This window comes from Polypterus senegalus, chromosome 18, assembly GCF_016835505.1.
Source record: "Polypterus senegalus isolate Bchr_013 chromosome 18, ASM1683550v1, whole genome shotgun sequence".
NCBI lineage: Eukaryota > Metazoa > Chordata > Cladistia > Polypteriformes > Polypteridae > Polypterus > Polypterus senegalus.
Window position 1 is genome coordinate 9,605,015 of NC_053171.1, and position 72,089 is coordinate 9,677,103.

Genomic DNA, 72,089 nt, shown 5'->3' on the forward strand with positions numbered 1-72,089 from the left:
TCCCTGTACAAAAATAATATATACAAAAGAATATATGCAAAAGCTGCCAAAATTACAACTGCTCCTCTAAATAGCTCAACAGTGCTTATTCCTACCTCGCTCTTAGGTCCACTGACGACCCCTGTAGGCCGGTAACTCTTTAAATATAACCGGCAAGATTGTCCAGCCAATCTGCCAACACGTCTACCTCATGCACCTATCCCGGTAGACGCCACGCGCTGCAACACGCCCCGGGCAACTATGTATTTAAAACCAAACTCCTGCGGGTCGCGCGCACGTATAAGCCCTCCGGTACAGCCAACGGTTGTTGCTTCAACTTATATTTGGTAATGCGCGGGCCGCCTCCCCCTTAAGATTACAGGTCGCAAGGTCGGGACAAATAATTCCCCACGAGATTTTTCTTTCCCAACACATAACGTACCTGAAATTTATAAGGTTGGAGCGACAAATACCAACGGGCCACAAGTGTGTTTGAATGTCTCATTCGCTGCATCCCTTGCAAAGCCCTATGGTCACTCTCTACTACAAACTCTGTTGACAAAAGGTAATATTTTAAACTATCTATTGCCCATTTAATAGCTAGTCCCTCCTTTTCCAACACTGCATATTTCTTTTCTCTATCAAATAGCTTTCGACTGATAAACAAAATAGGTCTCCTTTCTTCTCCTTCCCCCTGTATTAAAGCGATGCCCAAACCTACCCCTGAGGCGTTGACCTGTAAAAAAAAAGGTTTGGAAAAGTCAGGACAGTGCAATAATACATTTTCACAGAAAACTTTTTTCAATGTATTAAAAGCATGTTCAAATTTCTCTGTCCATTTTATGTTTCTAGGGGCTTGGTTTTTCAGGAGGTCAGATAGGGGTGCTGCAATACTTGAAAAGTTCGGAATGAACCGACGGTACCACCCCACTAGTCCCAGAAAGGAACGGACCTGTCTCTTTGTTGTTGGCTGTGGACAATTCTGACTGGCAGCCACTTTGTCAACCTGAGGACGGATAATACCGCCCCCTATGGTGTAACCCAGGTATTGCACTTTGTCCTTGCACAAAACTGTTTTTCTGGGTTTATCACCAAACCAGCATCTTTTAGACGGTCGGAAACTTCAGCAAGGTGCTTTAAGTGGTCTTCCCATGATTGACTAAACACTACCACATCATCAATATATGCTCTAGTGTAGCCTTCTGCTCCTTGCAGCACTTTGTCCATCAGGCGTTGGAAATTGGCAGCTGCCCCATGTAAACCAAATGGCATTACGGTGAACTGGTATAAGCCTCCAGGCACTCAAAATGCGGTAAGTGGCTTTGACTCTTCTGTCAGTGGTATCAGCCAATAACTTTTACATAAATCAATAGTTGTATCACATTAAGCAGGACCCAATTGCTCCACTAATTCATCTACCCTTGGAATGGGGAAGGTATCAAAAGCAGATATTGCATTAACTTTTGAATAGTCTACACAAAAACGCATTTGTTCATTTTTCTTTGGTACGAGTACCACAGGACTGCACCACTCACTCACTGATGGTTCAATAATTCCAAGTTGTTTCATTTGCTCCAGTTCCTCCTTGAAGACCTCCTGCAAACGTGCCGGGATGTGGAAATACGCAGTTCTCACCGGACCTGGGGAGGTAAGTCTTATATTATGTTGAATAAGTTCAGTCTTACCAGGCAGAGCCCAAAAAAAACCCTCTGGAATGATCTGTTGGATATCCTGTCTCTGTCTGTCATTCAGGTGTTCCAGTAAGGGCAACACTACAGCATCTGCTCTGGATGGCAAATACTGTTCCTCTGCCTCATCCTCATCCAAGACACTTCGAATGAGAAACTGGAATGAAGGGTTAGTATTCTCGTGCCAAGCCTTTAACATATTGATATGAAATGTCTGTTTTGGCTTCCGTGGATGGTCAGGCATCTCAATCTCATAAGTGACTGGACCCTTCTGTGCTGTCACTGTATAAGGCCCCTGCCACTTAGCAAGTAAGCTGCTCTCAGAAGTAGGCAGCAGTAAAAGTACCTTTTGTCCCACAGCAAGGTTACGTTCTCTTGCGGCTTTGTCATACCACGACTTCTGTTTAGTTTGTGCCTTCTCCATATTTTCTCTCACCATCTGGGATAGGTAAGCAAATTTTTCCTGTAAGTTGAGCACAAAAGTTAGCACATTCTTCAATCCTGCTCTGTCGTTGTCTCCTTCTAGAGTCTCTCTTAGAACACTGAGAGGACTGCGAACGTATCGACCATATAGCAGTTCAAATGGGGAGAATCCTGTTGATGACTGAAGAACCTCTTTATATGCGAAAAGCAGGTAGTGTAACTATTGGTCCCAATCAGACCCTGTCTCATTCACAAACTTGCGCAACATCTGCTTCAATGTAGCATTGTACCTTTCTACAAGTCCGTCAGTCTGCGGATGATAGGGTGTGGTCCTTAATCCCCTGATTCCTAACAAAATATTTACTTGTCAGAAGCTCTCTGGGAATCCCTACTCTGGAGAATAGCTGTACAGTATAAGCGTCCAAGCTATACTTCTGGTGTTGGTCTTCTTAAGGGGAAAGGCTTCAGGGAACCGTGTCGCATAATCACACACTACTAAAATGTATTTATAACCAGTGCGGCTCCACTGTAAAGGCCCGACCAGATCGACTGCAATCCTGGAGAATGGCTCTTCAACTACTGGCAGTGGTATTAAGGGCACCTTATCTCCCCTTTTTACAGGTCCTACTTTTTGGCACTCGGCACATTCTTTAATGTATTTTGCCCCATCCTTTGTCCAACCCGGCCAATAAAAATGTCTAGCAAGCCGTTCTGATGTCTTTACTTGCCCCATATGTCCAGACCAAGGACTGCTATGACTAAGAAAAGCACTCTATCCCTCAGATTCTTTGGCAACACCAGTCTCTGTCCACTCTCGTCTTGGTGGTAAAGTATGTCATGCACTACGACAAACTTTTCTCCGGTTTTAGCCTGGAGTCCAATTGCAGCCTTGTCAAAACAAACACGCAAGCTCGGGTCATCACGCTGAGCGGCGGCCACATCACTCGGGATGTCAAAGGCATCTCCTGGAAGAATAGGTGGAGGTACGAAGTTACCCGCCTTCTGGGGAACGCCCCAGAGCTTCTCTTGCCTCCTTTGACTCCAGGCTTTATGGTACGTGCACGGGCTCTCAGTTATCGGAAGGGGCAGCTCATCCCAGTTGTCATGGGATCTCTCCTGCTCTCTCTGCTTGGCTGCTTGAGCCTGTGTGACCACAACTGTCTCTGCCTGCAGAGCACTCTGCAGCAAGTCTTTTATACCCGGCACGTCCAACCCTAAAAGTACTGGGTATGGCATGTTATCCACGATTCTCATTGGCAACTCGTAACCTACACCTTTTATCTCCAAGTTTATCCTTACCAGAGGATAGGTGACCTCTTCACCGTGAACACACCTCAGAGCTACGCTCTGCCCCGACTCAACCACTTGGCCCTCCAGACACTCTTGTCTCACCAAAGACTGGGTGCTTCCGGTATCTGTCAGTGCTTTGTACTGCCGTCCTGCTATAGTAATCCTCACCATCTTCTCCCTATTTACTAAAGGGGTCTACTTCGCTGGCAGTGGACAAGGTTCAAAACAAAGCTTTGTCTTTCTCTTTTTGGGGCAATCCCTATGACTGTGGCCTTTCTGGTTACAACCGTAGCAAATCACTCCTTCCCTATAAACTCTTCTCTCAGGTAGGTAGACTGCACTAACTGGACCACGACCCGTATCAACCCGAGACATACCTTTGTGCTGTTCCATTGGTCTAGGTTTCATGCTGACTTTGTCTTCTCTTCGCAGGTTCCTTGGACGATGAGCGGCCAAAAACACCTCTGCAAGGTCTGCAGCTTCCTTGGAGGTTTTAGGTCGATGTTCCTCCACCCAGGTCTGCAGTCTGCCATCGAACACCTGTAAAAGTTGTTCTAATAAAACAAAGTCAATTATTTGATCCACAGTGTGTTTATCAGGTTGTAACCATTTTGTACATAGTTCTTTCAGGAGTGCCAGCAGCTCCTTTGGAGACTGTCCATGTTCCCCCTCTACAGAGCGAAATCTAATTCTATAAGTTTCTGTGCTAATTTCTAATTTTTCTAGGATGGCCCCTTTAAGACTGTCATACCTCAAAGACTCCTCCGCTGGCATGGCCAAAAATGCTACTCTGGCTCTCCCTGTCAGCAAGGGTACCAAACGGACTGCCCATTTTGACTTCGGCCAGCCACATACTGTCGCCATCCTTTCAAAGGTTGTTAAATAGTGCTCTATGTCCTCAGGCTCTGCAAACAGCATCAGGCGAGGATAATCCATGATTCTCACTGGCGAACCTCTGCTCCTCTCTGCAGATTCTTCTGAGACTTGCAACCGTGACTGCTGCACTAGATCCACTTGTCCCTGGAGCTGGGTGAATTGGTGTTGGAGGCTCTTGAAACGATGTTCCAACCACCGATCCTTGTCCTCCTGGACAGTGATGAACTGACGCAAGTGTGTCTCCACAACTCTGATGTCACCGGTGCTGGTGGTAACCTCCATAGCCTGAGCTGTACTGGAGTCAACTCCACGTCCCCGATCAGGAGTTTCCACTCCAGCCTGTTTCTTTGGAGCCATACTGTATCCACAGTCTTCGTCTATGCTCAAAAAAAAATGTTCTCTCTTTCAGACTTGATCTATCCCATCGCTGCTACCAAACTGTGACGATGCGGGTTCTCTTCCTTGCTTCCTTCATCTGTTTGGGAGCCCTTAACCCAACACCATCGATAATGTAACCGAGATGAGCTGACAAATAGGGACAAATCTCTCAAGGCCAGGGGATATTCCATAAAGTGCTTTTATTCAAAACAATAATCAAATCAAAAAGTGCAGTATTAAAGTTCAATAAATAAATCCATAAAAGCAAGTGTCCAGTGGGGTTAAAACCAACAATAAATAAATCCTTTAAAACGCAAGGTTAATGTATCTGTAGCAATTAAAACGCAGTCTCTTTCTCTCCGTTTATTCTCCAGCCCACTTCTGTCTCTTTCTGCCCGGTTCTCCATTACTCGCGGCCAGCGGAGACCAACAACCACGAGCTCCTTCAGTTAACCTCCATCTTGGCCTCCATCAGGAAGTCACTGCCAGACTGCCGAGGTCAACTCTCCTCCCTCGATCCTTCGCGCACCCGCAGTCGCTCCTCAGATCCTTTGGGAGGGCACCTCTCCTGCTCACCCCACTCACTGGTACATTCAGTGGGGTGAACTAGCCCCTAGAGCGCAACAGAATAACACTCCAGCTCATGGCATTTCCACCTTCCAGGTGGCCAAATTGTCACCACCTGACTGCTGTTTTCCGAGCTCTTACTGCATCCGCTTCTCTCTCCATCAACCTTTTACCTTTCTCTCTCTTCCTCTCCAATTTCTCTTATCTTTTTCTACGATTTACAAGGGTGTACCTCCGTTTATATATACACATATACCCCTCTGCCTCCGTGGGCACAGCGTCTTAATTACATACCGCAGGAAGCCAAAGAGGCAAACAAGAACAACCGCACCCACACGTGCAGATGCGACTCGTTCCAATCACCTCTTTAACTCCCCGTGGTTGTGCAATCGTGCCCATGGAGAATGACACGGCTATATGGATTTTAAAAAACCTGACTTGTTTTTGGAAGCAGCGGACCCGCTATACCACATCATTACAGAGGGACTTGGACTGCACACAGACTTGGGCAGATTGGTAGCAGATGAAGTTTAATGTCAGCAAATGTAAATTATATCACATAGGAAGTAAAACTGTTAGGTCTGAATACACAATAGGAGGTCTGAAAAATCGAGAGTACACTTTATGAGAATGATTTTGGAGTCATAGTGGATTCTGTGCTATCAACTTCCAGACAGTTTTCAGAAGCCCTTTAGCAGTGTAACAGAATGTTAGGTCATATAGCACAGTGTACAGAGTACAAGACCAAGGAGGTTATGCTCAAGCATTATAACACACTGGTGAGGCCTCATCTGGAGTACTCTGTGCAGTTTTGTTCTCCAGGCTACAAAAAGGATATAGCAATGCTAGAAAATGTTTCTGTGCACTCAGATTATACATTGGCATTTAAAGACGTCAATGGACTAGTAGCAAAAGAGAGTGATATGTTCTTGCAGATGCTGTGTATACTCTTTGTTGTCCATCATTATGACAATAGTATAGGAGCTGATGTGAAGCTGAAAGAACTGGAAAGCATGTTTGTGAAAATATGAATTGCAAAATATAAATTTGAGATAAATGATGTGTTGTTAAGACAGCTTATAATGAAGAGCCAAATGAGATGCACATTTCAGTACTCAACACACCCTAATCAACAAACCTGGCTAACGACACTAGTACAAACATGACAAGGCTGCACAACATCCACATTCTGACAGCACATCTAAACAAGTAACTAAAGGAAGTTAATATTACTGTCTGTTTAGAAATACAAACCTGCCATGCCTGAATAGCCACAATTTTTTGACATGTAGTATATCCATAGACCACAATAGTTATTCTGACTCTATTTCGTTATTATACCATGTAGTGATCCAATAGTCAAAAGGAGAGAAAAAAAAATATATATACAGTATATATATATATATATATATATATATATATATATATATATATATATATATATATATATATATATATATATATATATATATATATATATATAGTAGCAAACAGAAGCACTTCTCAAAAGTTTGGAGTCCAGTAGCTTCAGTGGTCTGCATGTGTTTGTGTCTCTTTTTCTTCTGTCTCATCGCTGATTACAATGTACTAATTAATTATTAATTTTCAGTTACTTTGTGCTACTGAGCTCCAGAATTGATAACAGCAATCTCAGATTTTTATTTTTTCTTAGTATCAAGTGTTTTGTTTCGTTTCTTTGGCTCTCTCCCACCCTGGCGGCATATTAAAACGTATGGACTAAAGAAACTAGGGGGAGGGGTTTCAGGAAGAAGTTCAGTGAGCGGAGCTTTTCATGAGAGGATTTCACTGCTTTTCACTGCCAATTTTTTAACAAGTTGCCCCCAGGTATATATTCTCATTTGACAATCACATCTAACCACTGCAAGACTATGGGTCAGGTGGTAGTACCTACCCTAACACACTGTGTGTAAGGCAGGAAACAGACTTGTACACGGTGACATTCCATCACACTAATACTACTTATTTGTACAAATTCTGTTCCAAAGGTTAATCAATAAATTACTACGGGATCATTTTATGTAAGCTAAACTGAATCACAAAAACATAACATAACAAAAATACACTTTTAATTGTAAGGTAGCAGTATGAAATCTTTTGATTTTGAGGATGCAGGTTAAACAGAGGATAATGCCATATTTTTAATAAGTAAATGCAGTTGCCAATGTAGATAAAATGCAAACACTGTCCATGAACAATGATTCTTTGTGCTTTTTTTCTTTAGCTTACCCTCCCACCAGTATTTTAGTCAGCATCGGCCTCTGTTTCTTCTGATATTCCTGCTGCTGATCTTTGTGCTCAAGGTGAGTGGACCTCACCAGCATTCACACCCACCATTACACAACTGTTTGTACGGCAATGTTCTTCTTTTTCAACAAAATAGCAGATTAAAGAAATAGGACAAGGAATGCTTGGGGGATGAGAACATTAAGGAGGTCAGGGAAGTTAATGTCCTCCTTGAAAATGCCGGCATCAGTAATGACCATATTTTGACTTAAGATCCACTCAAAAATGTTATTTAAGACACGTTAGTAATAAAAATCTTGGTTTTCTAGTTTATATTTAGGTGTTGTAATAGAGCAGCATGGTGGCACTGCTGTTGCACAAGCTTAAGACCCTGTGTCTCACCATATCCACATGGGATTTTCTCATAAAATCCAAAGTGATTATGGGTGGAGTAATTGTGAATCTTAAATTAATTAGCCACAGGGGGTTATATGCCTATTGTTGTATCCCTATTGCTACCAATATTGCTAAGGTTGTATCCCTATTGCTACCAGACTAAATGTGCATAAACAAATTCAGGTCCAAATGTGGATTAATTCAAATTACTTTGATAATGAGAATATCATCATACTCCTGCAAATGAACATTTACACACATGTGTGTGCATGTGACTGCTTATGAAGTGAACTTCTGTGTGTTTATTTTCTGTCTGAATTTGGAAATGTAAGCCAGTTCAGCCGATGACTGGCCATTTCTCACTTTATTTCTTTGCTTATAGTGATGGTTGACTATCTGGTCTACTGTACACATTTTATGTAATTTTCTGCTTTAAATGTCTGGCTAATTATAACATTTCCTGCATTTCTGTGCAAGATTTTAAGAAAGGACAGGAATAAAATGATTTACTCAATATATTCCCATTCATTGCTATTTTGTTCTTTTTTACAGTTTGGAAAGCATTGCTGTTCTGTGCTGCAGTGACCTCTAGTGGTCAAATACATTTTACAACTCAGAGAGAAACTGAAATGCTCAACTCTTCCCTGCTCTCATTGGGTTCTTGAACTGTGTTTTATGATTTGTGTTTCTTACAGGGCATGGGATTACCTCCAGTCAGGAGGCTCTCCAAATGCATTCATTGAATAATGAAAGTGGGAAAACTCACATAAATTTATTTTTTGTAGTCTGGTCTCTACTGAGTACACACTCAGATCACTTACATAGATTTAAAAGTATAATTCAGCAAGAGTAAAGGATAAAAATATGCAACCACTTAAAAGCATAAACATACATAGTTAAATAAACAATGATAGTGTTTCTCTGTCATCTCTGTAGTACTTTTTGCCCAACTGGCCACTCTCACAGCCATCCAAAATATGTGATGTGTCATTAAATGCTGGTTTGTAATCTTCTCAGTCACATTGGCCTATCTCCCTGTTCAGTCCATTTCACTATGGATGAGGTTGACGCCATGCTGACTTCTGTTATGAAGAATGCAAGCTTGTTGCTTGGTAATTAAATGATATCAAGGTTTAATGAGTTTCTCTCACAGGTGTGCTGGTGTTATTTGATACATTGGACTGCTGTTTGCTCTTAGCCATTCCGCTTCATGAATATGCTTTTTCAGATCATTTCTCATTGGTGAAAATGTCAAATAACATGCCTTCAGTAGTGAAAGAAGTTTAATAAAAGCCTTGGGTTGCTGCGCCAAGCATGCAGGGTAAAAAATTACTTAAAAAGTCATATATGGCTAAATCGATAATCCAGTTAACTCAATAATTAATTTGAGCACTGAGAATATCGAGTTATCCGGAGTTGACTGTATTTGCTCTCCTAGTTTTTATAATCATTTTTAACAATTTTTGCCAATGTGTGTTATTGGACAACTGAATTTCCCTGAGCAGGTTATTAAAGTATCTATCTATCTATCTATCTATCTATCTATCTATCTATCTATCTATCTATCTATCTATCTATCTATCTACTATACAGTTAAGTCCATAAATATTTGGACAGAGACAACTTTTTTCTAATTTTGGTTCTGTACATTACCACAATTAATTTTAAATGAAACAATTCAGATGCAGTTAAAGTGCAGACTTTCAGCTTTAATTCAGTGGGTTGAACAAAAAGATTGTATAAAAATGTGAGGCAACTAAAGTATTTTTTTAATACAATCCCTTTATTTCAGGGGCTCAAATGTAATTGGACAAATTAAATAACTGGAAATAAAATGTTAATTTCTAATATACTACTTGTTTGAAAACCCTTTGCTGGCAATGCCAGCCTGAAGTCTTGAACTCATGGACATCACCAGATGCTGGGTTTCCTCCTTTTTAATGCTCTGCCAGGCCTTTACTGCAGCGACTTTCAGTTGCTGTTTGTTTCTGGGCCTTTCTGTCCAAAGTTTAGTCTTCAACAAGTGAAATGCATGCTCAGTTGGGTTAAGATCAGGTGACTGACTTGGCCATTCAAGAATTTTCCACTTCTTTGCTTTAATAAACTCCTGGGTTGCTTTGGCTGTATGTTTTGGGTCATTGTCCATCTGTATCATGAAACGCCCGCCGCCCATCAATTTGACTGCATTTAGATGGATTTGAGCAGACAGTATGTCCCTGAACACCTCAGAATTCATTTGGCTGCTTCTGTCCTGTGTCACATCATCAATAAACACTAGTGTCCCAGTGCCACTGGCAGCCATGCACGCCCAAGCCATCACACTGCCTGACTCCACCGTGTTTTTCAGATTTGTGGTATGCTTTGGATAATGAGCTGTTCCACGCCTTCTCCAAACTTTTTTCTTGCCATCATTCTGGTGGAGGTTGATCTTGGTTTCATCTGTCCAAAAAATGTTTTTCCAGAACTGTGCTGTCTTTTTTAGATGGTCTTTAGCAAAGTCCAATCGAGCCTTTTTATTCTTGAGGCTTATGAGTGGCTTGCACCTTGCAGCGCACCCTCTGTATTTATTTTCATGCAGTCTTCTCTTTATGCTAGACTTGGATATCGATATGCCTACCAAGCCCTGGAGAGTGTTGTTCACTTGGTTGGCTGTCGTGAAGGGGTTTCTCTTCACCATGGAAATGATTTTGCAATCATCCACCACTGTTGTCTTCCGTGGACGTCCAGGTCGTTTTTGCGTTGCTGACTTCACCAGTGCTTGCTTTCTTTCTCAGGATGTACCAAACTGTAGATTTTGCCAGTCGTACTATTGTAGCAATTTCTGTTCTGAAATAACACCCTTTAGTCAAAAGTTTAAACTGTGCTCCATGACAAGACAGAGATGGCAGTTCTTTCTCACAACTAAAAGAATGCAAACATATATATTAGATATGAAAGGAAAAATGGTTTTCATTTTTGAATTAGGTGCCCAACAATATACAAAAAAATTACATGAACTAATCAAAACAGTTTTCTTAATTTATATCAGACAATTATACTATCACTGCTTTTAAAAGAGCATCTTTGCTTGAAATCTGCAATTTATTTTTATTATAAACAATAAAATTGATATTTTCATTTAACTGAATGCAGGATGCATTTTGATGTGTAGGGTCCAAAGGTGACTCAGTTTTCCCCTTTATATTCATTATTGTGTAGTCTTAACCATAACACCTCTGTGGTCAGATGCACTACTTCAGTTCAGCACGTTCTCCCCCCTTCCCTTCTTTATCTATAAACTCAGGTATCGGGCAATTGCACTTCATTGATGGCATCATGAATTCAGAAATGTATTGTGAAATAATGAAGAAGAAGATGCTCCCATCTCTCTGTACCCTGAGTCGCCAGGCACTCAACATGACAATGACCCAAAACATACCTCCAAGGGCACTGTTGAATTTCTGAGGAGGAACAGCATGAAAGTGATTCAGTAGTCGAGCATGTCACCCGACCTTAAAACAAAAGAAAACTTGTGGATGATGAAAAAGATGGGTGAGCATCATTCTTCATCCGGCATCCAGGTGCAGAAAAAGCTCAGTCTCCAAGAATGGGGAAAGATAGACGTGGCAGTAAGTCACCAACCTGTTCATTCCATGTCTAGAAGTGCTGGTGCTGTTCTAAAGAATCATAGAGACCACATAAAATATTAGATTTGGTAGAATTTGTTGTAGGGTGTATTCATTTTTGAAACACCTCATTTGAATAAAATGTATTGTTTTCATATCCTAATGGTGTTGGTGACCAAGATTTTATGTTGTTAATATAGCAAATGTTTAATAAAACTCAGTTTTCTGCTATTTGTTCTGGTGTTCCCTAAGAAATGAATAAAAATTTCAATTTTCAAAGGGGCTGTACTTGTTTTTTCTGAGTACTGTATCTCCTGTTACACATCTCTGATCCTCAATTTTGTGTTCCAACTGTTGAAGCACATTCCCTAGATCATGGCAAGATTGACTTCGTTATGTTTTGCTTTGGGTGTTTTGCTCTCATTTCTCTTTCTTCAATCTTCCATAGTCTTTTACTTTATCCACTTATCCATTGCCAGTTCCTATTGGCATTAGCTAGGATATTTAAATGTTTGTTAATTAATCGTTATCTGTATACCAACATCCCTCCATTTGCCCATTCAATTTTTAAACCTGCCATTCTTTTCTAACACCATGGCATGTAGAATATATTCTGGCAGCATGCAGACTTGATGACACTGCATCACAGGGTCCACTCTCGTACTGAATCTTTGATAGGATACTTTAAAGTCACCCTTTAATTTTGAACAGACATACTGGGAGGAAACCAGAGTCTCCAGAGAAATGGTGAAAGTGTAGATAGTGGAAAAGCTGAAATACTGTTTACCCTGCATAAGATTACAAATAAAACGGGACCTGAGTCATTCACTAATTGCGACACACTCAATGTGGTGTTTTCTCTGGGAGTATTGTGGCTAATGGTCATTTCCTGAAAACTGAAAGATTGCAACTGGATTGCTGGTGAGGATTTGTGGTGTTCATTTCTGCTTGGAGACAAGTGCAGCATGCAGACCTGTGACTTTTATCTTCTGATTTGTAAGTACAGTTTTTGGTGTACATGATTAGATTGAAAGCATGGTTTATTATGCCTTATACTTCTCTTCTGTATTAATTATAAAAGTGAATTTGGTGATGTAAAAGAAAAGTAAGGAACAATCATGTGGCAGATGTGGGATATCACAGCATGTTTGGATGGGACACTTGGAAAAAAGACCTTAGGGCTGTCTTAACAAAGGGCCATTCTCTGGTCAAGCAGTGATTGTTAAAAAGCTTTTAGAATTAATAACAGTCTTTTAGGACACAGAATGTCTTACAACATGATAGAGTATTCAGTGAAAGTTATTAAAGAGAACAATACAAAGATTAGGCTGGTGCAGAGAAAGTTCACTGAGACCAGTAAGCCTACAGAAACATTATATATTGGAATAACTGTTAAATATATAAGTGGGGGCTGCTCTGTTGTGTTATGTATGTTATATGGAAATTTTATATTCTGCCAAAGCTCATCACAGAGATGTTTTTGTTAGCTTAGCTAATAACCTTAAATTCACAGATGATTAGGAAAGTTAGTTGCTTTATTTCCTTTATGTCTGAAGGACTAACTGTAACAGTGTGTGTGTGTTTGAGTTCCACCTAATTTCAATATATTGGACTGAGGCAGACTCCGGGTTGTTCTTTCTACACTGTGCTTTCAGTATTTGGTTTCAGCTCCATATGGACAAAGGGGGTTTGAACAATTGATAGATAGAGTAATATCAAACAAACAGTGGGTGTAGCTGCGTTTTCCCAAAATTACCAAAGTTCTGCAGCTTCAACTCAAAAAAATGGGATTCAACAAAAGCCTGACGCGTAGAAATGATTCCACAGACAAAATATCTTGGTTTTTGAGAGTTTAGTTAAGTTTTGAAGTAAAACAATTCACACAAAAAAGAAAAAATTCAAATAACAAAAAGAAAAAGTTAAAGTTAAGAAAAGTTCAATTCTAAGCTTAATCTTGTTACATCACAAATCGTTACTTCTCACTTATCATTTCTGAACCATTTCAAAACGGTCAGAAAACTGTATGCTTATCCCATTCCTAAGCTTTAAAATGGATCTTTCAAGTCACTCTTTAATGAGACCTGTTCTAAACAAACTGAGCTTATTATCACACTGTTATTCAGTTATAGTAAGAAGGTTCTATCTCTTGTTAACTATAGGGGGAAAAGACTATACCATAAGCTATGACTATGAAAGACATTAATATTCTATTTAAATTAAGCAAACATCAATATGAGTTTAACTCAAAACTTTAACTTTCTAAGATTGGCTCTTACAGTGGGTGTAAGCAATGTTAGATTTTCCAAAGTGGAGTGGATGGCCAGTTTGCCTCTGCCTTCAGAACTGCAAAAATATCTGACTATGTCGATGACTGCATGATTCTTCGATGATTTAATTTTATGGCTTGTTAGTGTTTGTAAGCACCAGTCTTAGGATGTTTAATGTTAATGTTAAAATGCACACAAGTAATTGCTTGATTTGTTTAGTACTTGAGTTTCTCTTAACTACATAGATAATGGATGATTCTGTTTAACTCCTAAAACTAACTTGTAACGGAATTTCCTTAGTGCTCAGCTTCATTTGAAATCCAGGAATAGAATTTTAGTCATTCTTTAGTTTGCTGTTTGATGTGCCATGTTTTCAAAGTCTGCAAGTCTGACATATGAACGTATGGGCTGTATGTTATAAAGAGGAGTTATAAGAGAAACTCAAAAAAATATAACAAGATATACAAGCCTTGAATTGAAACATTTTATATAAGAGCTCTTCTTTTGTATTATCAGTTTTTTTTTCTTTTGTATATTTTGTTTTGCTTTGAATTTTTACTATTGACACCTATGCAAATAATTTCACAGTTCAAGTGTCTTTGTTTTAAAAGTTTTAGATAGATAGATAGATAGATAGATAGATAGATAGATAGATAGATAAAGTATCTATCTATCTATCTATCTATCTATCTATCTATCTATCTATCTATCTATCTATCTATCTATCTATCTATCTATCTATCTATCTATCTATCTATCTATCTATCTATCTATCTAAAACTTTTAAAACAAAGACACTTGAACTGTGAAATTATTTGCATAGGTGTCAATGAGTCACACTCATTGTCTGAACACTATTAGAAAGGAGAAGCTCGGGAAGTTTTGGAAACAAGATGAATGTGGTTATAAAATTTTCTAGTCTGCCATGTCAGGTCAGATTTTTCCTTTCCAAGGATTTCAATCAAATGATTTGCATCCTGAAGCGGTTGAGTAATTATGAGTCCTTCACTTTTTTTCTTTTCAGTTTTCTTCCAAATATTTTATTAAACCAAATAGTTTGCAATGTATGCACAAAGGTGGAAAAAGGAGCAATTTAGATGGAGAATTGCGTGTTCCTTTGTCATTTGCTTCTACAAATAAGGAGCAATTAAATATAATGAATGCAGCTATAAGACAGATACAATCCATTATGGGTGGATAATCTTAACAACCTCTTGCTTCTTCCTCATCTTTTCCCACTTTTATGTGGGGTTGATGTGCCTGATGTGCCTTCTCCATACAGCCTGGTCCTTCATCTTCTCTTCAGTCAAACCCTTTCCCTTCATTTCATCTGTTAACTTTATTCATCCACCTCCTCTTTGGCCTACCCCACTTTTTTCCCCTGTACTGTACATTCTTTTGCCCACATATTCACAGTCTCTCTCCATTAAGTGAGCTATTTAACTGCTTGAAAAGTGGAGCCCATCACATGATTTTATGTTACAAAACTGGAGATCATTTTTTCAAATTTTAAATAATTATTGCCTATAACAGAAAAATTACCATTCATTAGGAGTTTGCGGAAAAAGTGGACAAGCAGCTCAAAGCCATAATGGAGTTGAAGGTTCGGTGTGTGTGGCCTGAGTCAATGCTGTGCTTTCCTGTAGCCTATTAAGAGAGTAGCATTGGATTGATTTTGGCTAAAAAAAGTCACTGATGGAAATAAGTAGAGAAATTATATACATTCATTTTTGATTTATATGAAAATGCTTAAAAATGGCAGCCACAAAACAATTAATTGTTTTCTAAATGTGAATTGAACAAAGGATTAGTACTCAAAATATCAATATAGACAAGTAGAACTTGAGTAAAATGAATCACTATACTGTATATATCAAATGTGTTTTGGTTTCTGCTAAATTGCCTTCCTTTTTGTATTCTTACTTCTTCACTTTGCTTTCATATCAGGACTGTTAACGTTGATTACATTTTTTTGTTCCATAAATGAAGCAAAAGAAAACCTACAAGATCATTAGCAGAATTCTTTGTGTTTTTCTTTATTTTGCCCCTCAAGCTTTACATGCTCTTTTTTTCAATTTGTCTTTTTTTTTTTAGTCCTCCCTGTGTTGTTGTCCTCAGCCCAGACTGAAGGTAAGCAAGAGAAATTATTCTGTAGATCCCGCTCATCTATATCCTTTATTCTGCCAAAGGTTAGTGGCTTTGTCTGTTTTTTATTCTCTAATCGACTCTTCAGCCAGGACCAGAAACTTCAGTGGTAGTCTTATAGCCACTTTCACACACAAAACCATATTAGGAATTTACTGAGATTTATGACTATGCCTGTCACACAGTCTTGTGATACACAGTAACACAGTTCAATTAATTGGTGACTCACCCCAACAAATTCAATAGTTTTGATTCTGTCGTAGGATGGGGCTCATGTGCAAGGGAGCTGGCAATCAATTAGCATTCGGAAGTACAATGTGTATAATGCAGCTACAAGAAATAAGGAAAGTGTGTGTCCTGGACCTCACAATTAGTAAAGAGACTTGTGTATCTGATGTTTCTATTTTGTGTATGAGGATAGGATTGAAAAAAGGGGTCCAGGATTGTGGCTGAACTCGTCATACCTGTATATCCTTTGCATGGGAACTAATTCTGTCATGCAGCATGTTACTGACTTTCAGAAAAAGAGGAAAACTTGCAGTACTTCGAAAATGTTAAACTATGCTGGAAAGTCATTGCGGAATGGTCTAATTAAACATGCCCAATAATTTCTATTTGTGCGGTCTCACATAATCAGCAACTGCAGTTGTCAAGTCTGACATCCTGTCTGACTAAAAGTCCTGTAATGCGACATTAGCTTTACTTGTTCACATACAGTATGTCTGAACAATCTGGTAATCTGCACAGTTGAAAGAGTTCACTCTCACAGCTTCAGGTAAGTGGACAAAGATCCTAGAAAATAGCATAGAAATATTGCAAGCAACAGTGTTTTGTGTATCATTATCAAAGTTATTTATCTAACATTCACTGCCATTGGTATGTATATCTCTAGGATAATCATCTAAATTATGAGAGTGGGGTTATGAGAGTGGGTTTGACAGACACTTATCTATAATCAAAGACAACCTTTTCTGCAGAAGAGAATAGAATTCTCAGGATAACAGGAAAAGGTGGCACAGGGTGTGAAATTATTTCCTAAGAATAAATACTCCCTAAATCTCTGAGAAGGTAGATGTGTCATCTGACAAAACTCATTCAATGGGTAATACACAGAATATTCCAGGATCTCCCAAAGAAACCCAGGATAATAGCTTGTCATTCTATAGGATTTTTCTTAATCGATTAATTTCAAAAATGCAAGGCTGTGTATGGATAAATAAATAAGATAGATAGATAGATAGATAGATAGATAGATAGATAGATAGATAGATAGATAGATAGATAGATAGATAGATAGATAGATAGATAGATAGATAGATAGATAGATAGATAGATAGATAGATAGATAGATAGATACTTTATTAATCCCAAGGGGAAATTCACATAATCCAGCAGCAGTATACTGATACAAAGAAACAATATTAAATTAAATAGTAATAAAAATGAAAAGAATTAAAATAAAATTAATGTTCGCATTTACTCCCCCGGGTGGAACTGAAGAGTCGCATAGTGTGGGGGAGGAACGATCTCTTTCGTCTGTCAGTGGAACAGGACAGTGACAAAAGTCTGTCATTGAAGCTACTCCTCTGCCTGGAGATGATCCTGTTAAGTGGATGCAGTGGATTCTTCATGATTGACAGGAGTTTGCTTAGTGCCCGTCGTTCTGCCACAGATATTAAACTGTCCAACTTTAATCCTACAATGGAGCCTGCCTTCTTAACAAGTTTGTCCAGGCGTGAGGCGTCTTTCATCTTTATGCTGCCACCCCAGCACACCACCGCGTAGAAGAGGGCACTCGCCACAACCGTCTGGTAGAACATCTGCAGCATCTTACTGCAGATGTTGAAGGATGCCAACCTTCTCAGAAAGTATAGTCTGCTCTGAGCTTTCTTACATAGAGCATCAGTATTGGCAGTCCAGTCCAATTTGTCATCCAGCTGCACTCCCAGATATTTAAAGGTCTGCACCCTCTGCATACAGTCACCTCTGATGATCACAGGGTCCATGAGGGGCCTGGGCCTCCTAAAATCCTCCACCAACTCCTTGGTCTTGCTGGTGTTAAGGTGTAAGTGGTTTGAGTCGCACCATTTAACAGTCTTTGATTAGCTTCCTATACTCCTCCTCCTGCCCACTCCTGATGCAGCCCACAATAGCAGTGTCATCAGCGAACTTTTGCACGTGGCAGGACTCCGAGTCATATTGGAAGTCTGATGTATATAGACTGAACAGGACCGGAGAAAGTACAGTCCCCTGCGGTGCCCCTGTATTGCTGCACACAATGTCAGATAAATGTAGTGTTATCAGATTTATTGTCACGTGTGTCACACCCCCGGTCCGCCAAAGTAATTGACAACCATGTGCGATATTTTTCTCTGTATATAACTGTGCTCATTTCAACAAGGGGACACCCATCCACCTATCCAGCCCCCAGCTCTTGTAATCGTGCTTGATTCACAAAGAGGGAAAACCCCCTGCTTTTCAAATTCTGTCTATGGGTAATCAAGAAAGCTTAAAAAAGGTACTTCTAGGTCTCAAGGCCCCAAAGGTTAAGAAGCAATGCTGTAAGATAAATGAGATTATCCAGCCAGGTGATGAAATTGTTATCCAAGAGTAGTTGAGGAAAAAAAGCAGTAACCACCTTTGATGACATGTCGTGTTTTTCGATGCTCTTATTTAAACTTAGTGAGTGGTGATAAAATTGTTTGGAGCAGTGCACTGACTGATAGGAATTGTAGTCCTCACTTCAGTATTTGCACAAGGTTTCAGATAAGATGAATGGAGTGGGTGGGAGATAATATATATTAAATACTTTTTTTACTGGATCAGTAACGCAAAACTGACTTCACAGACACAACATCTGGCAAGCACTTGTTAAACGCGTGTTCTTTTAACTTTACTCCTTTCACTTCGCTTCTACAGATGCCCTACATTTGCATAAACTGGCACACACCATTTCACTGTGAGATCACAATCACTGTGGGGAAATGTGTGATTTTAATGATAAATATTCAACACATAAAAAATTGTTTTTTCTATACCATCACTAAAATTCACTTAAATCTGTTAAGACACTTTTGAAATTTGAGGGTATTTAGTTTTTCTGTTATCATTTGTTTTGTTTTTTTTTACTCCTAAATACTGATATAACGGAGTGTCCTTTCATAGTACTGCCGTAGATGTAGCATCCTGCCAAGTTTAAGCTTTTTGATGAAGGAGTGAGTGAACTTTGATATATATATTTTTTTCTTTGATTTTTGTAAAATATTGTCCATCCATCCATTATCCAACCCGCTATATCCTAACTACAGGGTCACGGGGGGTCTGTTGGAGCCAATCCCAGCCAACACAAGAGCGCAAGGCAGGAAACAAACCCCTGGCAAGGCGCCAGCCCACCGCAGGGCACACACACAGGACAATTTAGGATCGCCAATGCACCTAACCTACATGTCTTTGGACTGTGGGAGGAAACCCACGGACACGGGGAGAACATGCAAACTAAAGCGCAAAAGATTGTGCTCAAGCATATTAGGCCTTCGGTCATTTTTGATTCTTCAGATGTACATATCAATTATGACACTGAGATTAAAAAAGCCAAGAAATAACCTTTGGTTCTTTGCTGAAGCAATCCAATAAGAGTATCCCTTTCTTGCAGTGGCTCTCCTTTTAAAAAATATTTAGTTTTGTTTAGTTTCATGTGGTTGTGAATAATAATTTCTTGTTTTGATGAGCTTCTTTGGTTTCAAAGATCTATTGTAGCAATTCTTGGATATTGCATTTTGGTTGGCTTTACTGAAATTCAGGCTTCTATGAATTATGGATCATTTTCATAGTTTATTGTGCTCATTTAGCGTTTATTGTTCCATCCTTCTTGTATTCAGTATTTTTTTATTTCTGTTATTATTGTTTAATTTTTTTATAATACTTTATTACTTCCAGTTTTGTTTAGTCATAAATCTTATTTATTAATGGAATGATTTAAAATATATGTATTGATTGGAAATTTTATTGTCATGTAAAGATTAATAAATGTAATTAGCTATTATTACTTCTGGCTAATTGGCTTTAGATTTGCCAATTGGTCTCTTTCGAGTTTCAGTTTTTAGCTTTAGTGAATAATACTAAAGAAGTATTTATCAGCTGAAGTTTAATGGGTAACGGTTGCCCTAAACACCAAGCTAATCTGGAACAGAGAGACAAATGTGAATGAAATGTCAGTGACTGAGCCAAAATCCTGACCTTGACTGAAATGAAGATGTGTTACGCCATGGGAAGTGAGCAATTCATTTACACAACCTGAATATGTAATAAGTTACAAAGGGGAAATGGAAGAAATTACATTCCTTATAGAACGTATACCTCTTCTTGGAAGTTTTCTTTTATTCTTTGTTAGGAAATCAGACCTCCCTGACTAACTGGCAAAAACTGCACTGGGCCAGATATGGACTGAAAACACTTAGATACTAATTGCAGATTACGTAATGGACTGAACATTAGAATGGCAATGGCACACTTCTGGTCAATTTTTTCACAGTAATCTCAACTTTTGAACTTTGGAGCTTCTTAAAGTTCCCTTATTAAGACCTGAACTGAGAAATGTTGTAACTTGCTGTTGTAAAGAGCTTGAAAAGGTTGAACTAAGTGATTTTTCAATTTCCTGTGAAGGACTGGAGAAAAACTGAATTAACTGCTTTATTACTCAGATGTTATATTTTGAAATATCATTAGGTTTTAAATCTTAGGTGGGCCTGCTTGAATAAAAGTAAACATGAAGCCTGAGATATGAGTGATCAGAAGTAAGTAAATATATTAACTATGCTAAGACATGAATATTGTAATCATATGTTTAATGGGTTGTTTAGCTATAAAAAAGAAATGGTTTATTTCATTGGGAAGGTAAAGTCCAGGGTGGAACAAAAGTGGAGTAACAAAGAGGAGGATCCACACAATTTTTGGCAGTTTTTTCTTGTTAAAATAGAATGAAATGTGTGAAATATAAAGATTATCTTAAAGATTGGGAGGAAGGTCTGAATGTGTATAACCACTGTTAAACTTATGTATAAAATCATTTATCTAATAATTACATTTTGCATGTAATCTTTTTTAATTTTCTATTTTATTTTTGCACATTAACAAAATATTAATAATAATTTGGTCTAGATTCTTATATCTTTCTGGTTTCATAGATTCAGGGTTTCACTTTAGGGGTTTCATTGAAGGGCTAAGCATGGATTGGAATGTTAAATACATGTCTGTGAGACAGTGGCCGGCAACTGGTAACTATACACTTTAAATTCTGAACACCGGATGCTGAAACCAGAGATCTGGAACTGCAGGGTGAACCTTACGAGCTCTGAGGACACCATTGCCTCCACAACTCTCACACCTTAGCCTGGGAAAGAGAGCCAGATAACCTGAGAACCCCTCCAGGTGTCATGGAGAAAAGTTCTCTCATTCAAAAGAAAGCAGCCTTGGAGCCCAGATGGAAATGCAGAAAAAATCTTCTATCATCAATCATTAATGCAAAATACTGTCCTCCTTCTAGTTCTTCCCACCATTACCTACTGTCCACCAGTCCACCACCCGGCTGTTCGTCACAATATATATATATATGTTGTGAACACTGGCCCGGACACAGACAGACGGACATCTTTGTTTCCCCCAACACACTGTTTATTTACAATGTATACAAACAAAAGTCACGTGCACAAAACGCCAGTGCCTCTTGCACCGATTCCCCACAGTCCAGGCCTTACAGTCTCTGTGCCTTTTCTTTGACCGCCTCCCGTCCTCTCTTCAGCTCTGTCCACTTCCAACCGACATCCACCAATGACTGGAGGGAGGCGGCTCCTTTTATAGGAACCCGGATGGGCTCCAGCTGCTTCCCGGCAATCTCCGCGACACACCCCGCAGTGGCGGAAGTGCCGCTGCGCACCCGAAGCCGTCCGGTGTCCCTGTCATTTCCCCGGCACTTCCTGGTGTGGCGGAAGTGCCGGGCTCCCGGGATAATCAGGCACTGGGGCGTCGCCGGCGGTGGTCACGGGTCCCTACAGGGCCGGGCTTTCAAGCCCTCTACCCGAGGCCTCCAGCATAACCAGGACGGACGCCCCCTCTCGGTCTGGAGGAGGCACAAGCCCTCCTCTGGTCCTCCTGGGCATCCCGACCGGGCTCCAGCCCCGGCCGGGGACCACACGGGATATACCGGCATCGGGGCACCGCCTGGCTGTGGCCACGGGTCCCTACAGGGCTGGGCTTCCAAGCCCTTTACCTGAGGCCCCCAACATAACCAGGACAGATGCCCCCTCGCAGTCTGGAGGAGGCACAAGCCCTCCTCTGGTCCTCCTGGGCGTCCCGGCCGGGGACCACAATATATATATATATATATATAAACCGGATTCCAAAAAAGTTGGGACACTAAACAAATTGTGAATAAAAACTGAATGCAATGATGTGGAGATGGCAAATGTCAATATTTTATTTGTAATAGAACGTAGATGACAGATCAAACGTTTAATCCGAGTAAATGTATCATTTTAAAGGAAAAATATGTTGATTCAAAATTTCACGGTGTCAACAAATCCCAAAAAGTTGGGACAAGTAGCAATAAGAGGCTGGAAAAAGTAAATTTGAGCATAACGAAGAGCTGGAAGACCAATAAACACTAATTAGGTCAATTGGCAACATGATTGGGTATAAAAAGAGCTTCTCAGAGTGGCAGTGTCTCTCAGAAGCCAAGATGGGTAGAGGATCACCAATTCCCACAATGTTGCGCAGAAAGATAGTGGAGCAATATCAGAAAGGTGTTACCCAGCGAAAAATTGCAAAGACTTTGCATCTATCATCATCAACTGTGCATAACATCATCCAAGATTCAGAGAATCTGGAACAATCTCTGTGCGTAAGGGTCAAGGCCGTAAAACCATACTGGATGCCCGTGATCTCCGGGCCCTTAAACGACACTGCACCACAAACAGGAATGCTACTGTAAAGGAAATCACAGAATGGGCTCAGGAATACTTCCAGAAACCATTGTCAGTGAACACAATCCACGTGCCATCCGCCGTTGCCAGCTGAAACTCTACAGTGCAAAGAAGAAGCCATTTCTAAGCAAGATCCACAAGCTCAGGCGTTGTCACTGGGCCAGGGATCATTTAAAATGGAGTGTGGCAAAATGGAAGACTGTTCTGTGGTCAGACGAGTCACGATTCAAAGTTCTTTTGGAAATCTGGGACGCCATGTCATCCGGACCAAAGAGGACAAGGACAACCCAAGTTGTTATCAACGCTCAGTTCAGAAGCCTGCATCTCTGATGGTATGGGGTTGCATGAGTGCGTGTGGCATGGGCAGCTTGCATGTCTGGAAAGGCACCATCAATGCAGAAAAATATATTCAGGTTCTAGAACAACATATGCTCCCATCCAGACGTCATCTCTTTCAGGGAAGACCCTGCATTTTTCAACAAGATAATGCCAGACCACATTCTGCATCAATCACAACATCATGGCTGCGTAGGAGAAGGATCCGGGTACTGAAATGGCCAGTCTGCAGTCCAGATCTTTCACCTATAGAGAACATTTGGCGCATCATAAAGAGGAAGGTACGACAAAGAAGGCCCAAGACGATTGAACAGTTAGAGGCCTGTATTAGACAAGAATGGGAGAGCATTCCTATTTCTAAACTTGAGAAACTGGTCTCCTCGGTCCCCAGACGTCTGTTGAGTGTTGTAAGAAGAAGGGGAGATGCCACACAGTGGTGAAAATGGCCTTGTCCCAACTTTTTGGGGATTTGTTGACACCATGAAATTCTGAATCAACATATTTTTCCCTTAAAATGATACATTTTCTCAGTTTAAACTTTTGTTCCGTGATTTATGTTCTATTCTGAATAAAATACTAGAAGTTGGCACCTCCACATCATTGCATTCAGTTTTTATTCACGATTTGTATAGTGTCCCAACTTTTTTGGAATCCGGTTTGTATAATATTAAAATTAAAATACCATACAGGCCCAGATCTAAAGATCTTGTACAACATTGAATCACACTGGTATTAAGTTTGGATTTTTGAGATCTTTTTTGAGCAATAACATCTCTGCAAAGTGCGCTAGCTTCATTATAAATATAGAAGGTTTTCACTTTCACATTAAAAACTCTTTTTCTGTCAAACATTGTCAGAAAAGCCAAATTAAATCTATTGTGATTCCATGTTGTGTTAAAATAAAACATAGAAACTTCCAAGTAGGGCGGAACGGTGGCACAGTTTTTGAGCTGCTGCCTCGCAGTGAGGAGACCTGGGTTTGCTTTCCGGGTTCTCTCTGCGTGGAATTTGCATGTTCTCCCCGTGTCTGCGTGGGTTTCCTCCGGGTGCTCCAGTTTCCTTCCAAAGTCCAAAGACATGCAGCTTAGGTTCATTGGTGATCTGAAATTGTCCAGAGTGTGTGCTTGGTGTGTGGGTGTGTGCATGTGTGTATGCCCTGTGGTGGACTGGCTGCCTGCCCGGGGTCTGTTCCTGTCTTGCACCCTGTGCTGGTTGGGATTGGCTCCAGCAGACCCCCGTGACCCTGTAATTAGGACATAGCGGGTTGGAAAATGACTGACTGACTGAACTTCCAAGTGGGTGAATTCTATTGATAGGCACTGTGTCTTACCAACAAAAAGCAGGAATAAACAACATGATTTGTAAGGAATAGTAAATTTACAACATTTTCAAATCTTTTTAATCCAGTTGAGCGTCACTCACTGCAGCCTAAAGCATATCCTGGCAGCATCGGATGCAGAGCAGAAATCATTCCTTCATAAAACAACAAAAAAAAAAATATGGAAGCCTTTATTTGGTGTATATTGTTAAATTGTATATACAAAGTACATATATACACACACACACACCCTTTGCATGGCTTCTCAGGATGGCTCTGTCCCTTCTGACTGACTGATCTATGTGAGCACACTAAAAGTTTAAAGCCTCTTGGCACTTTTTAAAATTTTTATCTATATTCAGGTTAACAACTGCATTTAACAGACTATGGATTGTGCTCCAAATGGGGTCACTGGATGCTTTAGATGGGTCATCAACTTAAAGTTTCTTTTAAAAAGATTAATGTTTTTGCTTTATTGTTTTAGTGGGCTGCTGATTGCAGATTTTAGTTTTGTGCCCAGTTAAAGGGACATTATCCTCCTACATACTGATGAATTGGAACAAGTACAACAACAGCAACAACAAGATTTATTTATATAGCACATTTTCATTCAAATGGTGTATCTCAAAGTGCTTTTCAGGATGAGGAAAGAGAAAAAGACAAAATATAAAAAATAAAATTAGGCAATACTAATTAACATAGAATAAAAGTAAGGTCCAATGGCCAGGGAGGACAGAAAAAACTCCAGACAGCTGGAAAAAAAAATTAAATCTGCAAGGGTTCCAGGCCACGAGACCTCCCAGTCCCATCTAGGCATTCTACTTAACAACAATGATCTCAATCAGTCCTCATGGTTTTCAGGCTTCACGTGGAAGAACTTGACGATGATGGTCATGTGGATGACCTTTAATCCATCAATATAGGGACAGCATGGTACTTTGATCGGGTGGTGGTGATACAGGTCGGCAACACAGAAAACAAGAAAAAGAACAGCAGAGAAAGTAGGGGTTAGTAGGGATTTCGGGGCCAACATTAATGATAATGATACTTAAATGTATATACAGAATATCAGAGTTTAGGTGCATAACAGCAGAAAGCCGCCTCACCACTTCATTTTCAGTTTAGCTCTTGGAAATATAAGCAGACATTCATTTGGAGATCTAAGGTTACGATTTGGTGTGTAAGGTGACAGGCATTCCAAAATATAAGATGGAGCGAGATTATTTAAGGCTTTGTAAATCATAAGCAGTATTTTAAAGTCAATTTTAAATGGCACAAGTAACCAATGTAGTGACATCAAAACTGGAGAGATGTGCTTGGATTTTCTTTTCCTAGTTATGATTCTTGCGTTCTGCACTAGTTGCAATCGATTGATGTCTTTTTTGAGTAGTCATGAGAGGAGTGTGTTACAGTAATCCAGCCGACTGAAAACAAAAGCGTAAACTAATTTCTCAGCATCTTGCAGTGTTATAAGAAGTCTAACTTTTGCTATATTTCTTCGGTAAAAATTGCTGTCCTAGTAATTTGATTAATTTGTGATTGAAAATTCAGGTCTGAGTCAATAATTACCCCTAAATTCTTTACCTCCATCTTGACTTTTAATCTTAATGGATCAAGTTTATTTTGAATAGCCTCATTATATCCATTTTTTCCAATCACTAAAATTTTTGTTTTCTCCTTATTTAGTTTGAGAAAGTTACTACTCATCCATTCAGAAATATAAGTAAAGACATTGTGTCAGTGAATCAAAAGAGTCAGGGTCATCAGGCGCTATTGATAAGAACAGTTGTGTGTCATCAGCATAGTTGTGGTAGCTTACATTATGCCCCGAGATAATTTGACCTACTGGAAGCATGTAAATCGAAAAAAGCAGCGGACCCAGAATAGATCCTTGTGGAACATCATATAGAACATGATGTGTCTTTGAAGTATAATTACCACAACTAACAAAGAATTTTGTACCTGACAGGTAAGATTCAAACCAATTTAAGACACTGCCAGAGAGGCCCACCCATTGACTAAGGTGATTTCTAAGAATATTGTGATCAGTGGTATCAAATGTTGGACGGATGGGAGACAAAGTCAGAGAGGCGAGATTGTGTTGGATTGGACATGTGCAGAGGGGAGATGCTGAATATATTGGGAGAAGGATGTTAAGGATAGAGATGCCAGGCAAAAAGAAAAGAGGAAGGCCTAAGTAGAGGTTTATGGATGTGGTGAGAGAGGACATGCAGGTGGTGGGTGTAACAAAGCAAGATGCAGAGGACAGAAAGATATGGAAAAATATGATCTGTTGTGGCAACCCCTAATGGGAGCAGCCGAAAGAAGAAGAAGAGGTATCAAATGCGGCACTCATATGTAAGAGGATGAGAACAGATAAATGGCCTCTGCCTGCATTTACCTGCAAGTCATTTACTACTTTAACGAGTGCAGTTTCTGTACTGTGATTTGTTCTGAAACCCAGCAGAAACTTATCAAGAATAGCATGTTTATTGAAGTGGTCATTTAGCTGCATAATGACTGTCTTCTGTAGGATTTTACTTAAGAAATGCAGGTTAGAAATAGGTCTAAAATTTTCAAAAGCAGAGGAGTCGAGATTATTTTCTTGAGAAGGGGTTTAACTACAATAGTCTTAAGACAGTCTGGGAAGACCCCCATATCTAATGATGAGTTTACTATGTCAAGAATACTATTTAATTAGCATGCCGGATACTTCTTTGAAAAAACTTGTTGGTATTGGGTCAAGGATGCAGGTGAGAAATTATTTTATATAAATCAGGTAAATCTATCCTGGTGAAAGAATTTAATTTATTTAAAATGGAGTTCCGGGTTTTAAGAGGATCAGTTTTGTGGAGATGCACTATATTATTTATTATCATTAATTTTGAGATTAAAAAATATAGCAAAAGTCTTTCAAGTTTCACTGGTCATTCCATTGAGTGACCTGGGTTTAGCAGATGATCAATTGTGGAGAATTAAACTCTGAGATTACTAACATTGTTATTTATAATTTTAGAGAAATAGCACCACCTCTTAAGATGGACTATGTTGTTGTATTCTGTTATTTTAGCCTTCAGAATCTAATAGTGGAAAATCAGTTTAGTTTTTCTCCATTTACACTCAGGCATCCGGCATGTTCCCTTTAGATCAGACACTCTTTGGGTTTTCCATGGTGTAATAGTGTTAGAGGATTTTTTAACTGTCTTTTTGCGAGCGACTACGTCAGCAGCAGCTCTCACTTTAGTATTAAAATTTTCACCTTACTATTTACATTATCCTCACTATTGTAGCAAGTGCCACAAATGGACTGGTTGCTTAGAATGTTTGTAAGCTTTGAAGCTGCAGATGGATCAAAGAAGCGTTTTTTAACAATTTGCTTCTTGTCTTTATTTCTATATTAAATAGTAAGAGAAAATGGTCTGATAAGTCAGTATCAACGATCTGCTTCACTTCAACTTTTAGTCCTTTAATAAATCCAGCATATGCCTTGCTTTGTGTGTTGGCTGACTAACGTGCAGTTAAAATCAAAAGAGTCCAGGAGGTTCATGAATTCTGTTACTTTTGAGTCACATTGATTATTGATATGAAAATTAAAGTCACCAACTATTAGGAACGTGTCATAGTTCGTAATTATAACTGACACCAAGTCTGAGAATTCCTCAAAGAAAGACGCAATGTATTTAGAAGGTCTATGCACAGACAATTCTAGAGACCGAGAAACGCCATGAATAACAATGGCAAGATACTCGAAGGACTTGAATGTACCAAAGCCGACATCTTTACACTTTGACCGGCTCAAGTAAATGTTTGCTAATCCGTTGCCTTTCTTACCTTGGTGATCTGCATGACCAAAGCTGTAATTCGGAGGCGCAGATTCGATTAAAACTGCCGCAGCATCAGAGCTGATTGATGGAAAATGTCATGTTGGTTAACTGACATAAGTCTGGTTATGCCTGCTCAAAAGCTCAAAACTCAGTCCAGATTCTTTTCATGTGTAGCTCCTAGCTTATCAGCTGCCTACCTTCACTGGAGTGTCTGACACTCTCAATGTGTTTAAAACATGTCTGAAAACTCTCTTGTTTGATTCATTTCTGTCTAACTGGTATTAGCTGTTAGGGTTTTGTAATCCAGGAAGTGTAAATTGCTTGTATTTTGTTCTGAGCTCTTTATTTGTGATGATTAACTTTGTCACCTTATCCTATCACACTTGGTCCCCAAGCTAATGTTTACTTGATTATGTTGACTGTTTTTGTAAGTCACTTTGGATAAAAGTATCAGCTAAGCAAAGAAATGTAAATATTTAATGATCGGCTTTTTGTTTCTGAGTTTTTATAAATCCCTCTTGAATTTTTTGAGCCTGTTTTACTGGTATTAGAGATCAAAGTATCTGTGATTAAATCAACTTTTATATTTTTAACAATATTGAAAATAAGCTGCCTCCTGTGACGCTATTTTTTATTTTGCACCTGCCATTTTGGGAAGTACTTTTGGATTGTTGCTATGTATTTGTAAGGCAAGGTCAACTGTAAGTTTGCAGCATGTAATATTTGTGGGTTGGGAGCTTAAAGGGTACGTCATGCACCTACTGGTTGTCCATGATTGGATCCTTTTAAAAGTTTTTTGCTTGCATCCTTTGTTATTTTTTAATTTTGGGTGGTAAATATTTTATGCCTTAAGCTTTTTCACTATGATTTGATTCTGACCCTGGTCACATGTTCCTTTTTATTTTTTTGGTTATCGAACTCACCCATACCATTTTCTGACTACTGTACAATTTTTGCAACTTACCAAAGCACTTTTTTTTTTTAAATTACTAATCTTTTTGGTTTTGACACTTGACTTGAAATTTTTGACTTAGCGATTTCTCCTGATTCTAGTTCCACTCAAAGCTGTGGCCACCTCATGCAATCAATACAGATGGGTTTAAAATAAATGCTTTTTTTGGGAGGGTGTGCGCTCAAACTCCCCTTTTGGGGGGACATGAATGAATTCCAGTGATATTTATACATGGTTCCAGTGATTGCACAATGTGAATAACTATATTTCTATCCGTCAGTGTGGATTGGATACAGTGTGACCCTGAGATGTCGGCCTGTGATCAGATTGCCTGGGACACTGCTGGAATACAGATTCTTTAAAGAAAAGGAGGATATTAGTCAAGAAATTTCACAGAATGAATTAAAAATCCAATCAGTTCAAATGGAGAATGAAGGGAGATACTGGTGTAATGTGGCAGCCAGTGGTGTAAAAGAGAAAAGAAGTAAGCAGGTTAGGGTGACTGTGAATGGTGAGTGGACATCTCTTCTTCAGTAATCTGTCTTGCTGTCTCTCTCTCTCCCTCTCTGTTTGTGCTGATCTCTTAACATTTACTTTTCATTCTAATGACCTTACACTCTTGTGAATTTTCTTGATCCCTGCATGAACAGCTGCTAAAATATGATGTAATCTTCATGTAAATCATAACAATAGTTAAAGATATTGTGCTTAGACAAATGGCAGCCACTACACTGTACATCCATGTTAAGTGGCACTTTGGAAATAAATATTCATGGGGATAAATATTGTGCGAGAAGTCATGAGAGACTGGGATAATGGCAGTAGAATTCCTTAAAAGGTAATAACGCTAGTGAAGAATACTTGTCTGAACTGGATTCAGCAGAGTTTAAGAATGCTATGTTATGGCTGAAATATACACTGACTTATCAAATTATTAGGAACACTTGTACACTTGCTCTATCCATGTAATTTCCTCATCAGCCAATCATGTGGCAGCAGTACAATACATAAAACCATACAGTTACAGGTCAGGAGCTCAGTCAAAGTTCACATCAAACACCACAATGAGCACAAAAATGCAATCTCAGAGATTTTGACCAATGGTTAGTACCAGACAGGCTGGTTTAAATATTTCTGAAACTGTTGATCTCCTTGGGTTTTTTTTGCACAACAGTCTCTAGAGTTTACTCAGAATGGTGCGAAAAACAAACAAACATCCAGTGAGTATCAGTTCTGTGGAAGAAATTCTTTGTGGATGAGAGATGTCAGAGGAGAATGGCCAGCTGATTTAAGCTAACAGCCAGGCTATGTTAACTCAGATAATCACTCTACAACTGAGATGAGCAAAAAAGCATCTCAGAATGCACAACACATCCTACCTTGAAGCAGATGGACTACAACAGCAGAAGACCATGTCAGGTTCCACTCCTGTCAGCCAAGAACGGAAAGCTGAGGAGCAGTGGGCACAGACTCACCAACACTGGCCAGCTGAAGACTGGTTAAATGTATCCTGGTCTAATGAAAAGGGCAATGTCTTCTTGGCACACTTTGGGCATGTTTATATCAATTAATGATCGCTTGAAAGCCACAGCCTATTTGTTGTTGACCATATGCATCCCTTCATGACCACAAATTTTTCCATCTTCTACTAGCTACTTCCATTGTGATAATGCATCATGTCACAAAGCAAAAGTCTGGTCTCATGAACATGACAATGAGTTCAGTGTTCCTCAGTGTCCTTACCAGTCACTGTATCTGACTCCAATAGAACACTTTTAATTGTGGTACAACGGGAGATTTGCAGCATAACAAATCTGTCGAAATTGTGTCATGCAAACTTGCACCAGAATTTCAAAGGAATGTTCCAAAATCTTTTTTTTTTATTTATTAATTTTATTACAATCAATACATAGCAATCAAGTTTTTACAAAAAAAAAGAATTATGTTAAGAACAGATCGATCCCCACCCCTGAGAGAGAGAGCAAGCCAAACGGTGTAAAATTTAAGGCTTGTAAAAATACCTAAATTAATAAATTCTCTGTGCTTTATAAACTTATTTTAAAATATTACTGATTAGATCCTGCCATGTTTTGAAAAAAGTCTGTACAGATCCTCTAACTGAGTTTTTGATTATTTCCAATTTTAAATAGTATAACACATCAGTTTCCCACTGACTTAAAAGAGGAGAGTTTGGGTTCTTCCAGTTTATCAGAATAAGTCTGCGTGCCAACAGTGTAGTGAATGCAATCACAGTTTGTTTGTCTTTCTCCACTTTAAGACCCTCTGGAAGAACCCCAAACACAGCTGTTAATGGGTTAGGAGGGATTGTGAGTCCAAGACTGTCTGAGAGGTAATTAAAAATTTTTGTCCAGTATAATGTTAATTTGGAGCAGGCCCAGAACATGTGACCTAGTGAGGCTGGGGCTTGGTTGCAACGTTCGCAGGTTGGATCATGCCCTGGAAACATTTTGGAGAGTTTTAGTCAAGACAGATGTGCTCGATATATAATTTTGAGTTGTATAATTGTATGCTTTGCGCATATGGAGCTCGAGTGAATTCTCTGCATTGCTACTTTCCACTCCTTTTCTGATATATTAATTGAGAGGTCATTTTCCCAGTGTCCTCTTGGATCTTTGAAAGGAAGGGATTGTGAATGTTCCAAAATCTTAATGAGTTCATGACATGAAGTTTTGAGGCTGTTTTAAGAGCAGACAGTGCCCCTAATCAGAATTAGTTCAGTGGCCCTAAGAATTTGCTCATTTAGTGTAGTTTAAAAAAAAGGTTTTGTGAACTCTTAGGAATTTACTTGTTCCTCTCATGAATAGCTTCTAAAAGGTGAGGTGATCTTCATCTAAATTATGATAAAGGATAAAGGTGGTGTGTTTAGTCAAAAGGCAGACACTACATTGTACTCCCACTTTAAGTGACACCCAGAGATAAATATTTAAGGGGAACTAGAATGTGTGAAAAGTCATGAGAGACTGGGAGGAGGGCAGTAGAATCCTTAAAAGGGTAATACTGCAAATGAAGGTTTACTGTCTGAATTGGATTTAGCAGGTTTATGGAATGTGATGTCATGCTTGAAATGTACAGTATCTTATATATAAATGTCTACGTGTGGAAGTGTGTGTGTCTGTCTGTCTGGCCTGGAAGTGCAAGGCTATAGCATGAAGCTCAATGAAAGCGACTCTGACGCCAAAGTGAAATCACCGAGAAAAGAGAAACTCGCTTAGCCGCTAACACACAAGCAAGGCGAGAACATCGGGAAAACAAAACCTCAGAGGAGAGAGAAACTCGCTTAGCCACTAATGCACAACCAATGTGATTGATTGATTGAAGTGCCAGAATCCATGGTTTTTACAAGCCCGGGTTTTTTAGAGCACTGACTTACACCGCTAGTATGCTATAATTAACATTGATGCATGTTTTGTTTTGATTCCAACGGATTTTGAAATTGGTTTTGCCATATTTACTTAATTAACATGTATACCTAACTACATTAATTGTTGAAAAAAGTTTATAGAACATTTTTTTAAATACGTCTCTTGCCTTATGTGTACCCTCAGCATTCATCCTACGCCTTTCTTCTTTATCTTCCTGTGTCTCAAACTGTGTTGGCCTGCGCTTCACCTCTCAATTGCTTTCCCATTAAACAGTTTTACTCACGTGCTGTCCACTTTTTAAATATCACCAACAGGAACCTGGCCTCCATAACACTCTATGAAAACATTATTCATATTCTTGCAAATACTTCCCGTGTTTGAAGGTGACTCTCAATGTTCTTCCCACAACTTTCCTCAGTATCCTCATTGTGTCAACTTCCCTTGCCTTGCGCTTCTTGCCTCAAATTGTGTTTGAGTGAGTAACCACAGCAAACCTGACCAATCAGACCAAAGCCAAACTGACAAATCAGGTTGCTCAGAAGGGCTGGACGCACACACACATATGTACATTAGCATTTTATTACATAGATAGATAGATAGATAGATAGATAGATAGATAGATAGATAGATAGATAGATAGATAGATAGATAGATAGATAGATAGATAGATAGATAGATAGATAGATAGATAGATAGATAAAAAATAATTGGGTGTGATTAAATATATTGTGAAGTAATATATAGTAGAGAACAAGTTGCCAGAAACAAGGATACCAATAGGATGGCATAAAGAAGGGCTAAGTCCCAAAAATGATACTGTCAGAGGAGAGCATCTATACCTGTTAGTACAGGAATACAGGCACCACATAGCAAACTTACCAGTGTTAAATGAGCACTTAAGGTGTACATAAGATAGTAAAGTTTTCATATATACTCTGGTATGTGTTACTTTAACGATATAGAGGCTAATTTTAATCTGGTCATTATTCTGTTTGCTATGTGGAAATACATGATGAACGTGTGCTATGTGTCTCTAAAGGCCAACAGACTGGAGGACCAGCATGAGCAGAGTTATGAGTTGCAGTCTGTATGAATGAAATCACGTCATACTCATCTTAAATATTGGAGGAAAACTGGTTCAGCAATGTGCAGGAAAGTATGACCCTCTGAGCAGAGAGAATTACTCTGAGGAAGATTCTGCTACTGTATTTTAGTCTGGAGCAAATAAATGGCCTTCACTGACCAACTGGAAGTGACCCTGGGATAGACTTTAAGGCCAGTCTGAACACAGTAGCAATTAGAGTGCAAAGTTAGGACAAATAGTTGTGCAAATACTCAACTGACCAAAGAATAAGAGAGTCTGTGGAGACAGAGTGGCAAACAATGTGAAAGCAGGTGCTTTATTACAGAATGCTAGCTGCCACCGTAGACAAACAGAGGTTCAACGCAGGTATAGTGAAGTCTAGAGCAGCGTTTCCCAGCCACTGGAAATGGGTCACAGACTACCACCAGTGGGTGTCGAGTTCTTATTTATTATAATGTTAGATGTCTTGGCGGACTGAATAGGTGATCCACATTGTTGCACTCCCAGCTCGTTTGTCTTTAATTTACCAAGGAGGACCCCATAACCCCAAGTTAAAACAAAGTGGTCTGTAAAATCAAAAAGGTTGAGAAACATTGGTCTAGATGGGTACAGGTTTGACATTTTGTCTTGTATATGTGTGATTTGGCTTTGCCCTGTGATCATTCTTCCCTTGATAAAAAAGTGTCTGTTTAACCTCTTCAGCATTAGAACTGAGCGTTACTTGGGCTGCGAATAACAGTGCTAAAAGTCTCGAGTTTCACTCGGGCAACTGCAGAGATGTGTCTTGTGTAAGCGTTAGAAATGAGAATCACTCGGGCTATAAAAGTGCTGTCAGTGCTGCTGCTCTTTGGAGACATTATGTCTGAGTGTAGGTTTTCACTAATTATGAAAATTCTTCACTTTACCAACAATGTAAACTTTGATGAGAATACCCATCCAGCACCAGAACTGAAGAAAATTTGGGACATATACCAGGCCATTATAGCAACAGTTCAGAGTATTTTCATTCCAGACCATGAAAGTCTCATGGCTTATAAGGGCAGACTGTAATGGATACAGTGCATCGTGTCAATAAGAGAAAGATTTGGCATAAAGTTTTACGAGCTTTGTGAATCTAAAATGGGAAACAAATTGGAATTCAGTTCTGTACAGAGAGAAAGGGGCAATGTTTGATCTGAAATACAATCAGTACGGCATTGCCACATAATCAGTGCTGACTTTGATATTTGCTCTGCTGGATCAAGATTACTGTGTAACTATAGACAATGTTTATACCTTGCCAGAGCTATTTGACATTTGCTGCAATAACAGACTGATGCATATGGAACAGTGTATCCCAACCATCGTAGCATGCCTGAAGACTTTGGCAGACCTAAATTACAGTGAGGTGTGCTAGTGGCTTGGCAAAAGGGTAGAGTGCTTGCGCTGAAATGGAAAGACAAGAAAGAAGTTTGTATTCTTAGCACCGTACATAAAGCAGCTACAGTCAATGTACAGGCAAAAGCCAAAAAGCAGGTTACGAATCCTTGTGCTGTGGTCGACTACAATAGCATGATGGGCAGCTTTAGATCATGTGAATCAAGAATGGACTTTCTATCCTGTTATGCAGAGGCAACAAAAGAAATACTACAAAAAGATATTCAATGTCACTGTTTCCAACTGTTTCTTTTCACAAACTCGTTGAAATGGCTGGGTGGTCTTCTCTTCCACTTCGGTCATGCAGCAGGCATTGAGGGCACATCAGCAAGGCTTGGGAGTGCTGTGTTGTCAGATGACATGGCCGGGATGAGGTGTGCTGCACTGGCAGGTGGCACAACCGAGATGTTAAGTGCTCTGCTGTTGTTCGGTGCAGCAGGTGTGTTCAGTGCTGGTCAGGGGACTATTTGAGATCATTTATGTTAGGTAGAATGCCCAGTAGAGGCTGGGTGGTGTTGTGGCTTGGAACCCCTGCAGATTTGTTTTTTTTTTTTCTCCAGCCCTCTGGATTTTTTTTTTTTGTTTTTTGTGTCCCCCGGCCATCGGACCTTACTTTTTATCCTATGTTAATTAGTATTGCCTAATTTTATTTTTACATTTTTCTTTCTTTTTTCATCCTGTAAAGAACTTTGAGCTGCATCTTTTGTATGAAAATGTGCTATATAAATAAATGTTGTTTTTGTCATCAGCTGTAGGCAAGCAGGTGAACCTCCTGGTGAGGTGATGCAGATGTACTGGTTTCTTTGCTGGTTTCCTTTATGAAGTGGTGCTGCTAAACACTTTCCAGGTCTGGATCTCAGCTTTGAGGCTCTCCCTTCACCGCTGCTTCACAATGCCTCTAGTACATTTGGAATGCATTTGTCTTATACTAACAAAAAGCTGGTGAAACTTTATCTCGTGCAAGCTTTACATGCCAGCTTGTAGAACAAATCATTGATGCACATCCACAATCCACATTACCGCGAAACAGACGCGGTCAACCCAGCACATCGTGGCTCAATCTAGAGTGTCTTATTGGTAGACATTTTATTGATTATATACTTCCAACAAAAAACGAAACAGAATCAAACTCGTACCCGTGCAGTGCGCTGTTCAAAAACTGATAAATCTGGAATGAAAACCGAAAAGAATCACGATATTATTATCCTGGCTGCGATGTCATTTTAGAATGTAATTTTTCATGTCAAAAAATGCAACGCTAAGGAGGTCAATTAACCTTGCTGTGGATGCTTATCTCAAAGACTCACTCTTGCAAAAATAATTAAGCCTTTACATTGAATTTTGAAAACTGATATCATAATGGGGGGTGGCACAGTGGCGCAGTGGGTAGCGCTGCTGCCTCGCAGTTAGAAGACCTGAGTTTGTCCTCCCTGCGTGGAGTTTGCATGTTCTCCCCGTGTCTGTGTGGGTTTCCTCCTACAGTCCAAAGACATGCAGGTTAGGTGCATTGGCGATTCTAAATTGTCCCTGGTGTGTGCTTGGTGTGTGTGTGCCCGGTGGTGGGTTGGTGCCCTGCCCGGGTTTTGTTTCCTGCCTTGCGCCCTGTGTTGGCTGGGATTGGCTCCAGCAGACCCCCGTGACCCTGTAGTTAGGATATAGCGGGTTGGATAATGGATAGATGGATATCATAATGTTCTTAGTCTATAAGTCTATCATAGATTTTTCCTTTTGATCTTAAAATGTTGGTAGTTAGGCATATAATTTCTTAATTACTTGGATTCTCTACAATTAACATTGAAATGACACATTATATGGCCAAAGGCTTGTGGACACAAGAATTCAGGTGTTTCAGTCGAACCAATTGTTAACAGGTGCGTAAACTCGAGCACAGAGCCAAGAAATCTCCAATAACAAAAAATGGCAATGGAATGGAACATACTGAAGAGCTTGGTTGCTTTAAATGTTGCACTGTCATCAGTCAGTAAGTGACATTTTTGCTCTGATAAACAGCCCCAGTCAACTTTTAAGTGCTATTATTGTGAAGTGGAAGTGTCAAACAGTCCCAACAGCTTAGCTCATCCACAAAGTGGTAGACCATATCAACTCACAGAGTGGGGTCACTGACTGCTAAAGTACACAGCACATAAAAATCGCCTATCTTCTGTTGTATCACTCAGTTCCAAACTGTGTGTCAGGAGATTCATGAAATGTGTTTCCATGGCTAAGCAGCTGCACACAAGCCTAAGGTCACTATGCACAATGCCAGGTGTTAGCTAGGTGTCCTAAGGTATACTGGCAATGAACCCAGAGCAGTGTTGTCCAGAATGATGAATCACACTTCACTCTCTGGCAGTGTCATAGATAAATGAAGGTATAGCAGATGCCAGGAGAATTGCTACCTTCTAGCCTGCACAGTGGCTACTGTAAAATTTGATGGAGGAGGGAGAGTGGCCTTGAGCTGTTTTTCAAGATATGTGTTAGGCCTGTTGGTTCCAGTGAAAGGCACTGTTAATTCTATAGCACACAATGCCATTTTAGACCACTTCACGCTTCCAACTTTGTGTCAACAGTTTGGAGAAGGTACTTTTCTGTTCCAACATAACTGTACCCTTGTGAACAAAGCCAGGTCTATAAAGCCATGGAGGTACTCAACAGAGCTCTGACCTTAATACTATTGAACACATTTGGGATCCCAGCATCATCAATTGTGAGCAAGATCTTCTCATCTGACATCAGCACCTGACCTCACAAATCCTCTTCTGACTGAAGGGGCACAAATTCCCATGGACACACTCCAAAATATTTTGGAAAGCAGAGTGGATGGTGTTATAGACACAAAAAGGGGCCAAATCCATATTAATGCCCTTAATTTTGAAATGGAATGTCCAACAAGTTCATGTAGGTGTGATGGTCAGGTGTCCACAAACTTTTAAACATACAACATATTTGCTTGTATAGTTCTTTACTGAAGTGGATAATTTATCATCCTAAGAGTAGCAGTCATACTTATCTCTGTCTCCCTCATGTCACCCTGTATTTCTGATCTCTTCTACTTGCAGAAAAACTAAAGGTTACATTAATCCTGATAATTGAAGGAACGCTTGTGTACAGCGAAGACTCAGTGACTCTGGAGTGCAGAATTGAAGATGACCTTACTGACTGGATATATCGCTGGTACAAAGGGAGTGAAAGAAATGTGGGGAATCAGATTAAGGGGGTTAATGGACACACTTACACCATCAAGTCTGTCACTCAGGGTGAAAATGGAGTGTACCGCTGTGAAGCCTACGGAAGCAGTCCTACTCATTCCTCAGAGTTTAGCAATCCTGTTGAACTGACTGTTCAAGGTGAGTTTATGAGTGCAGGTGAGTCAATCGGTGCCCAGCACAGTAGGACAGTTTAGAGCAGTTAATTTTGATTAAATCTTGAAGCTTATTTTATTCATTCTTCCAAACTCCGAGAGCAGATTTCCAAAGAGCTTCTCAATAAATTACACCACATCCCTCTCTTCTTTTTACTTTCTTTTTAGCTGACCAATTTGCAAAGAGAATCCTGTATGCCCCCGAGTTTGTACAAAATCTCTTTATGATTAGAAGCACAGTTTGACATGTTGTGTATGAACTACTTGTCTTCTCTTTTATAGTTTGTTTGGTCAGCATTGGTAGTCAAACTGTGATTTAACATCTCTGTGAGATTTGGAGAAAACATAAAGATCCTTTAGCAAAATAAGTTCAAAGCTTTCATTTACTTTATCTCTTTGTATTACTAACACTTTCTGCAATGTTATCCAGTTATTCTCCTATGAAGGTATGCTGGTCTGGACAAACAATGGCAGAGAGAGGGAGATGGAGTGTCTGAGAAGAAGAATGGCCACAACTGTTATGTCAGTAATAGACATCAGAGTAGTTCTGCAGTCTCATGCTTAACAAAATCCATTTTAGTGGAAGAAAAGATGTGATTGGCAAGAATAGTTTTTTCTAAAAATGATTTGTTCACTGTCCACACCTGATCAAGCTATTATCATGGAAAATACACACAGTGAACATCAAATTCACGTTCAAGTTCCTAGGTTTTAGAGTTTATTTAGTAATCATCTGCTTCACATGCAAGATTTGTTATTGGGGAATTAGGACTTGTGACACTTCTTCTTGGTTCTGCCTCCTAGCTTGTACTTTAGCTGTGAAATGGCTGGTAATTTCACTGCATAATATTCACTATGTAGGACGTTTTGACTGAAACTCATCTAAAACAATGTCTTGTTTTTACAACCTACCAAGTAAAAGGATTTAATGTGGACTGTTTAGAGTTCACTTCAGTAATCTTGTGTGACGAATAAAAGTAGATGGAGGAGCTGACAGTTTCCGTTTCTTAATTTTCTTCCACTCCTGTGTCTTATGTGGTCTCATCCTTTCACCTTTTCAGAAAGAACAGTCAGACTGGATGTGATCTCAAGTCATACAGATGGACGAATATTTGAAGGAGACCAGGTCAGCCTGCAGTGTCATGTCAGTGGAAACACTGTTGGGTGGAAATATGAATTGCACATGGAGTTGGATGGAATACAAAGCCTTTATAAAACAAAAAAGGAGGGCATCTTCACAATCAACCCAGTGACTCTCAGACATAGAACATTCTACTGTCAAGCTGGAAAAGGAAGACCTCACATGCATTCTAGTGATGTTATTAAGTTAGATGTGTCAGGTGAGAGATGTGTCTCTATTTTTTGTCATTTGTGTTTTATTTTGACTTAAGCAGGTCACCATCATTGTAATGTTACACTCACTAAATGTGTAGTTCTTTAAGGACATGCCCCCAGTGCCTCTCGCTCTTCATCGATGCATGAAGATGTGACTTATTTTAACGGTTCCACTTCTGAATACTGACACTTTAGCAGGTTGTTATTGAATATTATTACAGTGTTATAGTTCCTTTTCTCAAGAAATTGAAAACTGACCTCAAGTAGCTGGACTAAAAACCGAGAACCAGGGCCCTCATGTATAGAACGTTGCTTAGATTCCACACTGAAGTTTTCCTTACCCTAGAGAAACAAAAATGGCGTATGCACAAAAAATATTGGCTCCATAAAACCATATGTATACCAAGTCCCACACTAAGCTCCTTTATAAATCTCAAACCAACTTAAAATCATACACTCTTGTGCACATGCCTTAAGCCACTACCCGTCACCTTCCATCAGAAACCATTAACGCCTTTTTTGAATATTCAGGACCTAATCACCATATAAGTATGCCCATGTTCCTAAGTGACGCCTTTACTTTCAAACCATGAGAGAACTCAGAAATGTAAACTTCAGTAAATGTGAACTTGAGGTATTACTGACATTTGGTGGAGTTTAGGGAGTGGCTGGGGGAATGCCCCCCTCCCCAGTAGATGCACTATATTTCTAAAATAAGGCTCAAATAAAGTGTATCTTTTCCTCAGTTTCCAAGTAAACAGTTAATTAATTTAAATATGTTAGTCACCAATGACACTTGCACATCACACATCTTTGAGCAGTGTAAGTTCCATGAAGGAGAGATGGGTATGCTGGCTGGATGGGAAAATGACTTCTTGCCCAGCCAGAGATATATAAAAGATGGACGAGTGGAAACTGTTCAATCTCCCATTTACATTTACTTATTTGGCTGACACCTTTATCCAAGGCGACTTTCAATATTAATGATACAATTTGTTAGATTTCTTATGATTTTCCATTTGGATCACAGGCAGGTCAATTGGCTTGCTCATGGTCACACAGTGTCAGTATTGGGATTTGAATCCACAACCTCAGGTTTTGAATTCCAAAGCTTTAACCACTAGGACACACTACTTGCAGTGTCTCCCATATGACAGGTGCCAAAGTGTTTCCTCTTGGAAGCACTTTTGGGTCATGTGGATACCCCCAACAGCGCCCTCTAACAGCACCCAGGGACCCCGTCAGAGCTTCACTCCTGCTTAAATATCTATTATATTTTATATTATTATTTATTTATATATTAAATATCTAATATATTTTAGGACTAATAAGTGTAGTTTGTGTTGTTTTCAATTCAAGTCAAGTTGCTTTATTGTCATAATACCCATATACAGTATTGCAGGATACACTGGCATGAAATAACATTCCTCAGGACAATGATGCACAGTGCATAAACATAGGACAAGAGCAAGACAGGTAAAGAATTATTCTATACTATACTATATATAAATAAATAAGTAAATAAATAAACAAGCAAACAAAAAAAATAATTGGTAAGTGAATAGATAGTAATAATTTGAAATAAATTGCAATACATAAATAATAACAACAACTAATAATGAAAAAGAAAAACAACAAACATAGTAACAAGTATAGCAAATGTACTGCATAGGAATAAGTTAAAAGGAGCAGATCTGAACACACAAGGGCAGCACAGAGTTCAGAGTCCAGACTATCAAGTGGGAGAAGCTGTTGCAGAACCTGGCAGAACATATTTGGATACTACAGTACCTTCTGCTAGATGAATGTTGGTCAAAGAAACCATGGGAGGGGTGGGAGAGGCCCTTAATTATGCTATAGGGTTTACGGATGCATCGCTTTATGCAGCTGTCTTCAATGAAGGGCAGAGAGGTCCCAGTGGTCTTTTCTGTTGTGTACCTTGTGGTCAGAAACACTGCAGTTCTCAAACCAGACAGTGATGAAGATGGTCGGTCTTTCTTGTGTTTATGTATTGTGCATGTTTGTGTTGATTTTATATTTCATGTTTGACATAACACCAGGTTATGCCACTTGTAGACATTTTTATGATGATTGTGTAATTATCGGGTGTATTGAAAATGGGGATCAAACAAAGTATAAGAATCAGATGGAGGACTTTGTTTCTTGATACAGAATTGTTTCTTATTGTCAGCAAAACCAAGGAACTACTTGTTGACTTTTGCTGTACCAAATAGCCTCTATGTCTGGTCACTGTACAGGGATTAGATGTAGGTGGTGGTAGTGGTATAAGGGCTTGGTGGTATCTATCTATCTATCTATCTATCTATCTATCTATCTATCTATCTATCTATCTATCTATCTATCTATCTATCTATGTTTCAATATAATTTGCACATTTAACTGATTATTGAAAGTGTGGTATTCCTGTTATTGTAAAGTAGTAACTGAAAAGGGTATTTTGTAGGTTTGACCCTGCGCCAAACCCTCTTCTTTTTGTAGAGCCCCATTATTATAAGAAATAGTCAGCAGTCAGTAGTTTCAGACCTAATATAACTTGTTTTACAGCATAGTGGGGAGTCAGTAGAGATTAGTGGCCCCCAATGTGGGGGACTTACAATTTAAGGTTAGATTTTTTCTAACGCTAAACATACAGTTTTTATAACTGGTGTAGTTAAGGATCCACTTTAATGTCTCTCTCATCTCTCTTTCTTCCTACAGAGCTATTCAGTGAGCCCCACCTTACAGTCCATCCTAGTCCCTTGGTTGGGTATGGACACAATGTGACCCTGAAGTGTCAGTCTATGATTGAATTTCCAGAGAAACAACTGGTATACCAATTCCACAAAGAAACAGCATCTATTAGTCCAGAAACTTCACAGAATCAATTTACAATCCAATCATTTCAAATGGAGAATACAGGGAGTTACTGGTGTGATGTGGCAGTAAAAGGCACTGAGAAAAAAAGAAGTAACCAGGTGCAGGTAGCTGTGAGCGGTGAGTGGGGTTACCTTCTCCAGTATTCTGTCTCACTTTCTCTCTCTGTGTCTGTCTATGTTGTTTTCCAACATTTACTTTTCACTCCATTGCCATATCGTCCATATAGTTATAAAAAATGTTATGTGAACTCTTTACAATATCCTTGATTCCAACATGTATAGCTGTTAAAATATAATGTAGTCTCCATCAAAATCATGACAATAGATAGTGTAATTACGCATAGGAATGAAAAATCAAAAAAGAGAACTCATCAATATCTGTTTGGCTTCTCCTAGACAACAATGAGATCGGAAAGAAATAAAATGGAGACATAATCTTGTGTCTCATGCTTCTCAGATTTTTATCCTGAGAAAAAATACCCTGGTAGTCTCACAGGTGTCGCTTCTTGAATTTCAGCTAAGCTCTCAGTAAAGTCACACAATGGGCTCATATTTTCCAAGTAGTGTCTTAACTCTGCGGTGGGTTGGCACCCTGCCCGGGATTGGTTCCCGCCTTGTGCCCTGTGCTGGCTGGGATTGGCTCCAGCAGACCCCCGTGATCCTGTGTTCGGATTCAGCGGGTTGGTAAATGGATGGATGGATGGATGGATGGATGGATGTCTTAACTTTTTTTTTGCAATTTGAAAAGATTTGCATTTGTCCAGGGATATATGGTGTAGTGTATGGACAGTTGTTTGTGGTAATAAAACACTTTACTATAATTATAAAATTGTAGTCCTTTCTTCAAAATAATACTATTAGTTACTCAAATTGATATTGCTGTGCTCCAATTAGATCACAGTCATTCTGGAATAATAATCAAAGACACTATGTTGTATGCCCACTTCAAATTATACCTCTTAAGCACATATTCAGGGGTAACCGGAATGTGCAAGAGATCATGAGAGACTGGGAGGATCCCTAAAAGGATAATAATCCTTGTGAAGAATTCATATCTGGGATAGGTGACATCCCACAGAAACTAATGGAAGTCAGATCATCTGGAAGCTACAAAGGGTTCAGGGACTTTTGATAAGGAATAGGGTCTCAAAGATGCAGCAATTGACTGTGCTTGCAGAAAGAGAAAAGTCCAGGACTTTCAGTGGGCATTCCTGACCTTACCCGTAATTCTAGATGTTTCCCCTTAAGTATTGATGAGCCAAAAGATTTGTGCAATATAGAATTTGCAGTGAAATTCAGAGTTTCTCTCTTAAAAAAAAAAAAAAACTTGCAAAACAAATTACACTTTGATGGCTGCAATATCTGAATCACTGAAACAAGAAGAATGGTGTTTAGTTCCTTTCTGGAATTGTTTTCTCACCTATCATTTGCCATTTAAATGACTAGTAAAAAAAAATAACTGGGCTCATTTTCTGTCAAGTGCAGACAATTTCTTGAGCTATCAGATCTCTTTTATATTTGTACTGGTAAGAGGACACCTACTTTGCCAAATTGACAATTCTGGCGATCATCTCAGAGACAGAAATTAAACTCAACGCCCTCTGGGTGCCCATCTGCAGGAATCAAAAAATGGAAAAGATCATTTGCTAGGTAGCAGTGGAAGGGTGGCAAGTGGCTTTCCATGTAGTCAGTTTTGCTGTGGTGGTGTATTTTGGTGAGTCCTCATGTGAAAAATACAAAGAATGTCTCACTTTTAAAATGCGAATGAGAGACATAAACAGAATTGATGTCACTAGGGTATGGGTATTTACCTGCTACAAAGCTATGGAATAACATGTAAATGCAAAAGTGTGAACAAGTCTTTAGTTTTCTACCCTCAAAAACCTTTAAAATCTCCACAAAACTATTTTTAGTGAGTTTCACTTTTCACAGTTATAAAATTGAGAGCAAAACAAATTTTAATGTCAGTTTCTCGAATCTGTATGAGAATGAAAACGTGTCTGTTTCAGTCATACTTCTTATAAGTAACCCTATAAAGGATTTTAAAGTGTCAGCAGTCCAGTAATTTTAAATTCAGGAGGTGAGATGGTGCAAGGGCTAAACTGACAAGATGCTAATGGGCCATATAAAGGTATAGACAGTCATGCTGTTTGTCTTTGATGCTGACAATGACATGACGATCTTGAATTCCTGGAGGAGCAGCTTATCATATTCCCATCATTGATATTACCAATCCCCTCCAAATCTCATGATGCTGCCTTCCCAGCTCACTCTGTCATTTTGACTGCATCTTCTGGAAGGTTCTTTGACAGAGGAAGACTCTCTTAGCTTGAACTGTACATGGTTGGGAAAAGGAAGCTTCATCTACCACCATAGTTTCTTCTTCTTAAGTGATGGCAGGGCAAAGAGGAACAGCAGTAACTCTGCAGTATTTCAAATCAAGCACATTGATAAAAGCCTTTCAGCACACTACATGTGAATTCCAGAGTTGTCAGGAGATACCAGTAGAAGGTATGAACAAACATATTTCTCAAAATGAAGAATAAATATAAATATATAAGGGGGCACCCAAAATTTGTAGAATTATTAAAAAAACTTTTATTATAAAACTTACAGTATTTAATAATAACAATAATAATACATTTTATTTATATACTGTATATCCCTTTTAGACACCTTCAAAATACTCTCCTTGAGACATTTGTCTCTGTGTTTCTCCCATTCCAGGACATATTTCCTGTATTCATTTTTTGTTACCATGTTTACAGTCTCCTGCATTTTATTCCTGGATTTGGGAATACACGGTAGCAAATTTTCTTCCCTTCAGTCTCAAGTTTCATTTTGGAAACAAAACACAGGGAGTGAGATTTGGTGAATGTAGGGTAGAGTTAGCAACATCAAAAATTCTTTAACTAACAATGTGGTGTGTGCAGGTGTATTGTCATGGTGCAAAATCCAGTTTTGTACTTTTTTCCTGACGCTTTTCATGATAATTCATTTTAGGATTGCCCTTCTAGCTCATCTCTCTACAGTTTAGTTAAACCATTCAAGATGCCTCAGCACTTCAGTGTAATGTTGCTGATTAGCAGTCTGTCCATGGGGTACAAACTTTTTATGAACATGTTCATCAGTGTTGAAGAATGTTAGTATCATGATATTTTTGAGGTTTGGTATGACCTGACATGATGTTATTAGCTTGGAGAAAAAAAATCGGCAAAGTGACGTCCATGATTGCAGTATAAACAACAAAAATGCGTACTTGATCATCATCAGCATAATGTCAATTGCTGGATTGATTAACTAGACTGTAGGTACACAATACCTAGTGGTATACCTGAGAACTGCACCCTACTCCTGTGGTACAGACCTATTCTGAGAATTTTTGGGTTAATATTTGAGGTGAGTTGGAACTTTAATTTATAATAAAAGTAAATGAAAATAATAAAGCTGTAGGTGTCATGAGGTTTTCCAAAATTCTGCAGCTACTGGAAAGAGCATTGAGTGTGATACGTACAAAAACAAATTCCAGTCTTTCACTCAAAGGTTTTAGTCAGACAAACAAATCAGACAAAATGAAGAAAAAACGGATAATAAACAAACAAAAAACTTGCTTATGTTGTTCAGTTTAAGGCTTACTTATCTTAGTTATGTTTCTTTTTCGTTACTAATTCTGTTGCTTATTATGGTCCTGTTCAATCTATATACATCAGACTTCCAATATGACTCGGAGTCCTGCCACGTGCAAAAGTTCGCTGATGACACTGCTATTGTGGGCTGCATCAGGAGTGGGCAGGAGGATGAGTACAGAAAGTTAATCAAAGACTTTGTTAAATGGTGCGACTCAAACCACTTACACCTTAACACCAGCAAGACCAAGGAGCTGGTGGTGGATTTTAGGAGGCCCAGTCCCCTCATGGACCCTGTGATCATCAGAGGTGACTGTGTGCAGAGGGTGCAGACCTTTAAATATCTGGGAGTGCAGCTGGATGACAAATTGGACTGGACTGCCAATACTGATGCTCTATGTAAGAAAGGTCAGAGCAGACTATACTTTCTGAGAAGGTTGGCATCCTTCAACATCTGCAGTAAGATGCTGCAGATGTTCTACCAGACGGTTGTGGCGAGTACCCTCTTCTACACGGTGGTGTGCTGGGGTGGCAGCATAAAGATGAAAGACGCCTCACGCCTGGACAAACTTGTTAAGAAGGCAGGCTCTATTGTAGGATTAAAGTTGGACAGTTTAACATCTGTGGCAGAGAGACGGGCATTAAGCAAACTCCTGTCAATCATGAATAATCCACTGCATCCACTTAACAGTGTCATCTCCAGACAGAGGAGTAGCTTCAGTGACAGACTTTTGTCACTGTCCTGCTCCACTGACAGACTGAGGAGATCGTTCCTCCCCCACACTATGCGACTCTTCAATTCCACCCAGGGGAGTAAATGCTAACATTAATTTTATTTTAATTTTTTTCATTTTTATTACTATTTAATTTAATATTGTTTCTTTGTATCAGTATACTGCTGCTGGATTATGTGAATTTCCCCTTGGGATTAATAAAGTATCTATCTATCTATCTATCTATCTATCTATCTATCTATCTATCTATCTATCTATCTATCTATCTAGAACATTCAATATGTTGTATGTGGTTAAATACATTAATATTTTTCAGTATATACTAGTATATAGGTTAGAAAACTGCGAGCCTCTACCTTTCTATTTACCTTTCTAAACATAACATCAGAATACAAGTCCTGCGTTGTGTCCAATTTAAGACTTCACCATTTTTGTGGTCCCTTGAAAATTTTCCTTAGAAGAAACATTTATTGGTTGCACCCATGACGATTTGTAAAACATTCTTGAGGTGCATGTTTTACTGAACAAGAAACATTTGAATTGCACTTTTCCTGTATTTTTCAATCAAATGGAACTCACAATGTCTTTTGTTTTATTTCAGTGGATTACACAACAGAGAATGTCATAAGTCTCGGATTATCAGGTCTGGTGCTACTTGTTCTGCTGGTCCTTGTGAGTGACTGCTTCTGGATCAGAGTGCTCTCAGTAGGAGTCAGAAAGTGATCTATAACTGTGAATGAAGGCAAGGTGACATTCCTAGAAATGACAATGGGAGAGTGTTCATCATTACATGACTCTAAAGTGAGAGACCAGCCCAACTTTAACCTTTTGTCCATTTTAATTGTACATTTGTATTAATTTGCAGATTTAACTAAGGAAATCATGAAGATAAGCCTGATTTGTTTTAATTTGCATATGCAACACTATATTTTTTATTTGAAATCCATCATACTGAAACTATAGTTGACATGAAAATTAACAAATAATAACCAACTTCAGACGTTTGTACATATTTGCCGAGAGTCCAGTTTTAACAGTGTGCCTCATCTTTCATTTTACTGTGGAAATTTGTACTGTAAAATGAGTGACCACGTTATTAAGTTAATCCACATCATTTCATCATCAGTGTTGTTCTCGTAATGTTATTTTAAAAAGGTAGACTGAAGCCAACAGATTATATGTATTACTAATTAAATATAAAAATGATTAGGACTAAACATTTAACTAACTTTGAAAACAGTATGGTAAAAGGAGGTAAAGTTATTATTATTATATGGCTAACGCCTTTGTCAAGGCCACTTACATCATTCAACAAAGTCAATGGGTAATATTTCTTTTGTTTTACTCCAGTTGGAACACAGGCAACTGAATTGACTTGCATGTGGTCACGCAGCATCAGTAACAGGATTTCAACCTATCACCTCAGGGTCTGAAGTCCAAAGTCTTAACCACTTCACCACACTGCCTGCCTAAGTTGTTGGCACAAGTGTATTTAGAACAGCCAGAATAGCAGCTCTAAAGTTGTTTTCACTGCTCTGGACAATAAAATATTTTTTTTTTAAACTGCAGACTACCTCTATTATTATTATTATTATTATTATTATTATTATTATTATTAAGTTTACTCAAACGAACAATGGTAAACTATAGATGTCTAATGTATAAGAGAATTTACAGGACTCATGAAAACAACTTATGGAGCTACACCTGCATTCTTTTTTGCTTTGTACAATCAATAATTGTAAATTCTGTCTTCTTGTAACCAATAATTTAGCAAACGTTTATAACTTTAATGCATGTGTTTTGTTATCTAAATAGTTTATAGTGCTTTTAGTTTAAAAAGGTCAGACAGTTGACAACTTAATTGTAACTGAAAACAGAGACAACAAGAAATTGCACAGATAAGTATGAGGATCAAAGCTTTTGCGCAGAGCCCTCCATCACTAGGTAACCAAGACATATGTGTATAATGTCACAAGATCTGGAATCCCATGTGTATTTTTAACATAAATATTGGCCTGTCCATGGAGCCAGAGATCAACAAAAGGAACTGACATTATAGACTGAGACTCATCACGAAAAGAGAGAGAACATTTCATCTGGACATCAGAGATTGTAACTCCTCCACCTCCACCTTTGACATCGCTGATTTTCAGCAAGGTTGCAAAGACTATATACATCCATAATTTATGTATTTTCTATTATACTTTATTCTACTGGTATTATTATACTATAATAAATGCCAAGTTGGTTTTAACTTTCTATATTTTATCTCATGATATAAGTAATAAAGTACATTTTAGGGAACCTGGTGAAGGGGAGATAGTCTTTTGCTCTGTCCTGTGTGGTTATCTGGCTGAGAGGAGTCATCCAAACAGGAAGACCAGTGTGCTAGAAATCAGACATTGCTTTGTTGGTAAGTGGCATATAACCAAAGGGCATATCAGCCTTCATTGTTTTTAGAATATTCTTTGAGACCAAAGTACCATGTAAATCTGGGTTATATCAAGGGATACCTGTATGTTGTTTGTGCCAAAGATAGTGGGTCCTTATGTGGAGTACTAGAGAGTGTGTGGCAAAGCATTGATCACTCCTATGGTACCTATATGGATGTGATCCAATGTGAAATATTACAGAGGGACTGGCAGTTAGGCATCACTCATACATAGATGTCTGTGTAGGATCTGTGTGTGTGTGTTAAGATTAAGGTATGAAAGTAGATGAATGTAGTAACGAATGTGGTGAGCCCCACTCATCCTACAACTATATATTCACCAACAACAATGTTGTAAATGCATCATAATCCAAAAAAAGCCAAAATCCAGCCTGTGGCAGTCATGCATTGAAAAATCCATATTAATGCAATACCAGTCATGAAAAACACTAAACAGTCACACCAGAGAAACCCACCACTCATCTTCTTTTCCAAACCCACTGACCCAAATTTTCCACTTGCACACTGTTTTAGGAGTCTGGCCAAGAGCTGTGTTTTTACTTCACAAACAATATAAAAATATTTATTTTTTTCAAAGACTAAGAAATAAACTTGGAAGAAAAAATCAACAAGAAAAATCAGCGAATTTAACTGAAATGGTAGTTGAGAAGAGAATTGCAGAAGTCATTCAGCAAGAAAATCCAATTTAGTTAACCACTGAGTTGAGACAAAGGAGCTAGTCAAAACTAAAATAACAAATGCTAAACTTTCCTTGAACTCTAGTTCAATGGTGGAAATAGTATCTCGGACAAAGCAGCTCATGCTGCTGCATTGTACTTTATCAGCTTGTATCCGGAGGATGGTCCCTAGCAACTGGGCATGATCCCATAGCAACTCATTGCTTGCTTGCTTGAAGTATATTTCAATGTGATAACATGATGCAGTCAGAAATAAAATAAAAAAGAATTAAACATTATTTTAAGCAAAGACTGAAATTCAAATTTATACATGAAGGGTGCAGCAGTGATAGCACTGCTGCATCGCAACAAGGAGGCTGGGGTTCATGTCTGAGGTTCTCCCTGCGTGGAGTGTGCATGTTTTCCCTGCGTTCACATGGATTTCCTCCGGGTGCTCTGGTTTTCAACCACAGTCCATAGACATGCAGGTTAGGTGTATTGACATTGGTAAGTGTGTGTGTCTGTGTGTGTGAGTTCACCTAGTAATGGACAGGTGCTTTGGCCAGGGATTGTACCTGCCTTGCACCCTCTGCTTGCTGGGATAGATTCCAGTCTCCCCTTGGCCCAGCTCAGGATAAAGTATGTTTAGGTGGTGGATAGGCTAATACATGAAATTAAATATTTAAAAATGAAACTTTCAAAATACAAATCTCTCATAAAAAATCCCATAGAGTACAAAATTAACAAACAAGACAAGTTCCCCAATTCTCAGCACTTAATGAAATTTGACAACATAGTTTTGAAAATGTGTTGAGCAACAGGCAATTACATTGAATTACACAATATCCGAGTACAAGTCTGGTTCAGAAAGAAACGCATTTGAATGCAAGGTTCAGTGAACTTAGTCACACATGGGGTTTGACAGGTCACTACTTAACTTAATCCCATACCTCACACTGCCAAATAAACTAGATAAGATGTGCAAGCACAAGGGGAAAAACATCTAGTTTAATGAATGCCATTTTCCTTTGTTTGTTTAACATGGAAGGAAAGACCAGGATGTGACCTCAGTTAAACTCACATTAACTCACACAGTTTCAACCTGCTGGATGTCAGCCATACCAGCTAGCTTGTGGCACTCTAATGAGGTGGGGTGTGTTTCCATGGTTGTGTCCCTTGAGTAGAATGACACAGAGAATTTGAACACAGTAAGCAGTCTGGAGAATGTCTTCATAATAATAGTGTATACAGTAAAACAACAAATTGACTTTTTTTTAGAAAGACTACGTTCAGTGACATATACCTAAAAATGTCTTGAATGGTCCCACGAAGATGACGATAAATTCATTTTCAAGTAGTGGATTTCAAGATCGGCAGACCTGAAGGAAAAAACTGCTGTTATGTGCTATGGTAGATATTGGAGATATAAGACTCCCATTGTGAGATTTTATGAGTGCACTTCCAAGGAGTGACCACCAGTAGGAGAATATAGAACAAATTTTATGATATAATTTTGCCATGTTATGGTGTAACTCTGGCTTCTTATCCCAGTTTCAAATGCAAAATGGCAGTGTAACACCATCTCTTGAACTTTTCACTAATGAGCTTAGTCAAAGTCCTCGTTTTAGGGTTGCATTATATTTGTCCTGATACAACACTCATTCGCATTTCTTTTGAGGAAAATATATCTTTGATTACTGTTGCATGAATTGAGCAGGAAAGCAAAAGTCGCGGTTTTTTGGTTTCCACCGTGATTTCCCCCAACCCTGCAACTAGGAATACAAACAAGCAAAAGAAATAAGGAAAGCTTTTCTTCAGAAATGTTTTCTCTAAAAAAGTCACATAAAGACAGTATCATGCAGCTTTAAAAAATATGGAATTAATTGGATTTGTCATAGGCCAGAATCCCTGGGCTGCACTTTCAGTTTCCATTTCTCAGTACGTTCAGGGAAACAAACAAAGCAAAAACAGGAAAAGTGAAGAGTGCATAATAGAGAATGGTTGTTACAACATAATTTCAGGCCTTCATTAAAATATTGACTTGTTAAGGGTTTTCTACACCAATTTGATGAATGTGACCAAGTGCTTTTTTGTTGAATTGGTTGTTTCCGGGCTGTTGCTTAACAATTATGATTACAGTTGTCCTCTTGTTTTATACTTTAATTAGCTGTGTTACCCGAGTTGAAGTCTAAGCAATCACTGGAGACCTCAGCATTAACGTTTGCTGTGTACCATCTATTGGAATGTATTTTGTAATTCATGTAGTGATAAAATGCATTGTATTTGTCATTTCAACATACTGTATGGCACATCACAAACACTTTTAGTATCAGGTTCAGGTTAGGGAGCATTTCCTGGTACAGCATGTTTCCACTCCCACCACATGACGAAACAGCTCAGGATCCTGGTTGGCAACTTCCCCCGCCCCCCAGGCACAGTCTAGTCCCACCCTATGGAAATGACAATCTATCTGCTACAGCCAGGCAGTACATGGGTGTCCCCTTGGCCTGGTTCAGCTGATCAGGTCCTCAACAATGAGGATGCTGAAAGCCAGATCACCCTCGGGGAATCATGCCAAATGGCTGTAACTGATGCTTCCTTAAATGCAGGTAATGTGCCTCATTTGGGACTCAAATATCAAATTGTCAAATTAGTGGTACCCTATCATTCTCCGAAGAAACATAGTACCAAAGTGAGACTCTTGGCAGAGTGGTGTCAGGATAACAATCTTGCTCTCAATGTCAGCAAAACAAAGAAGCTCATCATTGATTTTTGGAAACAGAAAGTTTGAAATGTCCCCATTTATATTGGAGGTGATGTTGTGGAGAGGGTCAAGAGCATCAAATCCTTTGGGATCACCCAAACTACTGACCTCAAGAGGAAAGAACACACCATAGTATCATTAAGATGGCTCACAAGCGCCAACACTTTTCCTCAGATATCAAATTCTACAGGTGTGCTATGGAGACTGTCCTCTCAGTATGTTTTACACCCTTGTTTGGTGGCTAATCTGCTCAGGAATGTAAAGCACTTAAAATGTAATGAGAACAGCATAGAAATTTATTGTCACAAAGGTACCAGAAATTCAGGTCATCTACAATTCATGCTGCCTCAGTTACTGACATGAGCAATTTAGACAGGACCAAAATTACAGCAATCCTCTGGTAATAAATACTTTACTAACCTACTGGTGTAAAACTAATTCAGTTTAATTAGTGCATTTCTCATAAACAACCATAAAATATAGAGTTTGTGGTATATCAATGTTATTAAAAAAGATATGCTTGTGAAATTTAGAGGAGTAAAGCATTTTATACACTAGAAAATAAACAGTTGTGAATCCTTTGGATACACCTAGATTCTTGCATTATTTACTTCTGAAAATGTGTTTGATGTTCAAATATCATAGAAATATACATGCATATTTATATATAATAAACTATAGCAATGAATGAACACAATTTATTCCAACTAATAACAATATTATTTCTTCCTTTCAATCCTTCATTTAAATATTTACACTCCTGGCTTGATGGAGGGAGTTAGCCTCTCAGCCAATGACTTCTCCAAAAGATAATTCGAGTCAGTTGTTCCAGCCAATGAGATGACATTAGAGGTGTGGCTTAGAGGAGCCCTGCCTTTTAAAAAGGCATGCAAAGTTTGATGGCTCACAGATTCTGCTCTTCTCAAAATAGATCTGTTCATTTCAGCAACGACAGAGCAGAGGACCTTAGGAAAAAAAAAAGTAGAGACACATAAGGCTGCAAAATTATTTTTAAAGGCCTGGGTGTGCAGCAGTCTACAGTAAGACAATAGTAGAAGTCAGGAAAAGACAAATAAAAGAGGCCTGCATTTTATTCTGTCTTTTTTGCCCCGGTCACAGATTACTTTCCATTTAATCGTATAGATTAATATGCTGGATAATAAATTTAAAATATTAAATATTAAGCAATGTAGATGATAGTAGAATCCATAATCAAAGTATCAGCTGTTACAGTAAAATTAAAGCAAAAGTAAGTTAAAATAATAAGAACAAAAAGATGGAGTAAAATAACCAGAACCAATAACATTGTAATGTTTTCATTAATATTTTCAATTACATATAATAAATATATCAAGGTAGTAAAATACAAGTGCACAGTTTTTGTATCATATGATATAAAAACTGTTAGAAAACACCCAAATGCATGTGTGTATGGATAGAACTATAAAGAAACAGGTGCATTTACTTCTATATAAACACACAAAAATATTGAACAGAAGTGATGTCATCTGACCCGGAACCAGAAGTGGCGTCATCAGGTCCAGGCAGAATTTCCTGTGTTTGTTCTGCAGGGATAAAACGGAAAGGATTAGTGCACTCTGCCACCCCCTGGCTTGGTATGGAATTACCTTCTTTTGAGCCTTTTAGCTGCCTCCCATGCGCACGTGTGTGGCACCTTAGAGTCTTGACCTAAACAAGGCACTTTGACTATTTGATCATTCAATTTGCTTATCTACATTGGCTTCCTGACAAATATCAGATTTTCTCCAAAACCCTTTAATTTATTTAAAGAGCTGTTTTTTCCAAAATTCCAAAATGCAATCCTGCCTGCTGCTTATACTATTAAAAAATATCACTGAGTTGAAATCTATTGACTCTGTAGCCATAGTTTGTACCTCTTGGCGGGTGCTCATTCAGCTTTGTAGCTAAACCCTATAACTCTAATCTTAAGTCTATTCATGAGACTCCATCCATCTCAGAATTTAAATTCATACTATAATTTGTGCTATTTTATCTGAGTTTCTATAGCCCTACAGTATCAATTTACTGTTCCTACTTCACTGTACAATAATAAATTAGTTTGCCATTCTTTGAGTTTTCCAATTACTCTGTTTTATGACTTTGTATCCTTTATATGTACTGTATGTGTGCTTGTTTCATTAAGCTCCTTATTTCTTTTTCACACTATATCTTAATATCATGGTGTTCTGTGTTTGTATATCTTCTATTGACTAACAGTGTCAGTTGTGAATGTTTATTCTAAAAATTTTACTATTTATTTCTTAACTTCGATATTCCATTGTATACAAATCAAGACTGTATCCAACAGGGGCCACATGCTCCTTGGGAATGTGTTCTGTTTAGAACTGTAGTTAATACTTTGAACCTGTAAACATCTGCCATATCCTCTCAGTTGCGAGAAGCAGATCATAGATAGACTATACTGCCAAAGGTATTTGGACACCTTCCTTTACACACACATGAACTTTAATGACATCCCATTCTTAATACTTAGGCTTTAAAATGGAGTTAGCCCACCCTTTGCAGCTCTAACAGCTTCAATTCCTTTGGAAAGACTTTCTGCAAGGTTTACAAGTGTGTTTATTGGAATTCTGACCACTTTTCCAGGACAGCATTTGTGAGGTCACTGATATTGGAAGAGAAGGCCTGGCTCGTAGTCTCCGCTCTAATTCATCCTAAAAGTGTTCTGTCGGGTTGAGCTCAAGGTTCTGTGCAGGCCAGTCAAGTTCCTCCACACCAAACTCGCTCATCCATTTTTTATAGACCTTGCTTTGTGCACTGGTGCATGCTCAGTCAAGTTTGAACAGGAAGGGGCCATTCCCAAACTGTTCCCACAAAGTTGGGATCATGATATTGTCCCTAATGGCTTTGTATGTTGAGTTCACTGGAACTCAGGGGCCAAGCCCAATCCCTAAAAAACAACCCCACACCATAATCCCCCCTCAATCCAACTTTACACTTGGCACAATGCAGTCAGGCAAGTACCGTTCTCCTGGTAGCCACTAAAACCAGACTCATCCATCGGATTGCCAGACAGAGAAGTGTGATTCATTAATCCAGAGGACACATCTCCGCTGCTCTAGAGTCCAGTGGCTGTGTTTTTACACAACTGCATCCCACACTTTGCATTGCACTTGGTGATGTAAGGCTTGGATGCAGGTCAGGGCCAGATTTTCCTATAGGCTAACTAGGCTTCAGCCTAGGGCCTCAAGATCAAGAGGGGCCTACATTCAAATTGTTTTATTATCTCTCATGTAATTTACAAACTTAAAAATGGGAGGTGAAAGGGCCTCATAAGTGGAATAGCCTAGGGCCTCTTTTCATCTAAATCCGGCCCTGATGCAGGTGCTTGGCCATTGAAACCCATTCCATGAAGCTCTCTATGCACTGTTCTTGAGCTTTTGGAGGTCTGTAGCTATTGACTCTGCAGAAAGTTGGTGACTTCTCCACACTGCACCTCAGCATGCGCTGTCCCCTCTCTGTGATTTTACGTGGCCTACCACTACATGGCTGAGTTGCTGTTGTTTCCAATTACTTCCATTTTGTTATAATACCACTAACAGTTGACTGTGGAATATTTAGTAGTGAGGAAATTTCATGAATGGAGTGGAGTTTTTGACGATTGCATTTCCATTTTCAAGGCTCAAAAATCCAAAAAAGCATTGTCTATAAAACTCACTGTGGTAAAATTACCAAAAAAAAATTACCCACAGGGTCAAAATTTTCAGTTCCAAAGTAATCTATTGTCTTATCCTGCCAAGGGTAGATATGTGTACCAATTTTGCTGAGACTGGACCAAGGGTGTGGAATTATATAAAAAAACACACAACATTGAGTTTTATATTTTAGATAAGTCTGACAATTCCTTGATGAAAGACACTTTATAGTTTGGAGGTAAACAACAAAGGAAAAAAGACAAAAAAGACTGTGCTAGAATTGAGGGCAGAAAAGGGCAGAGGGCAGCACTGACTTTTACTATCACTACCTAAAGATTTCTTTTATTCTTCAGTTCTCCCAAGGAAACACACTTTTATTTACTTTAATTTCTTTTAACCATAAAAAAATTATGTCATTTATCACTACCACTAGGACAGTCCACCATATTCCCACAGCCTGCAAGTAAGCCTTTCATGAATGATCAATTTAAAAGCAACATAAACCTTAACTGCCGCTCCATTTTTTGTATACATTAGGGTAAGCAATGCAAAAGCCCCTAGAGTACATTTTATGAATAAAATCAGCTATTACTTCCTCACAAAATATTATGACAGCGAGTTAAACAAAAACTTTCAATCCAGCACTGTACACCCTCCATTTCCTGCTCTTGGTCACACCTGCTGACTGATTTTATCTCTCTTTGTTTAATTTGACAGAAGTAACAAATTGTGGTTTCTGGTCTCAAATCTGTGAAACCGCAACCACTTCAAGGTCTTCCTCTGCCATGCCTCTGCTTATCTGCCATTTGTGGTAATCCACACTGGCCTGTTCTTATCTGGGTAAGGGAGCGATCTGGTTGTGTGTTATCTCCATCCTGGTGCACAGAAAGGAAGGATACAAGGAAGACTTTGAACATAACACATCCATTCAGTGTGGCATAAGAGAGCATTATTCACTTTGTGATTTCATAACAAAAGCAAGTTTAGAGATTTAGAGATGTCTATGGTGTTTCAGCCAACCATACAGCTAAGGGAAACCCTGTCTATTGATTCTTCTTCTTCTTTTGGCTGCTCCCGTTAGGGGTCACCACAGTGGATCATCTTCTTCCATATCGTTCTGTCCTCTGCATCTTGATCTGTTACACCCAGCACCTGCATGTCCTCTCTCACCACATCCATAAAACGACTCTTAGGCCTTCCTCTTTTCCTCTTCCCTGGCAGCTCTATCCTTAACATCCTTCTCCCAATATACCCAGCATCTCTCCTCTGCACATATCCAAACCAAAGCAATCTCACCTCTCTGACTTTCTCTCCCAACCATCCAGCTTGAGCTGACCCTCTAATATTCATACAGTATATTAATTTCCAAGTGAATAAATGTTTCACCTCCCTTTCAAATGATATAGTGTCACTTCCCTTCACTCAGAAAATTATAGAATATAACTTTTACATTTTATTGGCCTGACTTACACTTTTACCTCAATCACTGATATTTTACACTCACATGCTATCATAGTCTCCTCCTCATCTACAAATTGTCTTTATATCTTCTTAACCAAAACAAGCACTTATCACTCTAATTTTCATTTTCTCCACATGTGGTGTAGTCAGTAAACATGAAAGCAGCCAGGGGTTTGTTTATTGGCTTTATTTTCATGTAAAAATGACATTTTTATGATTGATAATCAATGTCTCACTGACCACAGTGGTTGCAGCAGCTTTTAAAGCTTGTACCCTCATGTTCACTCATTTTCTCTTTTATTTCTCCTTTTATATATTATAATACAACTAGACATTAAGCCTGTTACAATAATGGGCGCTAGAGCAGTAGTGCATAAACATTTGTATGAACAGTCTATATTAAATGGCAAGGGACCTTGTATGTGGCTGTAACATGCATCACTGTATTGTGTGCCTTTAATTTTCTCTCGCAGTAATACTGGTTTGTATTTCCGTAAAATACTTGTAATTTTCTCTGACAGTAATACAGTGGAACCTGGGTGCATGACCATAATTCGCTCCAAAACTCTGGTCGAAACCCGATTTGGTCGTGAACCGAAGTAATTTCCCCCATAGGATTGCATGTAAATGCAATTAATCCATTCCAGACCGTACAAACTGTATGTAAATATATATTTTTTTAAGTTTTTAAGCACAAATATAGTTAATTATACCATAGAATGCACAACATAATAGTAAACTAAATGTAAAAACATTGAATAACACTGAGACAACCTTGAACAACAGAAAAAAGTAACATTGCAAGAGTTCGCGGTATAGCGCTACGAACTGCTCGTTAAAAACACTTTTTTTTAAGAGTTTTAAACACAGGGAAAAAAACGAACATTTGAAAAATCCGTAATTTAATAAACAACCAAGAAAAGCAACATTGCAACAATGCACGCACGCATGCGCCTGTGTGTGTATGTGTGTCTCTTTCTCTCACGCGCCTGTGTATGTGTCTCTCGTGTGTGTGTGTGTCTCTCTCTCTCGTGCGCCTGTGTGTGTGTGTGTCTCTCTTGCGCACTCTCTCTCTCTGCACAGGAAATACGTGCGGCCCCGCACATGCGTACTTCACCAAAAGACACACACACGGACACCTGGACGCACACAGTAGTTTTATTAAAGAGGATAATTATAATTTACTTTGAGTTCAAACAGATGGCTGAGACAAGTTGTCCTATAAATTTATAATTCTCAAAGAGAATAAATGTTTCACTTCCCTTTCAATGAAATAGGCTCAGTTCCCAGTGGCCAGACTCAAGCTTTCGTCCCTGTCACTGATATTCCACACTGACATGCTTGCTCCTTTAAGCTAGTAATGTTTGAAACTGTGGTTGTGTTTTTTAATTGTAGCATTTGGCATTGTGAAATGAAACTCCGAAAGTTTCCTTTGTTTGCTATGATATTACATATCACTTGAGTTGTGTCCTATATGCACACTTAATATCTTATTCTGCTTGCTCTGAGAAATTTCCTAAAACTATGGGCCCCGGTTTTACTGCTGTCAGTTAATCGGGTGTATGAGAAGTTCTTTTTTTTTTTTTTTTTAGATATGGTATTTGGTATTTTTTATCTCAGTTTAAAATTATTAGTTCACTGGACCTTCTTAAGCTTGAACATGCTACATATAATGGTTCATGAGTAAAACATTCTTGCTGTAGATCAATTCTTGCTTATTCTAGTGATTTGTCTTTTGTTGATAATCATTATAAAGCTGTATTGTATTGAATTCAAACATAATTATTGGGAATTTCGGGTATAAATATAATTTCAATCTGTAGCGCATCCTACAAAAATTGTATATTCAATCAGATTTGAATGTAATGCTTGTGTCATGGAATCTTGTACCGTTTTGAAGGTCTTAGATCAAAAGCAACATACACTGAATCATTGGTTACATTAACTTATTACATACAGCATTGAAGTTTACAGGCTGAACATTTACATGGTCCATGCAATGAACTGAACATTATAAGTATTGTACAAAAATTAATGGGTGAAAAGAAAGAATTTCATGAACTATGTACAATGTATACCTTCTTTATAACATGTCCATGGGTGATCCCTTTACTGAGCTGTGCAAACATTTAAACTGATCAAGGCATGACGTCTCTCCTGGTTTGTAGCATACATAGGGCTTAAAATGTCTGGTATTCTCTACCATTACTTCACTGTTTCTGCATTGCAAACTAGAGAGCAGCAGAAAATATCAGTCTGACCTATAAGGGGTGTGGAAGACGAATGTTCTCTTCATTCCCTTGTACTAATTCATGTCTGAGAAGTAAGTTTTACAAAACCCTGTAAAAGCATGCTTTGTTTTAGCAAACAGAAAAATATTTGTGCAAAGGATTGAAGGTCTAAGCATTCCACATATGAGTCTGCCTTATCACATTGTCCCTTAGCTTACATCTGAACGCCATAACAAAAGGAGCCAAGAAATCAAGTTTTATAAGGGGCATAAGGATTGTGTATAATAAATGTGTTGACTGTTGCATTTTATAATGATATTAAATCACGCATTCTAGGGGTATAAAAACTTGCCCCACCCAACAGACGGGGTTCAGAAGAGCCCTGACGCTGTCATGTATATTTGATTGTCTGCTTTTCTGAAACTCTTCTCACCGTGACTCTGAAAAATAAAGCTGCTTTATAACCACACCTGCTGTCTGGTCTGAAGTCTTCGTCCACAGGGGACACCCCAGTTCTCTGCAATACTGCATATATGTCACTATGGTTCCCACCATACTTTGAAACATACGTATATAAGTAGGCTCGACAAACCAAGAGAGACAACAACGCTCCACTACATCAAATTTGTATGTAGTAAGAAGAGAGCTAAAAAGAATCCAAAAGAATAGGGAGTACAGTTTGAAACCCTTAGGATGCAGCTTGCTAAGCACATTTTCACTGAGATTTGCTGAAGTTTTGTCCTTCCACTTCACTTCTGGTAACAACCTTTATTTCCATACAGCTGCAGCTCCATTTCTCTGTGTAGTTCCTTCACTTCGTTATTGCTGTTCAGTGAAAAAAAGGACACAGTTGCTAAGGATAGCCCACTCACTACAACATTGTTATAAACAAATATCCAAAAAAAAGGTTAGTTAAAGTTCTTTTTTCTATAACCAAAGTCAACAAATTTCAATCAAATCAGTCAAAGCATTTTGAGTGTTTAGAGCTTTTAGGTTTTTTATAATGGGGGGCGGGGGGCTGTTTAGACCTAAATATTAATGTACCAGTATATCAAATGTCTTTTCTTAGCAGATATGGATACCTACTGCCCTATCCTGCCAAATTTCAGCCTTCTAACTAAATGGGAAATAATGTTTCTGTTGATGAGTGAATGAGTGATTGAGTGAGTGAGTGGATGAATTACTGTATGTGTGCTTCTCACATTAGGGCAGCCATGTTATCTGTCATTCTTTGATCTTTCTGTTTATAAAAGGGATTCTTTGGTCATTTTATATTTTGGCAGTTTTTGATTTTTTTTTTGTGAATCTGAGAATTACTTTTCCTGTTTTAAAGACTTCTGTGTTTCTTCATCTGTAGTCCATACAACCCGTCCTGTTATGTCTGGTTATTAACAACAACACTGTGATTAATAAAATTAATTTGCCTCAATTAAATGGTTATAACTCCTTCTTCCCATATTATTAGACTATTTCATTTTTTTTCTATATGAGGTGGCTATGACTTCATCTTCACTGTGGAGAAATCAATGGTGTTATGAATCGCCTAGAAAAAAATTTTAGGCATTCACAAAATGGAGATGAGAATTTTAGTCAAGAGATGAAAAAGTCCAAGGGGTCTGACATAACTCATTAAAAAAAAAAATGTGGATGTGAGCGTCAAAAGTCTTTGTGCCCTAGGAACCAAGTTACCCAAACTATTCTATAACATTTCTATATCAAGTCCTGAGACTTCAACCCAAAATAACAACAGTTTGGAAAACAAAAGATGCCAACTGATTGGCTGGAACATTTTTCTGTTTTTAATCATCTACTGAAGATCTATCATTTTAAGACATTTCTTGTTAAAGGCTAAAAAAATTACAGTTACAGTGAACAGAATACCAAGATGCTTTACAAACACACAGTCAATATGTAGTTAACTACTGTACATAATAATAATAATAATAATAATAATAATAATAATAATAATAATAGTAATACTTTGTCAATATTATTCAATAACAACAACACAATTTGTTCGTGGCAAATACTGAGACAGCACTTATCTTCTTAAATATTGCTCTTCACTTAAGCCATATCTCAAAGCATTTCACAGTCACATTACAATTATTTATTGTCTATTCACTTATAACTATAGCAAAGCATGAGAGCAATAACAATATCAAATTTGTGGATGACATTACTGTGACTGTCCTCATCAGCAATGAAGATGAGGTCACCAGCAGGAGAAAGATAAAAGACCTGACTGTATGGTGCCATGACAACAACCTCTCCCTGAATGTCAGCAAAAAAAAAGGATCTCATTGTTGACTCGATGGCTAAATACCATATGTTCCACATGACATTTGAGGAGGGTTTCTGAAGACAGTTTATGCCCTGTTTTCACTTCTGCCTTCTGAAAAGCATTACTGGACCATCACCACACATTGCACCCATTCCACCCATTTCAAGCACAGCTTTCCCTTAGGCCATAACATTTTAGTAATCTGAACCTACCTGCCCTGTACTGTACTCACCTGCTGTATGTTACATCTGTTCTGCCATCTGCACTTTTTCTTTTTCCACTACTGTTTAATACAATCTACTGTAATGTTTCTAAAGTTCTGTTTTGCAACATGTCCATTTATTTATATATCATCTAATTGTCTTATTGCTTGTATATAATCCTCTGACCCCATCCACCCAACTGCTCTTGCAGTTTATGTGACACTAAAGATCTAATTTTATCTAATCTTATTTCTGTCTGTCTACCACTGGTACACTCAGTTGAAGAGAATGGCACAGTGACACAGAGCATATTGGTAAGCTCTGAACTACCAATGCTCTCAGTTTATAAAGTGCCTGAATGAACACCAAACACTGATTTTAAATTACTCAGTACCACAAAGTGAGGGTGGCATGGTACCGCAGTGGTAGAGTTTCCTCCTTGCAGTAAAAGAGAACAGAGGTTCACATTCCAGATCCTTCCTGTGCAAAGTTCTCTTTGTGTCTGAATGGGTGCTCGAGTTTTCTTCCTCAGTCCAAAGACATGCAGGTTAGTTGAATTGGCAATACTAAATTGGTCCTAGTGTTTTTTTTTTTTTTGTTTTTTTTAAGGAGACTGTGTAACATCATACCCTTGGTTTATTGTATTAGGGCTTATTATGCTTATTCGGGACTACTGTTTGACATCATTCTCTGGGCTTACTCTCTCAGGTTATTGTTTAAGATGATATTTTATACTTATAGTATTTGAACTGTATTATCAATAGATATCTCTATTTTAATCCTTATACGCAGCTGCTTGGGGCACTTGTTTTGTTTTTGGACATGCTCTGTCTCTAGGTATGTTAGAGGACTGGGACTTTGTGAAGTGTGGTCTAGCCTCACGTGGGGAGGCAAAATGGAGGGGGGGAGGGAGATTAGGGGGAAAGAGATAGTGAGCGAGCTATTTTTAATCTATCGTTTTAATTATAACTACTAACATAACAATAGGTTTCATAGCAATAACTACTGGGAAAATTGGAAATTAAGGTCAAATCTGTCTTATCTTAAGACTACAAAATGGCAACAAAAGTTCAGAAGCAATGTCTCCATGACTGAACAATTAAGTTTATGAGCTGGAATGTTAAAGGTCTGAATCACGAATTAAAAAGAAAGAAAGTGTTCTCTCAACTAACAGGTCTAAATGCCTAAATAGTATATTTACAGTAGGCCCACTTATTAAGCATGAATCAGTTTTGGCTGCACTGAGATTAGACTGGCCAAATATTCCATTCCAGCTTTACAAAGAAAACTAGAGGTGTGGGAATTCTTATACATAGAACAGTCTCATTTGTAGTATCAGATTTAGTATCTGATCCTGAAGGGAGATATGTAATCATCATGGGTAATTTATTTCACTGTAAAGTGATTTTGATTAATATCTACTGACTTAATGTGGATGATACAGACTTCATCCAAAATGTCCAATCCCAATGTGAACACTCATAAAATTATTATGGCTGGGGATTTTAATTGTGCTTTAAATCCAGACCTTGATAAGTCTCATGCCACAGGGGTGATGGCATTTAACACTGCAAAGACAATTGCACAGTTTGTAACTAATCACAACTTATCAGACCCTTGGAGATTTCTAAACCCAAACTCAAGAGCATATTCCTTGCTGCTACACCAGAATTGATTATTTCTTTATAGATAATTATTTTTAAATCAAGACATCAACACTATGAACATGGAGAGAGAGCTAATAAGATCTAAGCTCAACAAATCCACAAGCAGGAAGTTCCCAGTGCAATCCCAGCAATCACCAAATAAGGTGGAGACAAAATCATTGACTATAAAAATATAATGCACACATTTAGAGACTACTGTAAATCCTTATATTCTACTGAGTTTAAAGAAGACAAGACACAATCTAATTAATGCATTTCTGAATGCATTACATATATCATAACTAGATATTCTCAGTGCAGAGGAATTAGATAAACCGCTGGCACTATCAGAATTACTAGATGCTATACACTCTCTTCAGAGTGGGAAAGCAGCAGATGGCTACCCTGCCAAATTTTATAAAAAATTCTCAATTAACCAGCTTTCTTTTTGTTAGAAACATTTACAGAAGCTAGAGACAAAATTCTAACTTAAACTTTTCACCAAGCATTAATTACCATAATTTCTAAGCAAAATAAGGACTTATTACAATGTGCATCATACAGACCAATTTCACTTCTGAAAAATGATGTTAAGATACTCTCCAAAGTCCTACCTAGAAGGATTGAGAAAGTGCTTCCTTCGGTAATATCACAAGACCAAACTGGACTTATTAAAGGCAGACACTTAGCTTCCAATCTTCAACGCCTATTTAATGTAATATATTCATCCACAAAGTCTAACACCCCAGAGATATTATTATCATTGGAGGCAGAAAAAGCATTTGATATAGTTGAATGGAACTACCTTTTTACTACAATGGAGAAATTTGGGTTTGGCCCAAGCATTTCTGCATGGACCAAACTGCTGCATAGCAGTCCAGAAGTTTCCGTTTGTATTAAATACATTAATTCAGACTACTTCAAACTAGAATGCGGTACTAGATAAGGATGCCCCTTGTCACCACTGCGTTTTGCCTTTGCCATTGAGCCACTGGCAGTTCACTGTTTACTGTTGAAATGCTTATGAGATAAAGGGGATTATCAGAAAAGGCCTTGAACAGAAAATTTCTCTATATGCAGATGATATGGTACTGTATATATCAAATCCACAAAATACTGTACCTGCTGTCCTAACAGCAATAACAGAATTTCAAAAGATTTCTGGTCTCAGAATTAATTTGAATAAAAATGTACTCTTTCCAGTGAATTCTCAAGCACACAATATTAGATGACAACTTCCCTTTTATCATTACATATCAGTTTAAATACAATAGGGGTAAACAGCACAAGTAAACAAAGTTCTTTATCAACAAAATGTTGCCATCTGTATGAAAAAAAATAAGCAAGACTTGCATAGATGGTCTACCCTTCATCTCACTTTAGCTGGAAAAATTAACATTGTCAAGATGAATATTCTTCCTAAGCTTCTTTTTCTATTTCAAAACATTCTGAAATACATCAATAAATAATTTTTTAATAAATTAGATTCAACCATAACCTCGTTTATTTGGAATTCAAAACAACCCTACAAAGACCTAAGACAGAAGGTGGCATGGCTCTACCTAACTTTCAATTTTATTACTGGGCGTCAAATATACAAGCTATAAAAACCTGCACATTGACACAAATAGATGAACATACACAGGCTTGGTCTGCAATAGAAATTAAATCCTGCAATACTTCTTTATATTCCTTGCTTTGTACCCCAATAAGCTCAAGTCATCACCAATATACTAACAACCCAATTGTGCTTCACTCACTCAGAATATGGAACCAAACGTAGGAACACCACCTTTTCCCACCCTCTCAAATGTATGCAGTTTTAAATGTTTGAAAAGCATTTGGGATTAAATCACTTAGAGATCTGTACATAGACAACGTCTTCACATCCTAAGAACAATTACACTCCAAATTTAACTTTCCAGCAACACATTTCTTTCACTAACTTCAAATTAGAAACTTTGTTAAACAAAATCTTCCCAATTTTCCTCACCTCCCACCAACCTCTAGTCTGGAAAAAATATTGATCAGTCTTGAGGACTCAGACAGCATCTCCGTGATATATACAAACATTTTAAAGTCCATCCCTTTCAAAGATCCAAGAGTAAAGTGGGAAATGGATCTCTCACTCAATATCTCAGAAAGGGAGTGGAAGGTAGCAATGCACAGAATTCACTCAAGCTCCATATGTGCAAATCATACAATTATTCAATTTAAAATTATATATCATGAACATCTGTTTCGTTCAAAATTGTCCAAAATATTTTCAGTGCAAGATCCAACCTGCAAATGTTGCAATCAAGTTCCAGCCTCACTGGATCAATGTTTTGGGCCTGCACCAAATTAACATCATTCTGGACCAAAATCTTTAAATGCCTATCAGACAGCCTTGGTGTCACAATCACACCTAATCCACTATAGTAATCCCTCCTCGATCGCGGGGGTTGCGTTCCAGAACCCCCCGTGATAGGTGAAAATCCGCAAAGTAGGAACCATATGTTTGTATGGTTATTTTTATATATTTTAACCCCTTATAAACTCTCCCACACTGCTTATAAATATTCCCCGCACAGTTATACAGAATAAAACCTTTGTATTCTCTTAGATATTAGGTAAGTAAAACCTAAATATTATTTTAAAGATATCGAGTTGTCTCCAATATCACATATGTTACAGCCATTACGATAGACAGGCCACCAGCAATAAATACGTACATTGCAAGAAAAATTATATACAGTAAATGTGTGTACAGTGACACTAAACGTACGTACATGTACTAAGTACTGTAAGTAGAAAATTAATTATGGTTACTCACCAACAATGACACGATGACTTGTCTGATAACGATGAGCTTAGTTTTACTGCACAACAAAGGAGAGCGTTACAGCTCTTCTAAAGGAGCCTCTTTAGGCGACTGGGTAGCACCGCCATTGTTCTTCTTCTGGCAGTCTTCAATCCAAATCCCTAAAGCAGATTCCATCCAGACTACTGCCTTATTACATCCACTAACAACTCGTTTTGCACCCTGGTTAAAAGGACACTGCGGCCGTAGATCTTCTATTCCTTTCCTACTTTTTAAATAAAAAGAATCGTAGCCTCATTGATTCCATAATGGCGTCCTACAGCGGTGTAGCTTTTCCTTTCCTTCAAAATATCCAAAACTTTTACCTTTTCGGCAATCATTAACATCTTCTGTTGGCGCTTGGGCACGGCCCCTGAAGCAGTAGCAGGAGCAGATCGTTTTGGAGCCATAATGAAGGGCTTGACTACGCACAAAGATAAACACAAAAGAGCACAAAAGTTAACTCTTTACACAGCGAAACACGTTGATGCTGAACGAGCGAGACAAAACTTCCTGGTTAACGCCACGGAATCGAATTCGGCACTTCGTCGCTGAGCCATTCAGCACACAGGAACTTAACTGCGTGCTCTGATTGGTTGGCTTCTCAGCCATCCGCCAATAGCGTCCCTTGAATGAAATCAACTGGGCAAACCAGCTGGGATTGCTGTATTAGGTATGTTTGGTAGGCTCCCAGATGGGCTTAAAGTGGAGAAGGACAAACAAGCTGTAATTTCTTTTACTACGCTATTGGCACATAGACTTATCTTGCTCAACTGGAAGATTCCTAACTCACCTATTTTAAGTCAGTGAGTAACTGATGTTAAATAGTATTTGAAAAAATTAAATTTCTCACTTAAGAGGATTTGTACAAAACTTTTTCAAAACCAGGATCTAATCAATAACATTTTAAAATAAGTATTTTTATTCTGTTTATTTTTATTCATGTATTAATTTATCTATTATTTTTAGTAGTTTAAAGTTTTACTCTGCTGGCCTAGCTCTCTTTCTCATGGGTGGGGGTTGATTTGTTTCAAACCTAGTTTTGTTAAACTTGACTTTTTTGTATGGAATGTTATTTGATTTTAATAAAATCAATAAAAATGCTAAAAAAAGACAAATTAAAATAAAAATAAATTGGTTCCTGTAACCCATTTCAGTACCTAAGCAGATTAGAAAATAAAATATAACCACTGACTGAAGCAATCAATGGCAAGCAATTACTGTAACTAGCAACTAGAGGCAGTGCAATCCCACCTCATAGCCACTAGAGGCCGACAGTCTATCAAAATAATAGTCTCAAAAGCATTTAATCCAGTTTAGTGTCATGGGGGAGACCATAAGATAGGAACTGGCACTGGTTGTGACACCACTCCGTCCAGTTTAGAACTGCCAGTTAACCAAAATGGGATACCTTTGCAATGTAGGAGGACCACCATTGAACCTGGAGAAAAAAAAACACAAACAATGACTAGTTGTGAGATGTAAAATGGCAATGCAGGATCCATGAGGCAAGAGTACTAACTACTGAGCCATCTGTTGTGTGTTATCAGGTCATGCAAGTAAGAGCCTCACTGCCCTCTGCACAAGTAACGATAACTTCAACATGATCCCTATCTAATTTGGTACTCTGATATACTGTAACACAAAATTAGCTTTTTTTTAGCTTTTACTTGAATTTATATTAATTATGAATGTGACCCCAGTGTGATTTAAAAGCACATAACTGCAGTGTAAATTGATTTTATTTGCAATGTAAACAAGTGAAATTCTTCAATGTTAAAGGGACTGAGCAATTGTATATATTGCCATTCACAGTGAATGCAATCAAAAAGAGCTTCACAACAGCATTGGAAATGTTTCTGTACTTCATTTTGTGCAAAGGCAGGTAAGAGTCTTGGTCAGATCATACAGTCGGTCAGTGAACAAGACAAAAATGTTTTGTGAACTTATATATCGCATTTTTATTGTGACCACCTCCTCTTCAAGGTACTTTACAGTTCAGTGAAATTCTTTCCATATTTCTACAGTGCGAACACTTGTCATGTCCCAGGTAAGTAACTTGATGTACGGCAGCACTCACAACAGAAATTAATGAGAGTCTAGAGACAAATTCAATTGACAACAACTTTAATTTCAAAATTGAGCCTCAATATAAAAGAACAGTCTGATGCATTCAAAGTAACATTGAATAGACGTATTAGCTTATATGGATATACTCTACTCCAAGGTGTGGTATACAACCTGTTTCAAGCCAAAGTAAAAGTTAATTTTAAAAATAAGCAAAACACCAAAGAAGGCCTATCCTACATCGTTATTCTTGGATGATTTGGAAATTCACGTTACAACCTTGATAGAGTTCCTCAATGACGTCATAAGCGGTGCCTGGATTCCTGGGTCATTCTGGATATGATCAACATGGAAACTACAGATGTGATCGTTCTAAAATGGTGTCACCAAATAATGGGTCAGATAGTCTAACTTTTTAACAACTACTTCTAACAACTAAACCAATGCCAAATTCAGAATCTTGGGATTAAAATAACCCAAAGTGCATGCATATATCTTTATAAAAGGCCCAAATATATAAATCACCCAGATATTTAACTTAAATGTCTTATGGATGTCACGTTGAAATGGGAATACAGTACATGGTGAAAACACCACAGGTACAGGGAAAACATGAAAACTCCACACATATAATGACCACCTTAAGATTAGAATCTAGTCTCTTGGAGCCATGAAACAGAAATACTGACCACTGTGCCACCATTTCCCCTGGATTAGGTACAGCGCATTAGCAAACAAACAACATAACAACAACACCAACATTTATTTATATAGCACATTTTCATGCAAATAGTGTAGCTCAAAGTGCTACATAAGGTAAATTTATATATTTACAGTATATTCCACCACTTCAGGTACATTACAGCACCATTTTTGTTACCCAGACAGGCTGTGAGACTTTTTCTGGTTCATTCAGTGAGTCAGCGAAGGGAATTTACATGCGGAGTGGTGGCTGTGAGGCTAGGGATCTGCACTGGCAATCAGAAGGTTGAATCCCGCAAATGCCAATAGGAACCCTGCTCTGTTGGGCCCTTGAGCAAGGCCCTTAACCTGAAATTGCTGAGCACTTTGAGTGTGAGAAAAGCGCTATATAAATGCAAAGAATTGTTATTATTATTAATTGAACCTGCAGCTGTAAACTTTCCGGTCTAACTTCTTAGCCACTGAGCCACACTGCAGCAAACATCCACCCATCCACTTTATAACCTAATTATTTGAGGTCAAGCCAGGAACTAACCGTGGATGTGGCATCAGCCCCCTGCAGTGCACAATGACACAAACACCCACACTTCACTCATCGCCATGTCCTTTTAGTCAACTTCACATACAAGTCTTTGCAATATGGGAGGAAAACCCACAACCAGAGAAGCAGTCCAAAACAACACAACACCACCTGGGTCTGGGTTCACGTCAGTAGTGCCAGCCACTGCACTACTCTACCAACTTTTTGGAAAGCCAGCAGATGAATGTGAAAGTGATCACAGTCATGTCATAACTACTTTCTTCTTTTACTGCCGTATTCATCCCTGATGACCCCAGTGGTGTTTTATTTGAGTTCTCTCAAACAGTGTAATATTATTTATTATATATTAAACTGTTTAATCATTCACACTGAAGTGTTAATTTCTTTGTAAAAAAAAATGATACTACTCAGTTCAAAATGTTCTATGTAGAATCAGTAATGATTGCTGCATATGTAAAAAAAAAAGCAGTGTTAAAGCACAACGTCATTCTATTGATTTTGGTCAGCTTGGTTTTGACCCATAATTCTGATTTGTTCTTTCCTGCAGAAAATCCAAAGGCAACACTGAAGGTAACAAATGAGTTGAAACCTGTGGGTGAAGAATTGAGGGCCACTATGCAGAATGGAAATATCAATGGTAAAGCCAGAGTCAGACATACCAGGTCCTTCAGATTTAAGGAGCCGCTACACCAACTTATACAGCCCAGTCTGTGACTCAATCCAACAGCAAAGTGTACTGGTGTGGTGCAAACAGAGACGGCTCTCCTCATTACTCAAAGCATAGCAATAATATTTAAGTGACTGTTCATAGTGAGTGTGTTATTACAGAAAGGACACTAGAGGGAAGTAGTTACTCACTGTCTTGTGCAGTCAGGATTTTAGAGGACTTCGCCTCTACAAAAATGCTCTGTGGCCTTACAGGACAGAAGGTTAAGTCATTGATATCTTGATGGCTTCTCTTTATTAATTTATATAAAGCCTGACATCAGATTATCAACAGAGTTCAACTTTAAGGTGACACACATCTCATTCATCTATTTGATTCTTTTGAACCTATCCAGTGTCAACCACTTACAGTACAGTGGGCCACCCAGTACTGCAGATGTGCTTGGCCATTAAGTGTAAGCGACAATCCACAGATATTAATGACAATAAAAATGTGCTATAAACTGGACTTTTGTGGGAAAAAAATGTAAGTCAAAGTTGTAAGCTTATTATATTTGAAATTTAATTACACCGGAAGCATCTGTCTAAAATTTCATGGTGGGGGGCCAATATTATTTAATAGTAAGGAGTCTAACCCCACTTTGGTTATTGATGGACACTATTTTATTCCTACTAACATTTAGTGCCAATGCCAATAAAAAAGAACAGAAAGTACTATGTTTATTTAATTCTATATTGCCTACTCTTGGTGACAAAAATGTATTATTTTCTTCAATGCTGAGAGAAAAACAGTGTTAGGGCATTGAAATGTGAA

General features: G+C 38.5%; 1 protein-coding gene across 1 annotated transcript; it reads left to right on the forward strand.

Annotated features, from left to right (window-relative positions):
* Nucleotides 1-12,389: 12,389 nt before the first annotated feature.
* On the forward strand, nt 12,390-48,642 carry LOC120518772 (leukocyte immunoglobulin-like receptor subfamily A member 2). Its single transcript, XM_039741725.1, has 6 exons — nt 12,390-12,442; nt 15,808-15,843; nt 38,208-38,495; nt 39,571-39,849; nt 42,563-42,838; nt 47,682-48,642. The coding sequence occupies exons 1-6, from the start codon at nt 12,412-12,414 to the stop codon at nt 47,801-47,803; spliced, it is 1,032 nt and encodes a 343-aa protein (XP_039597659.1). The 5' UTR covers nt 12,390-12,411; the 3' UTR covers nt 47,804-48,642.
* Nucleotides 48,643-72,089: the final 23,447 nt, after the last annotated feature.

What these genes read in the sequence shown, in the direction of transcription:
- LOC120518772 (XM_039741725.1), top strand. Translation starts at nt 12,412, where the DNA reads ATGCAGACCTGTGACTTTTATCTTCTGATTT. An exon ending in GTCCTCAGCCCAGACTGAAG is followed by an intron (nt 15,844 to 38,207) that starts GTAAGCAAGAGA and finishes TTCTACTTGCAG; the next exon opens with AAAAACTAAAGGTTACATTA. An exon ending in TGTTGAACTGACTGTTCAAG is followed by an intron (nt 38,496 to 39,570) that starts GTGAGTTTATGA and finishes TCACCTTTTCAG; the next exon opens with AAAGAACAGTCAGACTGGAT.